Source organism: Cetorhinus maximus, chromosome 16 (assembly GCF_964194155.1).
Source record: "Cetorhinus maximus chromosome 16, sCetMax3.hap1.1, whole genome shotgun sequence".
In the NCBI taxonomy this organism is placed as follows: Eukaryota; Metazoa; Chordata; class Chondrichthyes; order Lamniformes; family Cetorhinidae; genus Cetorhinus; species Cetorhinus maximus.
Genome location: NC_135894.1, coordinates 30093141 through 30165229, shown reverse-complemented (window position 1 = coordinate 30165229; position 72089 = coordinate 30093141). Strand labels below are relative to the sequence as shown.

Below are 72089 nucleotides of genomic sequence, written 5' to 3'. Positions count from 1 at the left end.
TGCAATGGAGTGTCAGTCGAGATTATGTGCTCAAAGCTGTAAAGAGGGACTTGAACCTGACTCAGGTGAGAGTGCTCCGCCCTGAGCCTCAGCTGAGAGAGCAGCAGAACAATCATCTTTGAACACTCTCTTATACTCAGTGGGGAAGGCTCTGGGATATTCCTGGCACTGTTGGGCTCTGATTACAGTTTCTCGTTGACCGAGATGATTGACATAACCTCGTGGCTAAAGAGACATTTCGAACTGGTGACTAACATGAATGTAGATTACAAGATGCTGGGATCTCGGGAATGCCAGTTGACGCCTCATCAGTGGGTGCGTGATTTATGGGGACACCTGGAGAGGGGAGGATGATATTCCTTAACACATGAATCTTATAAAGAGAAGCATTCTTGAATAAAGAGTTGTGTGGAGTCAGCAAAAAGCTGGAAAACTCCTGCTTTGTGTTTAACTGAGCAACCATAGCCCTGAAAAGTGGAAGTGACCCAGTGAAATGTCTTTTTTTACAAACAGACCAATGCGACTCCTTTTAAAAGACTGGGCAATACGATAAAAGCAACTTTACATTTCTATAGCAGTTTTAATCTAGTAAACATCCGAAAGCATTTCACAGGGCGTTATCAGACACAATTTGACACAAGTCACAAAACTATACCAGGACAGTGGCCAAAACTTGGTCTAAGAGGTAAATTTGAAAGAAGATCTTACAGGAGGGGCGCGAGCTCTGGAGGGACCTAGGCAGCTGAAGGTGGGGCTGCCAATGGTGGAGTGATGTAAACTAGGAATGTGAAAGATATCAGAATTGACAGGTGGGTATGTTGGCTAGATTTCTTGCCCATTGAGCTGTGTGAGAACAAAGGGAGAGGTTGTGAGTAAGAACTTGCATTTATATAGCACCTTTGAAGCACTTTACATCCTATGAAGTACTTATGAAGTTGCAGTTACTGTTGGGTGGAGCACAAGTGCAGCAGACAATGTGCACACAAAATCCCACAAATTAGATATTGTGGATTGCGGCATTTGTAAAAAAAATAAAAATAATTAAAATGGCAAAAAACATAATTTTTTTTTATAATGTTAAAAAGTCAACCTTTGAAGCTTTGAAAAATCCTTCTTAAGATGGGAGTCAACTCATACACCGAGTATAAAATGTGAATGAGAATCGCTCGTGTTGGTGCTGAAGGACCCATTTCTGTTCATCGGTCACCATGTGCAGTCTGCTCTGTGTGGACTAGTCTTAAGCTCCCACGCATTTTCTTGGCAACACAGCCCCGATTGCCTGCCTGATCCCACTTGCCAGCTTTTACAAAGCAGGCATAACCCTAAGCATGTATCTCGGAGCTAGAATATTGAGGCCAACTCCTAATGCGAATATGGCCATAAACATGCATTTATTAACAGAAAAATGCGACTTTGACATGTACGCCAGGTTGATTTATATGCCGTGATCTATGGTCAGTAAGTTTAATGTTGGTTGAGGGATAAATAGTGGCCTGAACACCAGGGAGAACTTCCCAGCTGATCCTTGAAATAGTGCCATGGGATCTTTTATGCACACCTGAAAGGGCAGACAGTGCACAGTGGGCACAGGATGGGTAGAGTTTCAGCATTTACTGTATGTACTTATGTAAAAGTCAACCTCATGTATAAACCAATCCTATGACTTTTGGCCCAAAAAAACTGAATTTCTCATATCCCCCGTGTAAGAATTGACCCTGGTTTCTCAGGTATCATACCACATTGGGATTATTTATGATTTTCCGGTAACGACTACAGTTCAATAATTTAAAAGTCCATGTGGGAGCCTTTAGATTTTCCCTCCGCTAATTCTAGCAGTAATCCCCCAATCAATCATCAAAACTAATCTGTACCACATGATCTATCACGATGCCTTCACAAAAGAATAACAAGTACATAGCTCAATTTAATCTGAAAGTTGTAGCATTCGCCGAGAAGGCTAATAATTGCACAGTTTCTGGAGAGTTTAATGTTTCTCAGAAAATAATTAGGGACTGAAGAAAGATATCTAATAAACTGGTAAAGATGCTGGGAAATAAATGGGCCGGAAAGGAAGACCAAGCAAGTGACTGCACCTGGAGAAAGACGTGGCAGAATGAGTTAATGAGCATCAGCAAAATGGTCATTCCATTATCACCCATGGAGCCACCGAATTCACCGGCCTCAGAGAAGACGGTATTCCAGATTCAAGGCCAGTAAAAGCACAATTTAGTATTCCATCAGTCAACAAAAATTTCACATCTACAGTCTAAACTCAACAATAAAATCATCAAATTCCACCGATTTTTCATCCAACATTGACAGAGGAACGTGTATTGATTGGCCCAGCATTGGAAATATGGGTGAAATACCGATGAACTTCGACATGCCAGCGAACAAGACCGTTTCTAAGATTGGTGAAAAAGCCAACCACAAGACGACGAGGTTCATAGTTGTTCCTTCTTGTATGGCGAATGGCAGAAAATTAAAACCGATGTTGATATTCAAGCACAAATCCCTCCGCACAGAGAAATTTCAGAAAGGTGTCCATCCAAGTTCACAAGAAAGGCTGGATGAAGGCAGCTGCAAGAAATGGATCCAAGAAGTGTGGAATTTGAGACCAGGAAGGTTGCACAAAGGAAAAAAGTTTGTTCATCTGAGACATGTTCAAATCCCACTACGACCAACATGGCAGTTATTCCCAACGACCTTCTAAGTGTTGTTCAGCCCAACGGTACCAAGAATGTTTACTTGTGGAATGATGTTGCCAAAGTTACCGGTATTACCAATGACGATGGTGATGATGATGAAGATGAGGAAGATCCAGATGGTGATGTTATATAACCAGGCTATTGGGATGAATTATTCGGTGATTCAGTTGGTGATCAGAGTAATTTTAAAGGATTTCAGAGTAGAAGTGTTACAAAGATTGTTATGTTTTGGGACTGTGTCTTTAAATTAGGATAAAATGAATGTGACCAGTTCTGAGGTCTGTCTGGTGAAGGCCTGGGTGATGTCATTGTTAAAGATTAAAGGAAGGCCCAGGTTCTTTTGCTGAAAAGGTGTATAGTAAGGTGCTCACACTTGGAGACAATGGCAGCAGCAGTTGTGTTTACAGTCAATAGACAGCTAGTCTTCAAAGTCCCAGGAAGGTGTTGAGAATTTTGGGTTGTAAACAGTTATGTTTTAAACTGTCTATTTAATTCCAAGATTTTGAGGTCCTTAAGGACATCTAATCAACATTTTCTACCTGGTTATAAGGCCCATGTGATTCACTATGCTATGGAGATGGACTTTGTGAGGGGGAAAGTTTGTCAGATATCCCTAAAACTCAGATACACAGTTAGCAATGCCAGGATCCGGGAGAGAGAGAGAGAGAGAGCAGCTAGAGGCCAGAGGCCTCTGTGGTACACCACGCAGGAATGTAAGTAGGGGGCTCGTACTCAGAATGAAAAGACCAAATTTGTGAGGATTTGAAATGAGCCTGAAGATTTGCCTAGCCTGTGCTAGAGGGAGAATTGCCAGTAAAAACCCTCACCATGGAAGACAGTTCTGGGATTAAAAGTTACCAGGATGGGAAAGGAAAGGAATAAAAGTAAACCAGCACTGGCTAAGAATCAATTTGGATTGGGTCCAGGAAAATCAAATGACTGCTTAGGGGACAGTGCAAGGTAAACCTGTGAAGTGGAATTTTTGGTTCTTTTAAAAGTAAAAAGGGAAAGTTCTGTTCTGCAGCTTAAATTATAAATTGGCTAACTAGTGTTTAGTAAATAGTGCTTTTAGTCTGTTTGTTACAATAAATGTCTTCAATTGTGAAATCTGGCCTAAAAAATTAGTCTTCAAAATGTGACTTTTACACAAGTATATATAGTATGTTGCCTTCATTTCTAGTTCGTGATTGCGATTTCCAGATTGAATGAGGAATACAGCTGACATATGTGTCACCCTGGATATTGTAGCCAGTTCTGATATGAATTTAATTTTTGGCTAATGGCCATTCACATTGTTCTGGGTAGAGATGGTAAAATGCAGCCAAATTAACTCACTTTCTGTGGCAAATCATGGCACATTGCAAACCGAATCATTTTCTTTCAGACAGTGTGGCTGTGCAGCTGTAGATTTGCAGTCTGGGAGATTTTCCCACGCGACTGATTAGCTGGCACTAATGTAAATCACATGATAGAAATCAAGGACACTGGTTCTTTTTAACACAATCGCGATTCGGTGACTAACGAAAATCCCTGGCTTCTCACACCCATTGTTTTTTGAGAAAATGATGAAATGATGTTGCTTATCTAACATTGTGAGATCTGAATCTCGATGCTCTAGTCCTCCCTCATGCCCAAGTAATTGACCTTATCGCTTCAGATTCACTCCTGGGGGTAGTACCACCTTTACCCTTTGCACTCCTCAATCCAGCTTCCTCTTCTCTTCCTCCACTGCAGTAAGGCTTGCAGCTGTATAGCACCCTTAACATAGAAAATTATCCCAAGACATTTCCCAGAGACTCACTCAGCATAAAAATGACATTGAGCCAAAGCAGGAAAGGTGAAAGGTGAGTTTTAAGAGGGTCTTAAAGAAATAGATGGATCTGGAACAGAGAGATTTATGGTGGGAATTTCAGAATTTAGACAATGAGTTTTATAATGTCCTTGGTACTGCTCAACTAATACAGAATATTTAATTAGAGATGTATATAAAGCACGAGCTTCATTGGAACACATCGTAATGTTCTAGCTGTATCTTCCACAAGCCTGCACAAGAGACCAAATCATGTGATGTTACATCACTTCCTGTGATGATGTATACAGTGTCTGATTAGCATATTAAACAGTTGGAATTACCCATTATACTACATCTCCCCCAAAATCTCTGATTCCCACTTCTATATTGCACAGATCAAACAAGCCACAACTTTAAGTCCCGATGTGTTACAGTCCTTAATCTTGTTTTCTTCTCTCTGGTCCTCTACTTTCCTCCCTTCTTCTTATAAGGACAACCGCGGTGGTACTGTTAGGAGTCTACCAGAACAGGCCCTCTTCTCCTTTGGAAGGGGTTGGGGGATTGAGTCCTGCAGGTCATCCCTCAGACTCTGCTGGGCAGGAGGGGAATTGGTAGATGACCCAGATTCACCAGTCAGATTATCATCTGGATTGGTAGATGAATGCAGCATCTCTGGCTGGTTCGGTTGGGTAGGTGATTGCTTCCATGGGGGTAGGAGGTTGCTTCTGCTCAGCAACCAGTGCACGTCTGTTCTGTTTCACTGTACTGTGCTGTTTGGATGAGGTAGGACCATGGATGTAGTGTCTGTTCAACTACTTGTCTATAGCAAACTTGGTCTCAGATCCAAACTAGCTCTCCTGGTAGGAGGTGTAGGTTGCATGCCTTGTGACATTTGTCATAGTTCCAGACCTGGCTGTAACAATATTTGTCCTCTTTCTCTCTCCCTTTTTCCAAGTCATAAGCTTCTACTTGCAGCATGAGTGTGTGTCAGAGAGTAGGGAATTGAGTTCTCATTTGTCTTCGCATAAGGAGTTCACATGGCCCCAGGCCATTTTGGAGTGAAGTTGAATGATAACCCAGAACTGCAAGTTGGATGTCATCATTCTTCTTCAGCAATGCTTTCACTCTACACACTTTCTTTCAGCTTCACCATTGGTTGAGGGTATCTTGGTGAGCTGGTAGTATGGACAAATCCATACAATTACTTGAACACTGTAAAGTATTCATTGGCAAATTGTGGTCCATTATCTGAGATTACAACATCTGGGTTGCAAATACCTCCTGGATATCTACATCTGGAGTAGTAATCTATTATGATGAAGAACATCTGTGTTTGAGGAGATCCATCCCATGGTTGTGATGGGAAGGAAGTTGACATCAATGGTTCTCTTGTCTCCTGACAATGAAAAGCACAAGTAATACAGTTTGGTATAATCTCTTCCAGTCACTTTGATAGACCTGAGCACCAAACAGAGCACCTTGCTCTGGCTCGATGTTTTATGATGCCCAAATCTCCTTGTGCAACCATTGTAGCATGCTGAGTCTCAGAACTCTTGAAATGACCAATCTCTTGACATAGATGAGCAAATCATCTACAACTGCCCTCTCTGTTCATAGTACTGTCTGAGAATGGGATTATGTGGCATGTACGCTGGCCATTCTTTGCTGTAGATTCTCTGACCTGAACATATTCTTCATCAGATTTCTGTGTGTCTCTGATTTCATTCAGTCGCTGACTTGTTGCTGGTGGAGTTGTGGGTGTTGTTGATGCAAAGGTTTCTATCTCTTCAACAAGGACTCCATCACCTTGTTCAGCCTTTCCACTGGGATACAGGACAACGCGTCTGCTATAGTCTGCTGTTTTTCCAGAACATACTCTGTCTTTGCATCAAACCTCACCATCGTCAGTCTGAATTGTTGTACTCATGGAGGTATTTTTGCTAAGTCCTTAGAATTTAAGAGTGTCACCAAGGATTTGTGATCTGCCTCTATTGTGAAGTGGAGACCAAGAACATAATCGACAAACTTTTCACAAGCCCATGTAGCAGCTACTGCTTCTTTCTCTATCACTGCATATTGCGATTCAGTCTCTGTCAGTAAATGGGATGTGTAGTAAACTGGTCTATGCTTTCCATTCATCTGACTCTGAAAGAGTGCAGCTCCCAATCCAATAAAAGATGTATCTGCAGCACTGATAGGGTAACACGGGGTCATAGTGAGCTAAAATATCAGGTGATATCAGCATCTCTTTGTTTTACTCAGAAGATCTCTGTTGTGCTTCCTCCCAGAGCCGTGTATTGTCTTGTCATAACAGCTGATGTAGTGACTCATTGACAACAGCCAGGTTGGGCAGGAACTTTCCAGCTTGGTTTGCCATACCCACGAATCTCTGGAGCTCAGTCACATTCCAAAGAGCTGGAAACTCCTTGACTGCTCTTGTCTTCTGTGGATCAGCTCTGGCCTTTTATTATTCATTCATGGGAACTGGGCATCACTGGCTAGGCCAGTATTTATTGCCCATCCCTAATTGCCCCTGAGGAGGTGGTGGTGAGCTGCCTTCTTGAACTGCTGCAGTCTATGTGGTGTGGGTACACCCACAGTGCTGTTAGGGAGGGAGTTCCAGGATTTTGACCTAGCGACAGTGAAGGAATGGCGATTTATTTCCAAGTCAGGAGGGTGAGTGACTTGGAGGGGTACTGCCCTTGACCTTCTAGATAGTAGTGGCCATGGGATTGGAAGGTGCTGACTAGGGAGGCTTGGTGAGTTCCTACAGACCCTGATGATTAAGGAAAATAAAAGTGCATGGTGTAGTGGGTAATATATGAGCAAGGATAGATGATTGGAGGGCTGGCAGAAAGCAGAGAGTATGCATAAATGGGTCTTTTTCTGATTGGTAGGATGTGACCGAGTGGCATCCCACAGGGGCCTGTACTGGGGCCTCAACTTTTTACAATTTACATCAATGACCTAGATGAGGGGAATGAAGACCATGATAGCTAAATTTGCAGATGATACAAAGATAGGTAGGAAAGTATGTTATGAAGAGGACATGAGGAGGTTGCAGATGGATATAGATAGGTTGAGTGAGTTGGCAAAAATCTGGCAAATGGAGTTTTATATGGGAAAATGTGAAGTTGTTCACTTTGGCAGGAAGAACAAAAAAGTGGAGTACTACTTAAATGGAGAACAGCTGTATAATTCTGAGGTGCAGAGGGATCTAGGTGTTCCAGTACATGAGTCACAAGAAGTTAGAATGCAGGTACAGCAAGTAATTAAGAAGGCTAACGGAATGCTTTCCTTTATTACATGAGGGATTGAGCATAAAAGTAAGGATGTTATGCTTCAGTTATACAGGGAATCGGTGAGATTGCACCTCGAATGCTATGTGCAGTTTTGGTCTCCTTATTTAAGGAAGGATGTAAATACACTGGAGGCAGTTCAGAGAAGGTTTACTAGATTGATACATGGAATGAGCAGGTTGTCTTATGAGGAAATGTTGGACCGGCTGGGCTTGTTTCCACTGGAGTTTAGAAGAGTGAGGGGTGATTTAATTGAATTATACAAGATCCTGAATGGTCCTAACAAGGTGGACATGGAAAGGATATTTCCTCTTGTGGGTGAGTCCAGAACTAGGGGGTACTGTTTTAAAATTAGGGGTCGTCCTTTTAGGACAGAGATTAGGAGAAATTTTTTCTCTCAAAGGGTTGTGCGACTTTGGAACTCTCTGCCTCAGAAGGGAGTGAAGGCGGGGCCATTGAATATTTTTAAGGCAGAGGTAGATAGATTCTTGTTAGGCAAGGGAATCAAAGGTTATCGGGGGTAGATGGGAATGTGGAAATCGAAACACAAGATGATCAGCTATGATCTTATTGAATGGCGAAGCAGGCTCGAGGGACCAAATGGTCTACTCCTGTTCCTATTTCTTATGTTCTTATTCTATAGATGGTACACACTGTTGCTACTATGTGTTGGTGGTGGACGGAGTGAATGTTTGTGGATGTGGTGCCAATCAAGCGGGCTGCTTTGTCCTGGATGGTGTCAAGCTTCTTCAGTGTTGTGGGAACTGCACTCATCCAGGCAAGTGGAGAATATTCCATCACACTCCTGACTTGTGCCTTGTAGATGGTGGGCAGGCTTTGGGGAGTCAGGAGGTGGGTTACTCATCGCACTATTCCCAGCCTCTGACCTGCTCTTGTAGCCATAGTATTTATATGGCTAGTCCAGTTCAGTTTCTGGTCAATGGTAACCCCAGGATGTTGATGCATTCACAATGGCCAGGATCTTCCCCTTGGCGATTTGGGGGCGGGGCCTGCTCGCCGAGGGGAAAATGATGCGGGATGAGGTTGGGAGGAACCCCCGACGTCATCCTGGTCCCTTTTAAATTTTTAGGAAGGCAGGCGGACAGCGAAATCAGCTGTCCGCCCGCCGACCTGTCAATGACCAATTGAGGCCATTGAAAGGGTAATTAAGATAATTAAAGACCTGCCCGTCCAAGCTTAAGGCTGGCGGGCAGGCCAGGAGCCCCAGCGGGCTTCTGATAATACATGAAACTTCATCCACTGGCGGGATGAGGTTTCATGTCCGTTTTTTAAAAATTTTATAAACTTTATGTGCTTTTTATTAACATTGTCACATGAGGAGGACATGTTAATAATTTTAATATTTCTCTATTTTTTGACTTTTCTTACCTGTCAGTAAACTCACTGAGACAGCACTTTGCCTCAGGGAGCAGTGCGCTCTTTTGCGCACATGCGTGAAAGACCGCACTTAGATAGGGAATCCATCCACCCCCCGCACAAGAAGCGCATAGCACTTCCTGTCGGGAAGGCCGCTGGGCGGGCCTTAATTGGGCCACCCACTCAAAATGGCCCCATTTCGGTGGTGGGGGTCGGCTGTGCGTCTGCCGCCGAGCCGGTGGGGCCTGCCCGCCATCTGAGGGCAAAATTCTGCCCAATGTGTCCAAGTCAGCTCTAGAATTTGCATTTGTTGTTGGGTGTAAGTCTCCCTTCCTTTAGGTGTCGCAGTACGGTTTAGACTCTAGTGTGATGTTCTGCCTGAATGGATCCATGGATCAGGATATCATACATGTGGAAATGGACTCAATCCAGTCCTTCTAGGATGTTTGACATTGTCATCTGGAGGATTTCTGGTGCTGATCTGATGCTGAAGAGTAATTTGCTGAAGTAAAACCTCCCAATAGTGCAGTTAAGGTTGTGAGTAAGTTATACTGTTCGTCGAGGGATAGTTTCCAAAAACCGTTATTTGCATCTAGCTTCATGAAGATTGACCTCTTTTCAAATTTAGCCAAGCTCTCATCTACAGATGACATAGTTCATGGATGAACTTAGTGTTTAACTGTTTTGTTCAGCTGGGTAAGATTGATACAAATTCTGATTGGTACATTGGGTTTTGGCACTGGGACCATCTTCGAGCACCAGCTTGTTGGTTCTGTCACAGGTGAAAAACCCCTTGCTTCAACATAGAGTCAATTACCTTCTTTACCTTTGTTAAGAATGGATTAGGAACTTTTCTGGGTGTAAACTGACACACTGGCTTTATTTCTGGATGTAGAGTGACGTGTAATGCTATCTTCAGCTTTCCTAGTCCTGCAAACAGTTGTGGAAATTCAGCTCTAAAGTTTTTGGGCTGATTTTCTCGCCTTTCCAGTTCCTCTCTCTGCAAATCAGCTGCAGGTCGGTACAGACCTTCCTGCTCAAGAGTGAGAAACTCTGGTTCTGTGTCACATACAATGTTCCTGTGATTTCTATCTCTCGATATTGGAGGGTTGTCTTCAGTTCTTCTCTGACCTTGAGTTCTATCCCTCCAGGCCTGCACAGTCTTTTTGCACAATGGCTGAGGAGAGATTCTCTCCAACCATAGTTCATCATCAGGAAGAACTGAAACTGCTGCACCTGTGTCTAACTAAGTTCATCTTGTTTCCCTCTACTAGGATATCAGCGTTCCAGTAACTTCTGCTTTGTTCCTGGCTCTCTCCAAGGAAATACTATGGATATCATCTACTTCATGGATCTTGCCACTTATGAAAGACTCCCTTTGTGCGTATTGTGTACAGGCTTCGTGCTAGGGCACTCAGCTTGAAAGTGGCTTATTTTTCTGCATAAATGGCTTTCGGCCTCTTTGGCAGACAATTTTCATGCCTGTGCTTTTTCTTACCACACCGATTACAGTGAGCTGGGGCTGTTGATGGGCACGCTTCCTGTCTCCCCTGCTATTTTGTGACAGTTTTTTCCTTTTCTATATTTGACATATTCTACTGAGTCAGCTGGTTTTGAGATAGGGCTCTCCCTGTCACATCGAACCACAGATCAACTCTGTTTCCTGACCTCAGCTTGTCCGCTCAGTTGGATTGCTTTGCTAGGGTTAGATCATCTCTCAACTGCAAGTGGGTCAAACAAGGCATCATCCAACACTCCCACGATGATTCTGTCTCTGATCAGTTCACCTTTCAAGCTCCATACCCACAGTTCTATGCAAGTCTGTACAGGTCGTTTATGAATGCATCAACATTTCGCCCTCCACCCATTGATTACTTGTTAAATTTAGCCTGCTCAACAATGGTATCCTTTCTCAGATTAAAGTATGTATCAAATGCTTTGATTACTTCATCATTTGTGGCTTTCTCCTCATCAATACGCTGCGTGATGAGGATGTCATCCACACAGTCACTCATTGCATTTAACAGTGTACTGACCTGCTCACTGCTCACCTTCACAGCGAGGTTCGATGAGGTGCAATATTTAGCAAATCTCCGATTTCAATTTAAACCATGCTTGTGCTTGGTTGAGGCTTGCGACCTTCTTGAAGCTTTCTGGTATGGGTACAGATGTTTCCAAAGCTATTCTTTCACACGCTGCCACCATAAAGTATTCTTGCTTTTGTAAGACTAATACAAAATACTTAATGAGTCTGCAGAGGTAAATGAAGCAGGAGTTTTATTGGAGCATGTTTTTCTGCTCTGGTTTACATCTTCCACGAGACTGTACAAGAGATGAAATCATATGATATTACATCACTTCTTGTGATGATGTACACAGTGTCAAATTAGCATATTAAACAGAATTAACCCATTATACTGCAAGTTTTTAGGATCTGGAATTGTCTGCTTCAAATGGAGGTGGAAGCAGATTCAGTGGTAACTTTCAAAAGGTTATTGGGCTAAATACTTGAAGAGGAACATTGCAGGGCCTTGGGTAAAGAGCAGGCAGGGTGGGACTAATTGGATTGACCCTTCAAAGTGCTGGCACAGTCATGATGGGTCATGTAGCCTCCAGGGGTGTCATGCCAAATTGAGGTGCTGGAGCTCTAAGAAAATGTGTTGGACATATCATTTCTAAATCTACTATTATGTTGTTTTCCAATGTATTAATCATTTGGGTCCCCAAACATCAGTAAAACTATGCTTTTTAAGAGAAAATTATTAGTGCTGGTAGGCATTTTATTTTGAACCATGTGGTAATTTGAATTATTAGTCTTTAGCATAGCTAGAATTTCATTATGTAACGGTCAAATTATTTAATGCAAACCTATTAAAAACACGAATTACAGAAAGCTTCACTTACTTTTGATTGGGGGATGGTATGTAGAGGGGGAAACTGCATCTCTTGTAACCTAGATCTGGGTGTACAAGGCACAATTTCAAAATTTGAAGATGATGCAAGATTTGGAAGTGTTGTGAACATGTGAGGAGGATAGTGATAGACTTCAAGAGGATATAGACAGGCTGGTGGAATGGGCAGACACATGGCAGATGGAATTTAATGTAGAGAAGTGTGAAGTGAGACATTTTTGTCCGAAGAATGAGGAGAGGTGACATGAAATAATGGGTACAATTCTAAAGGAAACGCAGGAGCTGAGGTACCTGTGTGTATTTGTGTATAAATCATTAAAGGTGGCAGGACAGATTGAGAAAGCAGTTAATAAATTATACTGAATCCTGGGTGTTATCAGTAGGGGCACAGAGTACAAAAGGATGTAAGTTATGAACCTTCATAAAACACTGGTTCAGCCTCAACGGGAAGGATGTGAAACATTTACGAAAATGTTTCCGAGGATGTGAGATAGATTGGTGAAGCTGGGGCTGTTCTGCTTGGAGAAGAGAAGGTTGAGAGGAGATTTGTTAGACATGTTCAATATCATGAGGGGTCTGGATAGAGTAAATGGGGAGAAACTGTTCCCATCAGCAGAAGGTCGAGAACCCTAAGGTGATTAACCAAAGAACCAGAGGCGACATTAGGAAAAACTTCTTTATGGAACAAGTGGTTTGGATCTGGAATGCACTGCCTGAGTCTGTGGTGGTGACGGATTCAATTGCGGTTTTTAAAAGGGAACTGGATAATTATCTGAAAGGAAAAGATTTCACAGGGCTACAGGGAAAAGGTGGAGGAGTGCGACCAGCTGAGTCATTGTTGCAGAGAACTGACACAGAGGCCATGTGCTGAATGACCTCCCTCTGTGCTGTAACCATTCTATGATTCTCGTATACATAATTTCAAGGAACTTTATAAACACCTGAGGAAGAAACAAGCTGAAGGTTACCCTGATAGTGTGATCAAGAAGGGTGGGAGGAGGCTTGTGTGGAACATGAATGCCAACATAGATGGGGTGAGCCAAATGGCCTGTTTCTGTGCTGTAAATTCCATGTAAAGCTGCCAACACAGAATGCAAACAATATACTCAGTTTCACATCCTCAGGCCATTACAGCAAAGAAATTAATGTTCAGGGGCAAACACTGCAGGATGTTTGGGGATATTGTTGCTGCTTTAGATCCCAGGAACCTTGAGCTTCAAAGACCCGGAAAAGCCTGTTTATGAGGAAGCTGTGTGCAGGGAGTTGTAAGGCCTGTATTTTTTATATGGTCAGGGAGCTGTACAGGAGGGTTACTGCTGATGCTGCTGCTGCACATTGACTCAGAGACATTCAGCAGCAGCAGCATGATGCCCGGGACCCTGGGCCCTCTCTTCCTTTCACCACCTCTTAACCTCCACAGGTTCCAGATTCACAGTTACACAGTGAGCTCCGCACGTTCCGGTCAACTCTTACCATCCGGCATGAACTCAGACTCCAGGATCTCGTGGTCAAACTTACTCTTGTGCCCCAGATAATAACATAATGTCCTTTTAATGCTCTTTCTCAGCTCAGCTTCTCAGGCTTCCAAATATAGATGAGTTATACTGAAATGAGGATCTCTAGCTGGATATTGATAACGGCACTGAAATTCGGGCAAGGCAGGGAGAGAATAAGTTGTACAATCTTCCCCTTTCAGTTTATTCCCAAAACTGAGACCAAAACACAAGAAGAATTCACTCAACATGGTCCCCTCGCCAGCCACCCCTGAGTTACAAGGCGCACAGTCCCACGTGGCTGTGAGAGGAAGTTACAAGGCGCACAGTCCCACGTGGCTGTGAGAGGATTTCCCTCCAGTTCTGATTGTTGCCATCAATGAGACAAATCCCCCTGCATGTGTTACTCCCGGAAACAAGTAACTTCAATATTGGAGGCGGTGAGGATTAAAATCAACACCAATCTTACAGATTGAAAATCCAGTCAGACAATTAATGGAGTGGATTCCACTGAGATCAGTGGAAAGAAAAATCAAATGGGGCATATAATGGATGGCCAATCAGCAAAGGAGACTTTACCATCCAGCAGTGAATATTAAAGCCTTAGTGCAGTGCTCTGGCGCACTCTGGCAGCACTACACCTTTGGTGGCCTCTTTCTGTGTTGCCTGATTCTATGATGCTAATAGGGGTTGATAAGATAGCTGCCAATTGCAGGGGAAAGGAGGGATGTGCAAGAAGTCAGTGACAAGGAAATGAATAATTCTGGGGGTTATAGAACTGGAGGAGGCTGCAGGAGTTTGAAGAGAAAGGAAAAGCTATGAAGGTTTGATGTTGTTAGGAACCATATCTCCAAGAATTACATGCTTTTTTAAAATTGGAAGGGCATTAAATTATTTGGACACTTTCTTGGGAACTGGCCTTTTTTTTAAAAGCAATAAGTTCACTTTGGACTGTCTTGTCTAAGAAGATGCCTGACTTCAGCTAAATGACCAGCAGGGCACCTGAGGAGATAAGAGTTATTTGTTTACTTGAACTTTAATAGCTGGAGGAAAAAAAACTACTCTTTCAGAAGTAGAGTCCCTGGTGATTTTGCTGGAAACCACCTGACCGAGAGGTGTTTCTGTTTCCAACTTGTGTTTTGGTCTCAGTTTTGGGAATAAACTGAAAGAGGAAGGTTGTGCAACTCATTCTCTCCCTGCCTTGCCTGAATTTCAGTGCAGTTATCAGTATCCAGCTAGAGATCCTCATCTCAGTATAACTCATCTATATTTGGAAGCCTGAGAAGCTGAGCTGAAAAAGAGATCCCAAGGACATTAATTCTGCTCTGTTTTCCTCCACACCAAAGCATCTTTGGAAAGAACTCTTGGACAGCTACTGTGACCAGTGATCTGTCTTCACACGCAGGAACACCAAATTGACAGCTCAAAACCCTTCAAATTTTATCCTTTTTCATAAAATTCTCTTATTTGCCTAAAGGTGTTTTTCCATTAAAATTCAGTCTCTGCAGAGGTCCTATTTGTTTTTTCGTGTGCGTGAGTGTGTGTGTGTGTGTGTGTGTGTGTGGCTTTAAAGGGGTATATGGTTACACTTCCGGATTACAAGTTGTATGTTAACCAGTTTTAATAACTTGTTTTTTAAAAGGAAGTTTTGTTTCCTATAAATCAATCATCCTGAGTTTGTTGAAAGAAGCCTGCTTAAAGTCTCTTTATTTTGGGTCTAACAATAGCGAAAGTAAACAATTGGCCATTTTGGTGAGTGAATTAAACATTTACACTAATGATGCGACCTGTGGAGTAGTAGGGCTGGAGAAACTGTGCACTCCTCTCATCCCAGTCGTCACATAGATTGGGGGCTTGTCCGGGATATCAAAATGCAGACAATGGGTGATTGGATGCGGAATAATAATAATTGGTAAAGGATAAAAGGACAGATAGCAGGTGCCTTATGCAGTGGTAAATCAAACTGGCTTTGGAAGTTGCTAAGACTTTTCTGGGAGTAGAAGATGTAAGAGTAGATTATTTAAAATCCTTGACTAAAGCTAAACTGAGCAGATAAATTGAAGGTAGAAATAAAAGTAGGATTCAGTTGTAAATGAAGCAGCTTGAACAGGAAAGAGAATTGGAATTGAAAAGGCTTGACAGAGAGGAAGAAGAAAAAGAAAGAGCAGAAAAGGAAATAGAAAGAGCATTGTACAGACCTCATTTCATTTGAGAAAGTAGGTAAGCAAATGAAGTGGCCAAAAGAAAATTGGACACTGCTCCTGCAAAGTAGGTTGACAGGCAGTGCTCATGAGGTTTATGCATCACTTTCAGAAGAGGTTTCTATGGGCTATGATGCAATAAAAAAAGCCTATTAGTGCAATTGAGTTGGTCCCTGAGGTGAAACAGCGTGCACAGACCTATATTGAGTTGAGGGTAAAGCAAAGTAATTTTAACTGTTGGATATGGGCAATTAGGTTAGATGGCACATATGAAGCACTTAGGAAAACAATTCTCCTGGAAGAATTTAAAAATTCACTTCCTCCAGTAGTTAGAACACATGGTCGAAGACCGGAGGGTTGCAACAGCTAGACAGGCAGCAGCATGGCTGACGATTATGAGCTAAATCCAAACCCTTTTTCTTTCACCCCCACAAACCTGAGAAGGATAGAAGATGGAGGGTGAAAGGAAGGCAAGTAGCCAGGGAAGAGAAGGGACAGTTGGGAATGTCCCAGGAAATTTCTCCTCAGACCAGGAAGAAAGGTGCAGAGTGTGAAAGTGAGATTCAAAGGCCTAAGTGTTTCCATTGTAACAAGGTGGGAAACCATTATGCAGACTGCTGGAAACCCCTGGCACTTATTGGGATACATAAGGGCGATTAAGGAAAAGAAACCCTGACTGAAAATACAACAGATCAAGTTGCAGCGTTAACTACAGCTGTGAGACTGAGTATGAACACTGCTGTGAGTTCACGGGAGGTGAATAAAATAGTGAGGGTTCTAAAGAACTTTTATCAAGAGTAAAAGTGACCCCTTATCCCCCAAATGAGACAGCTAAACCTATAACTATATTAAGAGATACAGGAGCCACTCAAACATTTTTGCTGGGGAAAGGCATAAATTTTCCACCAGAGAGCACATCAATAGCAAACGTTTTAATAAATGGTATTGGTGGGGAGTATATACCCAGACCTTTGTACCAGGTGCACTTAGAGTGTGACCTAATGTCTGGGACAGTGACAGTAGGGGTTGTTCAGAAGTTGCTTGTAGACGGAATTGACTGACGCCTGGGAAACGATTTGGCAGGTGTGAAGGTAGTAGCTTCCCCCATAATTACAGAAAGCCCAAGTGAGGTTAAAGAGACTGAGCAGTTACAGGAAAAGGTTCCAGGAATTTTTTCTTTGTGCGTGATGACCCAAGCAATGGCTAAGCAAAGACCATCAAAGGGGTCAAAGTGATACCACAGACAGGTATTCAGTCAGCTGAAACTTTCTTTAAAGACTTAGATAATCCAAAAGAAATGTTTAGTAATTGTTCTCGAATTGAAGCTCAACAAGTGGATCCAGAGTTAAGTAATCATCCCAAACTGAAGCTGAGACCGAGGGAGTTCCAGAATGTTGTTATGTGAAAAAGAGGACTCTGATGAGGAAGTGGAGACTTCCTGTTAGACCTACAGATGAAGAGTGGTTGGTTGTTCATCAGGTAGTGCTAGCGCCAAATATTGTAGAGAGATATTACGGATAGCACATAAAATTCCAATGGCAGGACATGTAGGGATACGAAAACTCAAATGCAGATAAACCGTCAGTTTTACTGGCCAGGTCTTGAAAAGGATCGGATGCAGTTTTGTAAAGCATGCCATATGTGCCAGATGGTGGGAAAACCACAACCTATAATTAAAATGACACCCTTAATTCCCACACCAGTTTTTGGGGAACCATTTATAGAGTGGAAGTAGATTGTGTGGGACCATTACTGAAAATGAAAGCAGGACATCAGTATATCCTTACTATTATGAATATGACGACTTAATTTCTCAATGCTATCCCTTTGAGAACAATTACAGTGGGAGAGAAGTTAACCTATTTTTTTTTACTCAATATGGATTACTGATGGAGATCCAGTCAGACCAGAGTTCCAATTTTATGTCTAAACTTTTTCAAAAGATAATGAGTAGCTTGGGTATAAAACAGTTAAATTCCATGGCATATCATCCACAGAGACAAGGAGCTTTAGAGAGGTACCATCAAACTCTTAAAACAATGATTAAAGCATATTGTCATGAATATTCCCACGATTCCGGACAAAGGACTGGACTTCCTTTTATTTGCTACTCGAGATTCACCAAATGAATCTACTGATTTTAGTCCTCTTGAATTAATTTATGAACATGAGATAAGCGGTCCTCTGAAATTGACCAAAGAAATGTTTTTAGGAGAGATGGGCGAATCCTCTATGTTAGATGACGTGTCCATGTTCCAGGGACGGCTCATGGAAGCCTGCAAAGTGGCTCAAGAACATCTTAAAGTTTCTCAAATAAAGATGAAGGAATGGGCAGATAAGCAGCTGTGACCTGAACATGTAAACAGGAGATGGCATGTTAGTGTTATTGCCTTTAAGGGGAATGTCTGGAAGTTCGGTTCAGTGCTCCATACAAGGTGATTAAGAGGGTTAGTAAAGTAAATTATTTGATAGGCACCCCAGATCATAGGAAAAGAATTAGCTGTGTCATATTTATATGTTAAAACAACACCATCATAGGGAGGAGGATAAGAAGGGGTGATGCAGTTGAAGTCACCGCCCAGAATGACCGGCCTGGAGGTCGCCAGCAGCAGTGGGAGCTGCTGAAAAACCTCCAGCCGCTCGGCCCCTTGTGACGGGGCGTACACATTAATTAACCGGAGTGGAGCGTTCTTGTACATTACGTCTGCTACGAGGAGGCGCCCGCCCACCACCTCCTTAACCTCGGAGACGGTGAAGTTGCCTCCCCGCAGCAGAATACCCAGGCCGGAGGAACGAGAGTCGTTTCCGCCCGACCAGATCAATGGCCCATCGTGACCATTGCCTGTAGGAGCTGAGGTGCGGTATCATACACTCCTGCAGAAACAACAGGCCAGCTTTGACCTTGGAAAGGTAGTCCAAGGTCACAACACATCGCGTAGTAGATTTAATGCTACGCACATGTATGGATACAATCTTTAAACCCATTTTAAAGCGTTTATTCTCTTACCAAACCTGTTGTCTCTGAGAGTCCCAGACCTTCAGTCTGCTCCTTCATACCCGTAGTGAGCTCAAATTGCTTCACTTTGGATGGGCTCAGGAAATTTTCCTGAAACTCCCATTGGCGGTGTTCTGCTCAGGTGGCAGCTGGGGGACCGAGCAGAGAGCGGGGTTTGAAATGACCTTTGTTGGAGAAGCTTCTCCAATCCTCTCCCCCTCTGGGGCGTTGCTGCTCCTGGCTTCCCGGAGCTGGGGTGAGCTGAGCGCCTCACTGCTCCCAGATTCCTGGGGCTGTGGTTCGCTGGCCTCTTCGGGTTGTAGGCAAACTCATTTTCTCCAAGTTTGCCTTGTACTGTGAGCAAACTGCCTTTTCCAAGAAATCGCATGACTTAGTTAAATGACCACTAAGGCACCCGAGGAGATAAGAGCTATTTGTTTACTTGAGCTTTAAATGCTGGAGAGAAAACTACTGTTTCAGAAGTAGAGTCCCTGGTGATTTTACTAGAAACCGCCTAACTGAGAGGTATTTATGGTTTTAACTTGTGTTTTAGAATCAGTTCTGGGAATAAACTGAAAGGGGAAGGTTGTGCAACTTATTCTCTCCCTGCCTTGTCTGAATTTCAGTGCAATTATCAGTATCCAGCTAGAGATCCTCATCTCAGTATAACTCATCTGTATTTGGAAGCCTGAGAAGCTGAGCCAAGAAAGAGATCCCAAGGACATTGAATCCCACTGTTCTCCTCCACACCAAAGCTCCTTTGGAAAGAACTTCTGGACAACTACTGTGACCAATGATCCGTCTTCACATGCAGGACCACCAGATCAACAGCATCAAAACCCATCGAACTTTATCCTTTTCCACAAAGCTTTCCTATTGCCAAAAGGTGTTTTTCCCTTTAATGCTGATCTCTGCAGAGGCCCTATTTGTCTCGTTCTTTGTGTGTGTGTGCGCGCACATGCGTGTTGGAATTTTAAGGGGTACATAGTTACACATCCAGATTACAAATTGCATTTGTACCTTGTTTTTTTTAAAAGGAAGCTTTGTTTCATAATAAGTCAATAATTCTGAGTTTATTGAAAGAAGCCTGCTTAACGTTTCTTTATTCTGGGTCTAACAATAGTGAAAATAAACAATTGGCCATTTTGGTGAGTGAATTAAACATTTACACTTATGATGCGACCTGTGGAATAGTGGGGCTAGAGAAACTGCGTAATCCTCCTGTCCCAGTTGTCACATAGATTGGGGCCCATCCAGGACGTGGGAAATGCAGACAATGGATGATTAGACATGGAATAATAATAATTGATAAAGGATAAAGGATAAAGGGACAGATTCTAGGTTTCTTAGACATTAGTAAATCAAAATGGCTTTGGAAGTTGCTAAGATTTTTCTGGGAGTAGAATGTAACAGTAGATTATTTAAAATCCTTGACTAAAGCTAAACTGATAGAGTTAACAAATAAATTGAAGGTAGAAATAAAAGCAGGATATGATTAAAGTAATTACCCAGCATTTAGACTTAAAAGTAGAGAAGCATGAAAAATGTAACAATATAAGAATTTTAAATTTGAGACACGATTGAGGACGATTGAGAACCAATGGAGTTCAGCAACTAGGTTGATCACCTGGCTAGAAAGGAAGTTTCCAGATATTTCCCCTCCAAATTATTTTTATTTGGATTTGACCTTTCCATAAACGTATGTGATGCACAAATTGTCTCAATTGTGTGGGATAGGCTGCATAGATCAGTGGATCTTTTCCTGTCTGTCATTGCTGATATGCTCATAAGGACAAAGGCAGTAGATGACTCAGAACTGGTGCAGGGTCGGTACAGGCAGTCGAGTTCTGGATGAGCTGATGTTTATGGAGAACAGACTGGAACAGTCAAGCCTGGAGGTCAGAAAGGGCCTGGAGAAGTGCTTCAGTAGCTGATGGGCTGAGGCCGGGCTAGTGGGGCAGTGCAATGAAGGCAGAAGTAGGCAGACTTTGTGTTGGGTTTCAGCCAAGGGAATGGGCAACTAATTTGCTGACCTTGAGCAAGTCATTAGACATGAGAATGGCTCAATAATGGCTTGCTCTTCAACTTCTTCCTTCCCCCTGTGGAAGGTACCCAGCTTTTATCTGGTGACTCCCTCAGAGCATGACTCAGATTGAAAATTCAGTAAAATAACCCCCTCCAGTCTATACAGCAAGCCAACAATACACTCAGCTCTAAAAGAAAACTTGTAATGTTTATTTCTCCCAATATGATAATACTTCAAAATCTTCCCTTTCTTTAAGCTCTTAAACAGCAGAGGGAGCAGATGTGGTGGTGGGTAGACTTTTGATTAATGGAAATTCTCACAATTGGCCTTTGTAAATTTACAGCTGCCCCAAAGGAACTGTGTAAACAGCTGTTTCTGAGAAGTATCCATAACTATTCTTTCACACGTTGCCATCATACAATATTCTTGGTATTGTTAGGCTAATACAAAACACTTAATGAGTGCAGAGGTAAATGAGACAGGACTTGAATACATCTTACTGCTCTGGATTACACCTTCCACAAGGCTGTACGAGAAATGAAATCATGGTGTGACACCACTTCCTGTGATGATATACACAGTATCGAATTAGAATATTAAGCAGTTAGAATTAACCCATTACACTACAAGTTATTAGGAACTATAATTGTCTGTGTGAATTGCAGTGGAAGCAGATTCAGTGAGTTCCAAGGTGCAGTCAGGTGAAACTTGAGAGAGATTTTACTCTGGGATCTGCTCTGATCTGACTGAAATGCTCACTATTTGATTGTGGCCCACAGTGCCATACTTCCTTTGTGAGTTCCTCAAGATTGACCATTTGCCTAACTTTTCACTTCTGTTACAGACAGGAGGGTATTTAATTTAAACAACCCTGATGTCTCCTCTCACCACCCGTCTGTAAACAGGAAGGTGTTTTTGATTTTGATTTCCCCCTTTATAAGTGGTGGCATATTTCCCAACCCCTCTGTGATCCAACTTCTGTTAATAACCCCACAGCAACCTCGAGACAGCGTAAACTCAGAGGGTTAGTTTATTTGCACACTGTCAAACATGGGAGGGGGGTCACAACGTAGCACCCTGTGCATTCATACAATAAAGAGGGTTAGAGGAAGAAGGGTTTGCAGGGCAAAGACCACAGGGAAAAGAATTACTGTTTCACATGAGTCCAGACCCAGAATCAAAGTCCAATAGCGTATTCCTTCACAGAGGTCAGCTTGCTGAAAACTGATACTGGATAATTCAATTTTCCAGTAGAGATGACTTCCATGATGAGATAGGCATGCAGAGATGGATCAGTCTTGTAGGCAATGGTGTAGAGGTTCTGGTCGAAACAGTTTAGATGGGGCCAGGCATTCAAATCTGGACAGAGCCCCTTTTCTGTGCTGCTGTTTGGTAGATGGAAAAATGGCAGACTGAGCTTTGTAGCTCCACGTGGCAATATTACTGGATCCACCAGCTAGGGGCTGCGTCACACGACTCCTATTTCTTCACTTTGGCTTTGCCAAAGGGTGTGTATCCTTTTGCCTGGGTTCCTGAAATTGTTAATGTTTCAACTATTAAGACTTGAAGGTTGCAGGGTCCTTTGTCCTAGCAGATGAATCGGCTCCAATTGGCCAGGCCTGGCTTATGAATTGTGGGTGTCCTTTGGATATGGTCTCTGCAGCCCACAGGGGGTCATTAGGGTCTCTTCAGAGATAATGAGGTGCGAATTTCTCTGATTAGTGCCAGATTATCTCCTACCGTTTGAAGATCACAGACAGACATAGCTTCAGCCATTTCTAATAAAGGTGTTTGTCCAGTTTTTAAAATTTTAGAAATTAGCCATAAGGATATATATAATAAAAATATAGGGCAGAATCTTCGGCTCAGCATGCTGGGGCAGGGCCCGCTCACCGACGCGTAAAATGACGCACAGTGACGTCGGGCGTGCATCCCGATGTCACTGCGCGTCATTCAGATTTTCAGTTCAGCGGGCGCACACCCGAGTCAGCTACACACCTGCCAAATTGTCAAAGGCCTATTAAGGCCAGTTAACTATCAATTAAATCAGTAAAATGAGCTGCCCGTCCAACCTTAAGGTTGGCGGGCAGGCGAAGAGCCCAGGCAGCCTTCGCATTTATCATGAAACCTCATCCATGGGCGGGATGAGGTTTCATGAAGGATTTTAAAGGTTTGAAAAAATTTTTAATAACATTCATAGACATGTCCCAGATCATGTGACACTTTCACATGAGGGGACATGTCTTAGTTTTTTTTTCTTTATTAAAATGTTCAGAACTTAAACTAATCTCCCTGTGCCTCAGCTCTGTGCCTCAGGGAGATTTCTGTGCTCTTTCGCATCCAACTGCGCCCCTGCTCCCAACAGGGAGAAAATTCTCCCCATAGAGTGTGAGGTCTTAGCTCCCTGACACTTCTAAACATTGACCATTTTTTGGAACTCCAGAATCCCCAGAGGAGCACGTTCCCTATCAACATTCCCTTTTAGTCAAATTTACTCCTCTGAAATTTAGATAAGGACCGGGGACATAGTTTCCATTATCCCTTTTAATCAAATCTCCCCAGGCTCCTGCAGGCGAAGACTGTAGGCCTGGAATTCACCAGGGCATTGTGGGTCACTGCCTTCTGTAATTGTGCCACGGTTCTAATTACTGAGCGCGTTATCCCGGTTACAATGTGTTTTAGCATTCTGCATTGCAACTGTCGTGAACAGTAAGGCCAATGCTAATGATAACTCAACCCAAGTCCAGCAAGGAGTGACGACACGTTTGTGCTTTGCATGTTCGCACTACACACTCCATTTAGCTGTTAAGTCATTAGGGGATCCCTGCTGGTCACTTTTGGGATGAATTTCCTTCTCTGGGTGTGTAAATGGTGTCCGGGACAAGTCATGATTGCAGAGCTGAAGCAGTGACAAGGAAATTCTCAGCCTTTATGGTGAAGGCAGGCAGATTAACGAGGTAACGAGTAGGTTAGACAAAGGAGAGCCAATGGATGTTATCTACTTGGACTTCCAGAAGGCCTTTGACAAGGTGCCGCACAGGAGGCTGCTCAGTAAGGTAAGAGCCCATGGTGTTAGACGCAAGGTACTAGCATGGATAGAAGATTGGCTGTCTGGCAGGAGGCAGAGAGTGGGGATAAGGGGGTCCTTCTCAGGATGGCGGCTGGTGGCTAGTGGAGTTCCACAGGGGTCTGTGTTGGGACCACAACTTTTCACTTTATACATTTATGATCTAGATGAAGGAACTGAGGGCATCGTGGCTAAGTTTGCAGATGATACAAAGATAGGTGGAGGAACAGGTAGTATTGAGGAGGTGGGGAGGCTACAGAAGGATTTGGACAGGTTAGGAGAATGGGCAAAGAAGTGGCAGATGGAATACAACGTGGGGAAGTGTGAGGTCATGCACTTTGGTAGGAAGAATAGAGGCATAGACTATTTTCTAAATAGGGAGAAATTCAGAAATCTGGAGTGCAAAGGGACTTGGGAGTTCTAGTCCAGGATTCTCTTAAGATTAACTTGCAGGTTGAGTCGGTAGTTAGGAAGGCAAATGCAATGTTGGCATTTATTTCAAGAGGACTAGAATATAAAAGCAGGGATGTGCTGCTGAGGCATTATAAGGCTCTGGTCAGACCACATTTAGAATATTATAAGCAATTTTGGGCCCCGTATCTCAGGAAGGATGTGCTGGCCCTGGAGAGGGTCCAGAGGAGGTTCACGAGAACGATCCCAGGAATGAAAGGCTTAACATATGAGGAACGTTTGAGGACTCTGGGTCTATACTCGATGGAGTTTAGAAGGATGAGGGGGGATCTGATTGAAACTTGCAGAATACTGAAAGGCCTGGATAGAGTGGACATGGGGAAGATGTTTCCATTAGTAGGAGAGACTAGAACCCGAGGGCACAGCCTCAGAGTAAAAGGAAGACCTTTTAGAACAGAGATGAGGAGAAACTTCTTTAGCCAGAGAGTAGTGAATCTATGGAATTCATTGCCACAGAAGGCTGTGGAGACCAGGTCATTGAGTGTATTTAAGACCGAGATAGATAGGTTCTTGATTGGTAAGGGGATCAAAGGTTACGGGGAGAAGGCGGGAGAATGGGGTTGAGAAACTTATCAACCATAATTGAATGGTGGAGCAGACTCGATGGGCCGAATGACCTAATTTCTGCTCCTATATGGTCTTAAGATTAGATGAGGCCTGGGAGCAGCACAGTCACTTTCCCTTTCTGCAGCAGATTGGGGCTTAGCTTGGGAAAGGGAGAGGAGATTAAATGGATGTTACCCCACCTCACAATGGCGGAGGAAGGTAGTGCTATAGAGGAGGAAGGCCTCAAGCTCACCTCGTAGTTCATGCTGGCTTAGTTGAACTCAGCTGGTGCTACATTAAGGACTGGGTTTAGCAGAGCACCTTGGCCACTGTAGAGACTTCATCCAGTCCCGGTCATCAAAGAGCCAGGAGCTAGATGTACTGGGGAGTGGGAGGGACAGCGGTGGGCAGTTGGGGACTCCAAGCCAGGCTGGCAGGGCCCAGTGAGGGGTTCAGCGGGGTGGGGGGCTGGGATTGGCAGGTTGGGGAGGAGGGTAAGGGGGGCTGACCTGCTGGCAGTGGGTGAGAGAGGGGTGAGGTGGGGGAGGGGACAAGAGGAGGGAGAGGGGAGAAGAGGAGGGGAAGGGAGGAGAGAGGAGGTGAAGAGAGGAGGGGGAGGGAGGTGAGAAGGGAGGATGGGAGAGGAGGGGGTAGGGGAGAAAGTTTACTTGTTCAGCTATAAATACTTTTTTTATGCATTCATGGAATGTGCATGTCACTGGCAAGGTCCACGTTTGTTGCCCATCCCTGATTTCCCTTGGGAAGGTGTTGGTGAGCTGCCTACTTGTACCACTGTCGCCCATGTGTTGTTGGTCAGCATCCCCTTCCTTAGTAAGCCTCAATACAAAATAGTCAACGATTCTAACCTTGTCCTGTGCCTCTAAGCATAATTCACCCTCTATGTTCTTTGCGGGCCCACTCCACCTCTTATTACCTACTTTCTAATTACATGCCTGTAGAAGATTTTTGGATTCCTTTCATGTTGACTGCCATTCTATTCTCATATTCTCTCTTTGCCAGTTCTAGTTTCCTCTTCACTCCCCCTGTCCAGTGGGGAGTATTCCATCACACTCCTGACTTATGCCTTATAGATGGTGGACAGGCTTTGGGGAGTCAGGAGGTGAGTTACTCTTCGCGGGATTCCCAGCCTCTGACCTGCTCTTATAGCCACAGTATTTATATGGCTGGTCCAGGACAGTTTCTGGTCAATGGTAACCCCCAGGATGTTGATGGTGGGGGATTCAGTGATGGCAGTGCCATTGAATGTCAAGGGGCAATGGTTAGATTCTCTCTTGTTGGAGATGGTCATTAGCTCAAATGTTACTTGCCACTTGTCAGCCCAAACCTGGATATTGTCCAGGTCTTGCTGCATTTGGACATGGGTTGCTTCTCCCTCCAGTGTAGTCATATCTTTCCAATACTGCGGGGACCAGAGCTGCACACAATACTCCAGTGGCCTAACTTGTGTTTTATACAGTTCCGGTACAAACTCCCGGCTCTTATATTCTATACCTCAGCTAATAAAGGCAAGATTCTTTTATGTCTTCTTCACCATTTCTCCCTGACCGACCACCTTCAGGGGTCTGTGGAACATACAATCCAAGGTCCTCTACGCTTCTCAGTATCCACCCATTTACTGTGTACTCCCTTACCTTGATAGCCTTCCCCAAGCACATTACCTAATACTTCTCCGGATTGAACTCAATTTGCCACTGTTCTGCCCACCTCATTGATATCAGTAAAATAAAAATGAAATAAAATGCTTTGTTCTCCTGTGAAAATAGGAACCATTAGTACTGCTCCATAAAAGGCTTCATTCAAAGTGATACAGTTCAGCTCTGTATTCACTCTGTTCATTGGGTTCAATACTTTACAGAGGCCTGAGAATGAAGCTCTGTCCTTTACAACATCTCTTTAACCTATACATTCTCCCTACAATTACATTGACAGCTCTCCCTTATTCTTATTGAATCATTTATCCATCTAATTAGATTTCCCACTCTGCCTCATCATGTGGGGTTCTGCTCACAAGGTGCTCTGTCTGTGTTGTTAAGGCCAAATTTCCAAATCACTGGAGAGAATTTCCCCTCTGTCGGGGGAACAACCCATGCACGGGCGGGCGCAGACCCGATCACGCCCCCGATCCGCACCCCCGGTCGGGTCCATGCCGCCATTTAATTTAGTTGGGCCAATTAAGGCCCTCCCAGCGTGACGTGCACCCAGAAGCGCCGAGCGGTCCCTGTGTGGGTCCCCCTGAGTCTGGTGTGCGCTCTTTCACACATGCGCATGAAAGAGCGCAGAAACCTCCCTGAGGCACAGAGCTGCCTCGGAGATAAGTTTTAAGTTTTAAAAATTTTAATAAAGAAAAAAAAAATTAAGACATGTCTCCTCATGTGACAGTGTCACAGGAGCTGGGACATGTCAATGAACTTTAATGGAAAAATTTATTTAATTTATAAATGCTTCATGAAACCTCATCCCGCCCATGGCTGAGGTTCCAAGAAAAATGTGAAGGCCTTCTGGGCTCTTCGCCTGCCCGCCAACCTTAAGGTTGGACGGGCAGCTTTCTCAATAGGGTTAATTAGTTAATTAATGGCCTTAACAGGCCTTTGACAGTTCGGCAGGCGCGCAGCCAACCTGCTGATTTGAAAATCTAAATAACGCGCAGTAACATCAGGACGCACGCCCAATGTCACCCTGCGTCATTTTACGCCTCGCCCCTGCTTGCCAAGCCGAAGATTCAGCCCACTATGTCAAATCACAGGCACAAACACAACCACTGGGGCCAGTCAATTATTTCTTTTACACAGTCACCAGGGGCTTTGAACAAAGAGGGGATGATTTGGTGTATTATTCCTCCCTATCCTCGATGGACCTTGCCCTCTGGGACCTGATCTGCAGAGAACTGCAAGTTACACTGCGACCATGAGACCCGCTGTTCACCAACGGGTACTGGGGGTCACACTCAGGTCAAGTGGTCACACAGTCAGGTCAGGGGTCACACAGTTGGGTCGGGGGTCACACAGTTTGGTCGGGGGTCACACAGTTGAGTTGGAAGGGGTCACATAGCCGGCGAGGGTGGGTCCATGCAATTTGCCATTCACTCCACGCTGCTTCAAAACCAGTCTTGCTAAAAATGAATTCAAAGGGTTCCTGACAGCTCAATTGGTTTAAGGTTCTTGTGATTGCTGCTGTTGGCTTGACACATGGGTGACACCAGAAAGGCCCCTGGGAATGGTATGTTCAAATCAGTCAATTAGTGCATTTGTCTCGTTTCTGACTCTATCTTGGTGTAAAAGTAAATCTCAACTGACTCAAATCCTACGGCAAGCAGTTTTTTGATTTTTTTAACTATTTGGCATTTTTATTTTCTTTAAACTCCTGCCTTCAATCTTTCTACCTTCTGTAGTTGTGTAACGACCAGACTGAATTAACTGAAATTTAGTCCACATTCAATATCCTGTAGCAGTTCATATTGTGTCACCCAAGTGGCAAATTAATCTCCATCACCTGTTAACTTCTATTATTTCCAGAAGCTTCTGTGTATAAAACTCTTTATTCAAAAAAAATTAGGTACTTGATCTATCAGGGCCATTTTAATCTCTCTCTCTCTGTCTCTCTGCTGCATTGATCAAAACAGAAGTGTGTCTTTTTACTACACAGACCCAAAATAGAAACAATATCCTAAGAAATTCATATTTCTTATTGCTAAGGGTTGAATTGTCCTGTGCTGAGCAATGGGGCCTGTTGAAAGTGTGACTTTACCCCATCCAGCGCTTTTCCCTATGCTTATACGATGTCCACTCATTCACAAGTCACTAGATTAAACTTCCACCCTCCGCAACTTCAGTTCATCCCAAACCCTCACCAAGCTCGGTTCATCCATCACCCCCATGATCTACATTGGCCCCTGGTTAATCAACGCCGCAATTAAAATTCTCATCCTTGTTTTCAAATTCCTCCAAGGCCTCACTCCTCCCTATCTCTTTGACCTCCTCCAGCCCTACAACCCTCTCAGACCTCTGCACTCTTCCAATTCTGGCCTCTTCTGTATTTCATTTGCTCTACTATTGGTGGTCTTGCCTTCAGTTGCATAGGTGCTAGGGTCTGGAATTCCCTTCCTAAACCTCTTCGCCTCTCTCTCCTCCTTTAACACGCTCCTTAAAGCTTACCTCTGACAAATATCACTTCTAATATACTCAGTGCCAAATTTGTAAGCCCTACAATGAAGTGCCAATTGGGATGTTTTATTAATGATAAAGGTGCTATATAAATGCAAGTTGTTGTTGACCTTGAACAGGGCCTGAGGAAAAATGCACCTGCTCCAAGGGATTGTGAGCTGGAGAGTAACATTTGTTGTGGTTGTTCAGACTCCTGTTTTCCAACACCACCCTCCTCCACAATCCCAGCCAGCCCTGTGTGTATTCACTGACTAATGGGTCAGACCTTTTGTTAGCAGAGGTCAGGGCCAGGTTATAGCTGGAAAGGTAATTGCCCTAATATTGTTATCTCCTACATGACTGCCTTTCAATATAATGCCATTGACAGCTCTGGCCTCTGGAGCTGTCAGTCACTTTCCTGAGACCCTCATTCCAGTTGCTTTAGATCTGGATTTTTTCTCATGGAGTTGTGCCAGTGTCATTGCTCCTAGATGCTTTGCCCTTTGTTTCCAAATAATACTTTACTGTTCTTCCGTGGATGAACCAGGTTACCCGTTTTCTCTCCAATAAAGGAGTCCATTAAATCATTAATCAAAAAGCAGAATACTGCGGATACTGCAAATCTAAAATAAAAACAGGAAATGCTGGAAATACTCAGCAAGCTGGGAAAAGCTCTGATGAAAGGTCACAGACCTGAAATGTTAACTCTGTTTCTCCCCACAGATGCTGCCATAAACTGCTGAGTTTATGCAGCATTTTATTCCATTAAACCATTGTCACTCAACACTTGGAGCTGTTGTCTTTTATTAATCCTTTCATCTTTATCACCAGTTTTCTCTGTGTTTTTCTCTCTTTTGTACCTTTCCTTTTCCCACTCTTTTCCTCCTTGTTTCCATCCTCTCATCCCTTTCCTATACATCCCTCTCTCCTCTTGTCTCTTGCCCTTTCTTTTCCTTCCTCTACTCCTTTTTCCTCTCATCCCTATTCTCATTTTTCCTCGTCTCTTCTGCCCTCTCTTCCCAGCTGCCCCTTTCTCCTTTTCTTTCTCCTTTCTTTCCCATCTCTTCTCTCTCCTTCTCATCCCTCCTTCTCTCAGCCCATCGTGCTTTGGGATATTTTGACTTGTGTTTCTACAGAAAGGGTTTGGAACAAAGCTAGTCTAAGTATTGAGGCTGGGATTTAATTCTCCCTTCAGAGGCGGGCTGGAAGGCTGGGGTGCATTTAATTGGGTGAGAAGTTGCAGGGCGGAGATCTCATCGCCTTCCTGACTGCCCCGCACCCACCCTCCCCAAATCCAATTAAGTCCAAGTGGGAAGTTGCAAGGATAACCTTCCTACACGGAAGCCAAATGGGCAACTCGCCAGATAAACCGGGACAGCCTGCAGCCTGCTTGTGCGCTGTGTATCTTCTACTTGGGGAACCCATGCCCACCGAAGAGACCCACCAGTGGCATGGGCTGGCCTCACGGGAAGACCCTTGCCTGCCCTAAATCCTAACCTCCCCATTGCTGGGGCCTCCCTGACTGGCCCCGGCAATCCCCCTGACCTACCTTCACTTCAGGCCCCAGGAACAATCCTGCAGTCTGGACTGGCCCACTGGCACGAGCAGTAAATCCTGCCCTGAGTTCACTCAGTCAATGAAGAGTGGGATGACTGCTGGTTGAGATGCTAATGGGCCAGTTTTGATGTTGTTTCCCCATAGATTGTAAATAACCAGTCTTAGCAATCAGGAAATACTTTACTGCTTGTATTGGAAATCCCTTGGTTATTTCTTTTTGAGTGTGAACAGAGATATAAGATAGAGCCTGTGTCACTGGCTGTCAGTGGGACTTTTGGAAATAGGAAGACTATGAGGGCAGTCAGGCTTATTAAACAGAAATCACTGAGGGCTTTCACTAAATCAATGAGATTTGTAAAATCAGGATAATCAGAAGCCATCTTGTTTAAGTCAAGGAATATGGTACGCTGGATTGGAGGATATTCTTCATTTTACATTATTATGTGAAAATCAGTAGTATGAATTGAATAGAATGTCTCATCATACCAATTATTCTGTGTATGTCTGCTCTTAGCTAAATAAAGCCATGGAATGATTCATGTTAAGTGTACATCACTGCAGGAGTTCCTCAGGTTAGTGTCCTAGGCCCAACCATCTTCAGCTGCTTCATCAATGACCTTCCTTCCACCTTAATGTCAGAAGTGGGATGTTCGCTGATAATTGCACAATGTTCAGCACCATTCGCGACTCCTCAGATACTGAAGCAGTTCATGTCCAAATGCAGCAAGATCTGGACAATATCCAGGCTTGGGCTGACAAGTGACAAGTAACAATTGAGCCATCAATGACATTCAGTGGCATTACCATTGCTGAATCCCCCATTATCAACACACTGGATTACCATTGACCAGAAACTGAACTGGACTAGCCATATAAATACTGTGGCTACTAGAGCAGATCAGAGGCTAGGAATCCTGCAGTGAGTAACTCACCTCCTAACTCCCCAAAGCCTGTCCACCATCTACAAGGCACAAGTTAGGAATGTGATGGAATACTCTCTGTCTGGATGAGTGTAGCTCCCACATCACTCAAGAAACCCGACACCATCCAGGACAAAGTAGCCGCTTGATTGGCACCACATCCACATACATTCACTTCCTCCACCACCGACGCACAGTAGCAGCAGTGTGTACCATCTACAAGGTGCACTGCAGCAACTCAACAAGGCTTCTTAGACAGCACCTTCCAAACCCACAACCACTACCATCTAGAAGGACAAGGACAGCAGACACATGGGAACACCACCACCTGGAAGTTCCCCTCCAAGCCACTCACGATCCTGACCTGGAAATATATCGCCATTTCTTCACTGTTACTGGGTCAAAAATTCTGGAACTCCCTTCCTAACAGCACTGTGGGTGTACCTACACCACATGGACTGCAGTGGTTCAAGAAGGCAGCTCACAAGGGCAATTACGAATGGGCAATAAAAATTCTGGCCTAGCCAGCGACACCCACGTCCCATGAATGAAATTTTTAAAAGTACAGAGGAGATTCACAAGGATGTTGCCTGGACTGGAGAATTTTAGTTCTGAGCAAACATTAGATTGGCTAGGGTTATTTTCTTTGGAACAGAGGAGGTTGAGGGGAGATGTCAGTGAAGTGTATAAATGATGAGGGATCCAGATAGAGTGGTTGGGAAGGCCCTATTGGCCGTGGTTGGTCCGTAACCAGGGGGCATAGAGTTAGGATAAGAGGCAGGAGGTTTAGAGGGAATTCAAGGGGAAATGTTGTCACCTAGAGGGTGATGGGGATCTGGGAACTCACTGTCTGAAAGAGTGGTAGAAGCAGAAACCCTCATTATATTTATAAAGTACTTGGATATGCACTTGAAGTTCTGTAACCCTCAAGGTGATGGATCAAGGGATGGAAAGTGGGATTAGGCTGGATGGCTCCTTGTCATATTCCATGGACATGATGGGCTGAATGGCCTCCTTCTGTACAGTAAATTTCTATCTTTCTATGATCTCCATACTTTAATTAAGATCTCATGTATAAGTGGTACAGATAAGTTAAAAGTTAAGATATGTCATGAAATAGGGCAGGGCATGGGGAATTGTTTCCAATGGCCAAGGAAGCAAATTCTTAATACAGAAGGAGGCTATTCAGTCCATCGTGCCAGCTCTGGCCCATTGAAAGAAATATCCATTTCATCTCACTGCCCCTACTTTTTCCCCTTAGCTCTGGAACTTTTTTCCTTTTCACATATTTACCTAATCACCTTTTGAAAGTTACTTTTAAATCTGCTTCCAACATCCCTTTGACCCTCAGGGACAGTGTACAAATATTGTTGGAATGGAGCATGTGTCTGAGATTGAGAGTGAAAGTCCTGAAACCATTTGAGAGTCAGTTAGATGCTGGGCTGATCCAGTCAGAGTGCTCTTGGATGGAGGGACTGAAGGGCCTTTTTAGCCACTTTAGTGAAGAGAGTAAAGTAGAAACTTGAGGACTGGAAATAAGTTTTTAAGATGAACTGCTTATTAGGAAAGTTTCTATGAAGAATTTTTGAACAGAACGAGAAAGAAAATAAACCGATTTCCAGCATCCACAGTTTTTTGCTTTTTTTGAGAAAGGAAATATACTGAATGAAAGCTTCATTGTGAAGTTCGTACACAGAAGGTCTCCTGTCTACATTCCACTTCACCCACAGTTCCATTTCACTCACCCCATCAAAATAAGCACAATATTCAGAAGTTCCACTTACCTAAAATTCCATCCCAAAGGGACATCCAAGGCACACGTTGTACTTAAACTAATCCAAGCGTAGTGACATCTGGTAACAGATTTTAAACGACCTAGTGTTGTTCCGGAATATTCTGCATCAGGCATGGCTGGAATACATGCCATAAACAGCGCGCAGTGGAAAACAACTTTATTATTTTTTAATCTATTAAAAGTATTTTATTATGTAAAGCTACATGATCTGATCTGTCAGCTGGTCCAACACAAATGCCAGTTTGCTAGTTCCTGCTCTCAGCTTACCCAGGTTAGCTTCAAACAGCTGAAGTCAGCGTGTCAAAGATTGCACAAGTCACTAGTAAGGGCATGGCACTCCCCTATCAGGGGTTTGTTTTCAGTGATTGATGTACATTTATGGTGCCAATGGGTTCCTCAAGTCCCAGCTCTAACATTCCCAGTTAATTGCTGTCAGCTTGACTCAGCCACAGTGAGCCTCACCTCAGCGTCAGATGGTTTCCTATTTATTGGCCCTAATTTTAGAGGGATGGGGAAGTATGGTGACTCAGAGCATGTGGGGAGCTGAGGGAATCCAAAGGGCAGAAGCTGCCCTTTCTTATCATCCATTCCAGTAGCAGCCTACATCTGTAACCAATGTCACATGGTCATAACCTTAAAGAACTCCACGAAAAAGACTCCAGAAATACTAGATTCTTGTGCATAGACTGACAGCAACTGTCATGTGGGCACTTGGATGTCGCTTTATACATTCCTGATACTGTTAATTTTTTGACAATGCTTCTCTTCATTAAAGGCAATGAAGCATATAACGGAAAGGACAGACTTAATTCTCTCATTTCTGGCTTCCAGTTAGGCTGTTCCCAGATGATGGTGTAATTCCTACACACAAAGCACAAAGGGAGGAGGCCCTGTACTTCAGGGCCCCTGAATATGTTCTAAGTGGCCACACTGGGAATCATTGGCGTGGAGAGTATTAAAAAGAACATAAAAATATAAGAAATAGGAGCTGCAGTAGGCCATTCAGCGCCTCCAGACTGCTCTGCTATTCAATAAGATTATGGCTGGTCCCTGACCTCAACTCCACTTCCCTGCCCTATCCCCATATCCCTTGATAAATTCCAAAAACGTATTGATTTCAACCTTGAATCTACTCATTGATTGAGTACCCACAACTCTCTGGGGTAGAGAATTCCAAGGATTCACAAGCCTCTAAGTGAAGAAATATTTCCTTATCTCAGTCCTAAATGGCCAATACCTTATCCTGAGACTATGCCCTCTTAGTTCTAGACTCTCCAGCCAAGGTATACGACCTCTACCACTTTAATCTTATTTGACCGCAACTCATGTCTATGCATATGGTTTTTAAGTTTAATAGTCTAGTTATAGACTTAAGTATGACACACTTGAACTCAATGTGAAATCTATCATATTATGATCACTCTTCCTCAAAGGATCCTTTACTATGGGATTATCAATTACCCCTGCCTCCTTATATAAGATGAGATCTTAGAATAGTCTTTTCCCTGGTTGGTTCCATGACATGTTTTCTAATAAACTATCTTGAATGCCTTCCATGAACTTACCCTCCAAGTCACTTATGCCAATTTGATTTGTCCAGTCCAAATGAAGATCGAAATCTCCCACAATTGTTACATTGCCTTTGTTACAAACTCCTCGTATTTCTTGATTAATATTCTATCCAGCAGTACGGCTATTGTCAGGGGGCCTAAAACAATCTACTCTGGAGGGCGGCTGAGGATAATGCTGGAGGCCTTCCCTAACCTCAAGTGTTTCCTTCCTGCTCACACACTGAACCACAATCCACAAGAGGTCATCATGTCCAATTTCAACATGCAGAGGGAATCAGATGGAGAGATGCCTCTATGAGACTCCACAATCCTTCCTGTTGAATATGATGACTGCCATAACTGGTTTCATCCAGAGCTTAGCTCAAGGTAGCTGCTGCCTCAGAATGGAAATGACATCAGACCATTTGAAAACAGATTAACCAACATTACTAAAAATTGGAGATAAACCCAAATTTACTTCAATGTTAATTTAGCTACCTCAGCACAGACCAGAGATAAAATTCTGCTTTTTCTGATCCTTACCATTTAGCTACTGACTATCTCCTCCAGCCCTAGAACCCTGAGATCTCTGCGCTTCATTAATTCTGGCCTCTTGTATAGATCTCTGATTTTCAGCACTCCGCCATTAGCAGCCAGACTAGGCCTTAAGATCTGGAATTCTCCAACTCCCCCACCTCATTTCTCCACCTCTCCCTCTCCCACTTCCTTTAAGTTACCCTTCAAAACCTACACCTTTAACTAAGCATTTAGTCACCAATCCCAATATCTCTTTACATGACTCAGTGTCAAATTTTGTCTGATCACGCTCCTGCCTTTGGGAGGAGCTACATTAAAAGAACACAAGTCGTTGTTGTTGATTAAACTCATAGAATTTCCTGTCTGGGTTAATATGATGGCCTGGAACTAAATCCTAACATCAGAATTAGAGATTTCTGGTTATTTTATATTGGAAGGATTTTTTTTAAGCTTCAGGTTTTTGATGAATGAATTCAGATTTGAGATTTTAGGGGTTAATTCATCAAGATTCAAACTCCTTGCAGCTATTTTTAAACCTTAGGGAGTTATTGGTAGTGTAATGCTACTGGACTATGATATCAAGTAGCCCAGAGAATTGAGCTCAAATTTGAGAATGTGTATTTATTTTTTTAAATAATTTAATAGATTAAAAAATAATTAAATAATTATCAGTATCAGTAATCGTGAAGCTGTTGGACTGTGATAAAAATCCACTGAGTCAATGAAAAAAAATAAAAAAGCAGTCCTTACCCAGCCTAGTCAACGTATGTGATTCCAATCACAAACTGAACTGCACTGTTGGAGGTACCGTATATCAGGTGAGGTCCTGTCAGCCCACTCAGGTGATACAAAAGGATTCCATGACACTATTTGGAAGAGGAGCTGGAGAACTATCCCCTGTACCCAAGCCAATATTTATCCCTCAAATCAACATCATTAAAAAAAACATTATCTGGTCATTTTCACATTATGAACAAACTGGCTACCGTGTTTCCTACATTACAGCAGTGACTACTCTACAGAATGTACTTCATTGGTTCTGAAGCACTTTGGGAAATCCTGAGGTTGTGAAAAGCACGATATAAATGCAAGTCTTTCTTTTTAATGAGGCCTGCAAACATCCATAAAGCATTCTAACGGTGACTTAAAGAAAATTGCAAATATGCTTATAATCGTAGCTCAGTTTAAAAAAAAAGACATTTTCTTGGAACCAATCTGATAATGTTTTGGTATGTAAAAATTGTTTCAATGAAATTATTTTCTTATTCCTATGCCATTCCTTCCTTTACCACACAAAGCAGGCACTGTTATGTCTGATTTTAGGAATGCTAATAATAGACAGACTTCGACTGGCAGGAAGAACTACTAGCTGTGAATTTGAAAAATTGAAAATAACTCAAGGCAGTAACACTTGACAGCATTGACAGATCATAGAGCCCCTTCAGTGCTACAGGAACCCAATACTTGGCACACCGCCATAACAGGTTAACCACAGATCTCGATAACAAACAGCTTCACTCAGCTGACACTTTGTGTGGCACTCGATGGAAAACAAACACAAAATTTTCATCAAACAAAAAAATAGAAGTTTATTTAATGTTCTGTACAGGAAATCAACGTGAGGAAGCACATTACAGATAAAGGTTGGTAAACAGAATGTATCACATTTTGCAACAGTTTGCACTGGACATACCAGTCTAGTTTCTGAACATGTACAAAATCTTCTAAACCTGTAATGTTTCAATTTACAAAAAATATATTTCAATGTGAAACAATCATTAGTCACAAAAGTTGTAATTTATGACTGTAAAAGGGCACATCTTTATTTTGCTGTCAGCGATACCGGCCCAGAAATTGGTTTGTGCAGCACCCATTCTTTGTCAGTTTAAAGCCCCAATATGATGGCAAGGAAACGTGCACACATTTCCATCTGCTATACTGAGTAAGGATAAACAAGAAACACCCTTTACCCACACCTGAAGCAGACAATCAAGCCTCTTATTTGCAGATAAAAAAGGCCGAAAATCTGATTAAGTCCCGCTCTCCAAGATTAGCTTTCCCCGATTCAGCTAATGTCATCGCAGACTGAATTCAGGGAAATCAGGCCTACATTGCTTGCAACCAAGGTGGTGAGTAACTTAGCTGAATTAAAGCAGCCCTACTCCTTTCAACCCCAAATTTACTCTCCTTCCCGATTGCTGCTGCACCCTAAACCCTGATCCTCGCTCGAGCCTCCTCTCCCAACCCCCAACCCTCCCCCGCCAGACACAGCCTCTCCCAACCCATGACTAAACCCTTTCCTGATTGCTAGTGCTCCCAACCTACAAATCAGCCTCAAACTTATGACCTTCCCCCAAACACTAACATCCCCACCCCCATATAAATGCATACCATACAGTATATTTCTATACTGTTCAGATTATTCTAAGCTTTATTTTAGTAAAAATATATAGCATGCAAATATTAAAATGTATTTGAAATATAAGTTGTTCTGAAATGTATTTACTGATTGAGGGACCTGTCCCAAGAATCAACGTGAAGATACGGTTATTCAGTAATGTCAACAGATTGTAGACATTGGTGTATTTTCTTCATGTGGCTGAACAAGGCCATGGTCCAGGCTTTCCCCCTTCCTCTCACATACCTGTGAACCAGTGTCAAATAAAGCAAAATAATCAGCTTCGGAATGTGATTTGCAGGCTTTCCAAAATATTTAAGAGGTGACAATATCGATCAACCTGCCCGAACAACCTGCTGTTGTGATTCTGGTATCTGGCTCCTGGTATTTGTGCTTTTAAATCCTTTTGCATAGCTGGCAGATCACCCGAGTCCACAAATTTGCCACTGGGAACTGCCTCACAGACAGGAGCCCAAATGTCAAAAGAAGAATGGCAGGTAACCATGACAGCACATTACCAGCATTTCCAAATAAAATGCTGAATGAATAAATCAGTTTGTCATTAGGTTACATATTGACACCAATACAATACTGGGAGAGGACAATCTTGTGTGAATGTCTCAATTCTTTCCCCAGCATTACTCCCATTAATGGCCCATACCCATGCCAATACTTCATGCTAATGTTCCAAAGCTTAAAATACTCCCTCCAGACATAACCAAGTTGGTGGTTCAATCTCGAATTGTACTGATGATTCTTTTCCACAGTTCAAGGGGACATAAACCCTCTTTGCATCAGATGGTAAAGGTGATATTTAAACATTTACAGTTTGATTCATACGGTAACAAGAACATTTTTCTCCCCAGTGTAAAGGTTTCAAATACCCATCACCACGCTTTGAATTGAACCCTTAGTGACAATGTGTGTGATATATGTAAATTGGTACATAGTGATATTATTATATACAGGCTTGTTATTGACAACTTTATCCTCCAACCTATTGCCTACAGATATTGTATTAATAATGTATGGTTATGAAAGAGGCTGATGTGTCAGTCTGCTCCATGAATTCACTGCATGTGTAAGTTGCTACTGGACAGGGGATGAGCGGGTGGGTCGTTAACACGGAACTTATAGACAGTGAGAGTGAGCTATACAGGGACCACCCAGCCGGAGGGAGGTCTTCATCTCACAGAATGGTGATTCCGTGCAAACTCTTTGCCATTAGCAAATCAGGAACATGATAAGCAGCATCCTTCAAGAAAATGCTTCGTTCTGAGGACTGGTCTGTACCCGAAATTTGGACTGACTCATGTTCTGACCTGCCTGTCTGGTGAGTGTCTCCAGCAATTTCTGATTTTGATTCAGATTTTCACCTTCTGCAGCATTTCAGTTTTTTCCCAGAATCAGTAATTCTTCAAGTCTAGTCTGCCTGATACTCATTTTATTAAGTTCTCCTGTATGATATAATGATAGATTTAGATGAGAAAAGATGGCTGGAGTGCAGCATAAACATTGGCATGGACAGGCTGGGTAGAATGGTCTGTTGCTGTGACATATATCCTCTGTAATTCTATGTAATAGAAAGGGACCCTCTGATTTTACTGCAAGTAGTCTGGGTTCACAGCTTTCATGAGATAAGTGAGCCAGTTATGTTGTTACTTTGTTTTAAAATCACATCCTTTATAGTATCATGCTCCATTTAGGGTTTCTAGTGCCGTGGATGTTACTAACTTCATGAACATGATTTAAGAGCACAAAATGGAAACCAAACTATGGACACACACCCTTGCACGCACTGTCCACTCCAACAGTGCTGTACTCAAAGTGCTGGGCTGGAATAAGCCAGTAAATAATACCACCAGTGTCCCACCAGTCCAGGTGCAGCCCACAGTGAATACAAACTAACTGATCTCAAAATATAATACATTGTTCTTTCATTTCACAATCTCTTTGAAACAGTTTGGCAAGTGGTTGGGTAGGAAAGAATTTTGCTTGAAGTTTATTTTTAAGCATTTGGGTCAGGTTAATATGGGGAGAACTGTGCAAAGTATGTGGCTTGGTGCTAGCACAGCTAGAAAACTGGAAAATGTTTGTCGACTGTAGATTCAAGGCTTCTATTCATCAATACACCGCATTCACACAATAGAAACGTTTTAGTACTTATTCCTACTGCAACGCATAAAACAGAAACAATACTCACTTTCTAACGTTCTGTCCAAATCAGCAATAAAGTCTTCCAGTTCCTTTGTATCTCCAAGCTTTGCTGTAAAGAATAGAACCATTTGAAGCTTTTTATTGGGTTTGGCATTGCCTGCTCATGAGTTGTTAATGAAAGGCCTTACTTTATTAGAGGATGGTGGCTGTCGACCAAAATCTCCAAAAAATGACCATGAAGGCTGACAGCTTATTGTAAAGAAAAAACCTCATTGTTTTGCTAACGTTCTTTAGCAAAACGAATTTGTCCCCCACACCTGGTCTGGCCAACACAATTCCAATCCCGTATTAGTTGACTCCAAACTAAGATTCATGGGCTTTTTTCAAGGTTGACAACTGAGAAGGCCCAGTAAGGACCTAACTGCTGCATGAAAGGCAGATTAAAGTAGCTACAGATACACCAAGAACGTGTAAACATTCAGAGTCACTTGAACCTCATGCTACCAGCTTCATGCTTCTGGCTCGGACCTTGCTTGATGCCAGGGTAAAGTCCAAACAATCTGAGAAACATACATCTTTCCTGTGTGAGACGTCTCAAATATTGCCAGGGGAAGAGAAGAATGGTCATTTCCATTGGCCGCTGGTGGCACTTTGCCCTGGGGTTAGAAATTAAAACGATTTTGGCCTTCACAATTATGGATGCAAGCTCAGTTATATTTGTGCTGCTTGCAAGAATATTGCACAGCACAGTATTGCACAGCCCTTTTTTAGCTCTGAAAAAGAGCCATACGGACTCGAAATGTTAACTCTGTTTCTCTCTCCACAGATGCTGCCAGACCTGCTGAGTTTTTCCAGCATTTTCTGTTTTTATTGCAGTATTACACAACCAATTCATTGCAGGCATAACCTCAAAATATTTCCAGCCATAAGGCACTCACTACAAGTAGCTTCAAATCATTATTAAATTATACAAGTTGCTCTACGGGACCCAGATGCTAACATTGCCACAGCTTTTTATTAAACTCTACTTCACAGAACAGAAACACTAACTCCATAGGACCCTGCAATTCTCCACAAACTAGTGTTAGCTACCCTTTCCTCCTTTGAGCAGAGCTCCTACCTGGAGCCTTCTACTTACACCATGCTATCCTCCTAGATAACAAATGAAGAGGGATACATGACTGAGAGGAGATACCTGGGTCTCTCACTAACAAGGGAAGGACAGGCCATGACCTACAGAAAAAAAATCAAAATCAGTTCCAAATTCCTGCAGCAGATCCCAAGAGTTCCCTTAACGCTGAGTGATTAGTGAGGACAGCAGCCAGAGAGGATCTCATCTCTGCTAGTAGGCTACCAGGACCACAAGGGGCCTCACCATCCCTATCTGTTTCGCCATCTCCCTTTGGAGAGAATGATTTCCACTGGTCTGTGCACTTACCCATAGGGGTCAGAAAATTAATCCTGCAAGAGAAAACAACTGGGGGACAAACCACAATCTCAATTAATAATGTATGGGGTGAACATGTAGTGTGAAAATACATCTGACTTTCACTACGTAGTGTTAATTCCAAGTCTAACCCCTTGTGAACTGTTTCATCAATTTTATATTGTATTTCCCTGACAAATATTGCTAGCGTGCAAAGCTCAGCAGAAGCTCCGGAAATCAACACTTGAATACTACGGGTAATCAGATAAGTGACAAGAGAAAGCAACTGTACCTTTGGAAGATGAAAGCATGGAAGCATTAAGCTTCTCGTCGCTGAAGCTGAAACTGTTTCTCTGAAGTGAATCTGTACCTGTCAATAAAAAACAAAAGAACAGGAACTAACGCACGGCAACCACTCGGGTGGAACATGTACATCAAAGAATTCAAACAGGTGAAGAAGCAGAGACTGGTTGTTATGCCAAAAAAGTTCAAAACTCCACAATCATGCCCATGTAATTAGAAAGGGTAAGGCGTTTTGTTTCCATTTTGCATGCAGCAAAGGATAATTAATTTCACAGCATGTACAATAGAATCAAAAATCAAATATGATATGAACAGTAGACAGATAGGAGGCCAATGCAGATTAACAATTAACTAAGTCAACACAACATTAAAAACATGACATACGAATTAGGAGCAGGAGTAGGCCACTCGGCCCCTCAAGCCTGCTCTGCCATTCACTAAGATCATGGCTGACCTGACTGTAACCTCAACCCTACATTCCTGCCTACCCCCGATAACCTTTCACCCCCTCGTTAATCAAGAAGCTATCTGGCTCTGCCTTAAAATTATTCAAAAACTCTGTCTGCTTCCACTGTCTTTTGAAGAAGAGAGTTCCACAGACATTGAACTATGTAGGGCAAATAGAAGAATACAAGATAGAAAAGCAACATTGATGTACAGGAGGCAGTGCAGAATAGAGACACGAGGATGATCCCTTGTGTCAAGTTTGATTTGTAAGGAAAGGCTGTAGAAACCTTCGCTTGAAAAGAATGTCAGAGAAGAGGTCTTACAGACAAGATAGTCAGCAGAGTGGAATAGGTAAATCCAGCATGTTACTTGGAGGAAGTGGGTACACCAATATAAAATAATAAAGTTAATTTAGGGTTGATTTTTAGAAATACTTCTCCTAGTCTGAAGACAGTAAGCAACTAACTTCTATATGGAGTAAGGGGAGACATGAATCCTGGAATAATTTAAGAAACAATTAGATGCTTCGCTGGGGTGGCAAGGATTTTAGGGTTCAGATGGGCTTGATCACCTTCCTCATCCATAGCTATCTTGTGATCCTGTATACACCATCAGTCAGAAATGGTTGCATCAAGGAAGGAGATTGTGTCAGGTATGATATTTAATCAAAGTTCTACCTGATCCAATCCTACACAATACAATGGCCAGTTGTATCAATTCTGGCCTTGCTGTAAAGATTGGGGACCCTTCACCACATTAGAGGCACCTTCCTCTGTATTCAATACTCACTGTCTGAATCACTAACGCCACCATCACTGATGCTTGTGCTGTTCCGCCTTTTCATGCATCTTAAGTGTTCGTCATATCTGAAATGTCTCTTGTTTAGAGGGGAGGTGAAATCCTCAATCACTGCATTAAATTCACATAGGACAGCACTCAGATCTTCCTCCTCCATCCGTGCTGCAATACAAAACAAGACTTGGGTGTCAAGTATAACCATGGGTATGGTGCCCACAGAAAGTCTCATATTAGCAAAGCAGCTGACGTCCTTGTGCATATACCAAATGTACTCATCCCTCCCCCAGCCTCCGCCCCACCACCACCTGGCAGTGCAATGATAACAGAATGATAAACTGCAAATATGACAAATTTGAAACAAATGCAGAAGATTATGGAGATAGCCAGCAGCCTTTAAGAGAGGCAAGGTAGGGAAATCCCTCAGGTGCAACTCATTGACCAGGGGTCTGCACCTCAAATATTAATCTATCAGCCCCTTACTCCACAAACAACTTGGCACTCTTACTACTAAATCAAAAGTTTGAGAGTTCAAATCCCACTCTATGGCCTGAACATATAATTTAAGGGAATATTCCAGTGCAGTGCAGAGGGAATGGTGCCGAGAGGGTTTATTTTACAGATGAGATGTTAAATTATGTCCCAACCATGGACACAAAAGATCTCACAGCATTAACCTGCCCTCTCTCATAACAGGAATATCCCTTTCTCTCTCTCCTTTCAGGATCATCTCTTCCCCAAACATTAACCCATTCTCTCTCTCCTTTCAGGAAACATCTCTTCCCCAAGCATTAACCCATTCTCTCTCTCCTTTCAGGAAACATCTCTTCCCCAAGCATTAACCCATTCTCTCTCTCCTTTCAGGAAACATCTCTTCCCCAAGCATTAACCCATTCTCTCTCTCCTTTCAGGAAACATCTCTTCTCCAAACATTAACCCATTCTCTCTCTCCTTTCAGGAAACATCTCTTCCCCAAGCATTAACCCATTCTCTCTCTCCTTTCAGGAAACATCTCTTCTCCAAACATTAACCCATTCTCTCTCTCCTTTCAGGAAACATCTCTTCCCCAAGCATTAACCCATTCTCTCTCTCCTTTCAGGAAACATCTCTTCTCCAAACATTAACCCATTCTCTCTCTCCTTTCAGAAACATCTCTTCCCCAAACATTAACCCATCCATTTTCTCCTCTAACACTAACCTGCTCGTTATCTATGTACAGGAGCAGCTTAAACACCAGCCTATTCCCCGCTAACTCAAGGGTCTATAGCCCAAACATTATGCAGTCCTTTGACAGTGGAAAGGTTGCCCGGTCTCCTGTGTTATTTACAGTGGTTCCCCACAGCAGTGGGTTGCCACCAGGCGGTGATGGAGCAGCAGTAACCGGCAGGGTGTCAGGCACAGGGAGAGTCCTGCTCAGGCTGTCCTCACATTGGCACTCGGCACATTTACTTACATCTCGCTGCATTTCTGCCCTGATGCGACTTCATCTGAGCGGCCCCGCTGGTGCTGCTGTGAGGAGCTGGGGTGTTCAGCACTGACACGGCTGCTGGGATCCTCAGCAACACTCTGCCCGCCTCCTGCAGCCTCACCCGCTTTTATAGGTGAGCGGCCGCCTCCCAGCGTCAGCCCGGGGTTCCCCCCTTCGCCAGTGACGGAGGGGAGGGATTTCCCTTTCGGCTTCTCCTACCTGCTGCTGCCCATCTGAGCTTGAAGCTGCCATCAGTGTCTCACATTCCCCTCAGGGACTACTGCCAACTTGTACACACCCTCAACAGCTCATGTCCACAGCTGACAATCCAAACAAGATAGTGTAACCCTGCACAGCTTCATGGCCGGCTGCTGCTGAACTAACACCGACATAACAACTATGGAGACTCAACAGATTGGGACTCTGTTCTCCAGCAGAGTGAAACCTGCCAGGTGACCTGGTGGGATGTTTAAAATTACGAAGGGGTTTCATAGAGCAGAAAAGATGGTTCCACTTTTGGGGAAGTCCAAAACTCGGAAGCATAAATGTAAATATAAAATAATCATTAACAAATTCAGTAAGCAATTCTAACTTCTTGACACGGAGTGGTTGAGCCGATGAGCATTTACTTGAAGGATAAAGTAACAGGACATGCTGATAGGGTAAGGTGAAGCATGGTGAAAGACACCTGGAGCAGAGACACCTGAAGCAGAAACACTGACATGGGTCTGCTGGGCTGAATCACCTGTCTGTATGCTGTAAAATTCTATTTAATTGTATGGTGAATCTACATAAAACCTTATTTATTCTTTATCTGAGAACTGCTCCAAGAATTGAAGTGGATGACAGTGAGATTTCTATTTGTATTAACTATTAATAGTTGAGGTTCACAAGAAGTAACAAGGGCATGGAAATGAGGCTCAAGAAACTTGGAACACCCCCAACTACCTCATTCCCATGTCAATGTTTTTATTTTATTTGTTCATTCGCTGGCTGATCCAGCATTTATTGTCCATCCCTAGTTGCCCTTGAGAAGGTGGTGGTGAGCTGCCTTCTTGAACTGCTGCAGTCCATGTGGTATAGGTGTAGGGAGGGAGTTCCAGGGTTTTAACCCAGTGACAGAAAAGGAACGGCAATATATTTCCAAGTCAGGATGGTAAGTGGCTTGGAGTGGAACTCTGTGTCCCCATCTATCTGCTGCCCTTGTCCTTTCAGGTGGTAGAAGTCATAAAGGCTGTCAAGCCTGCTTTGTCTTTCAGTATAATCATGGCTGATCCTGGACTTCAACTCCACTTTCCCACCCACTCCCCATACCCCTTGATTTACTGAGAGACCAAAAACCTTGGTGAGTTCCTTCAGTGCATATTGTATATGGTACACACTGCTACTACTAGATATCCATGGTGGAGGGAGTGAATGGCGTGCTGATCAAGTGGGCTGCTTTGTCTTGGATGTTATGTAGCTTCTTGAGTGTTGTTGGAGCTGCACTCATCCAGGCAAGTGGGGAGTATTCCATCGCACCCCTGGCTTGTGCCTTGTAGATGGTGGACAGGCTTTGGGGAGTCAGGAAGTGAGTTGCTCGCTACAGGATTCCTAGCCTCTGACCTGCTCTTGTAGCCACAGTATTTATGTAGCTAGTCCAGTTCAGTTTCTGGTCAATGGTAACCCCCAAGATGTTGATAGTGGGGGATTCAGCGATGGTAATGCCATTAAATGCCATGGGAAGATGGGTAGATTCTCCCTTGTTGGAGATGGTCATTGCCTGGCACTTGTGCGACGCAAATGTTACTTGCCATTTGTCAGCCTAAGCCTGGATATTGTCCAGGTCTTGCTGCATTTGGACATGGACTGCTTCAGTATCTGAGGAGTCATGAATGGTGCTGAACATTGTGCGATTACCCACAAGCATTCTGACTTCTGACCTTATGAAGGAGGGAAGGTCATGGATGAAGCTGCTAAAGATGTTTGGGCCTAGGACACTCCCCTGAGGAACTCCTGCTTTGGGGCTCAGGAGTTGAGTTACTCACCGCAGAAAACCCAGCCTTTGATCTGCTCTTGTAGCCACTGTATTTATATGGCTGGTCCAGTTATGTTCCTGGTAAATGTTAACCCCAAATATCAAGGGGTGATGATTAGATTTTATCTTGTAGGAGATGGTCATTGCCTGGCACTTTTGTGGCACAACCTTTACTTGCTCCACTCCAAGCTACATACTGTCCTGACTTGGAACCATATCACTGTTCCTTCACCATCACTGGATCAAAATCCTGGAACTCCTAATAGCACTATGGGTGTACCTATACCTTCTCAAGGGTAATTAGGATAGAAAACGATTGTTGCCTAGCCAGCAATGCCCACATCCATGAAAGAGTTTTTAAAAATCTTCTCCAGCCCTACTCCTTGGGCAGTTTCAACTGAAGCAGTAAAGCCAAGAAGAGCTTTCACTGAGGTTTCTCAAATGATGAATAGGGATGATGGATAGGGAATCCTATATCCTTTGAACTGAGGAGGCATTACAGGGGTGCCAACACTTTAAAAAGATCATTGAGTGAAGAGAGAGGTCAGGGGAAATTTCTTTGGAGTTGTTTGGAGAATGGAGTGCTTTCCTTACGCAGGCTGCTCTTTGACTATGACAAGCACCACTACATTAATCATAAAGTTCCAAGAATGGGGCCTGTTTGTTGCCTCAATGGTTTAGAGTCTGACAGGCAGGTTAAAGCTGCTTGTTAGCTAAGTCCCTGCCATCCCAGGCATCACACTGTTGGGTGAAGCCCAGTAACAGATGCATCAAAGCCTTGTGGGATCATTAGGAAGAGCCCTCCTTTCATACCAGCTGGTTCTGAGATGCCTGTATGAAAATCTGCAGAGATTAACTTCAGTCAAGGTGCTGTTTTGCAAATCACTGAAACTTTGAGCTAGGACTAACAAGGAATCTTCCACAAAGACATTTATTTTTCACATTCAATCAACATTATTCACAATATTTAACTGTTCTAATTCTTAATGTGAAAAAGCAATTTCAATCTTGCCATGGAATTGCTGGGATCCTTGAAATAGATACAATGTGATTGTGTTTGAACAGAAAGGGCTGGCCCACAAAGGGCAGCAAATTTGGCGATAAAAACAAAAAACTGCGGATGCTGGAAATCCAAAACAAAAACAGAAACAGAAATACCTGGAAAAGCTCAGCAGGTCTGGCAGCATCGGCGGAGAAGAGTTCCCTTTTAACTATGCAAATTTGGCAGTGATTATATAGAGACACGTTGCAAATCCCGAATTTCAGCCTTGCAAAGTCCCTGTGGCCTAAGAGATAAGACAATGGCCTTCTAAGTCATGGATTGTGGGTTTAAGTCCCAGCTGCTATAAAGTAGGTTTTGGCCTTAAACAATGCAAACCCATCTCCACTGTACATTCTCCTCGAATGTGAGTCAGGTATGTTTCTTTTCAGAACTGTGGTATCAGGAATTGATACAGCACAGAAGGAGGCAAGCTCTATACATTGTACCTGTCTTTGGCACTGTTGTGGAGCTATCAAATTGGTACCTCTTCTCTGCTCTTTCCCTGTGACCCTGTAGGCTATCTCCTGCAGTGTTTTAACCAATTCCCTGTTGATTGTTACTGTTAATCTCCTTCCACCAGCCTTTGCGGTTCAGATTACAAAAAATTGCTACCTTTGAGATCCTGCTCTCTAATTCCTCCCGAATCTCTGATTGCAATATCTTAACACTTCTCCTTATGTTAGTAGTTTCCACTTCAACTACAACTTCCCCCTTCTAAATATTCTATAGCCTCTCAGTGATGTCTTTATCAACCAATCCTGACAGTTCCTGTCAGCTTCACCTCCAGGACATGGGAGTGACGGAATGATGTGTTTGATCATGATCAACATCATTGTCCTGTGCTTTTTTCGAATACTTGCAAATCTCTGATGCAGTCCTGGGCCCAACAACAGCTGTTACCAAATATCACGGTCCATTATAAGTGAGAGCACATATCCAGCAGTAGAAAACTAATCAATGTAGCAGTGCATGTCGAAGTCAAAGGGCAGCCTGCTTAATGAAACTTTATAAATTATTTCCCAATGATAGGCAGTGACGTGCACAAGAAGGTAAAATATATCATTGAGCAAACTGCTTCAGGAAATCTAACATCTTCAAATTGCTACCAATCGCCGCTAAAGTGTTTGGAATTGACAGATATGCTGCAGAAAATGAAGTGAGTGGCTACAGGAACAGGAGGAATTTAGAAAGAATCTAGAGCAAGCACCAAGTGCATATAAGATGATGTTGTGCTCCTGTAGCCTAATGGATAAGGCATTGCCTTTAAGAGGCAGATGTTTGTAAGGTTAAGTCCCATCTGGGATGAGATTAATCTTTATCCTCTGTCCTCATTGTGAAAAACACAGAAATCAAGTCGCTTCAGTCATGTTGCTGTCTTGTATATGACTGAACTTCGAGCCAGTGCAAGGAAAGAAACCTCTGTAAAGCCACTTGTTTTTTACATTCCATCAACATTTTGCCCAGTAATCAACTGTACCGATCGCAGATAGACAACAGCAAGTCTGACCCTGTCAGGTTATTGCTGAGATCTTTGGCATTAAACAATGTGGTTGTATGTGAAAAAAAACCTGGCCCACTAAAAAAGATTCAAATGTGATATTGATTACAAAGAGAAAAAGTATTCAAACTTATAGCCCTAGTGGCCTAATGGATAAGGCACTGGCCTCCTAAGCCAGGGATTGTGGGTTCAAGTCCCATCTGGGGTGAAGTAAGTTTTTCCCTGAAACACTTTTGATATTCTGTCACAGGAAAGTTCCCTTTTAACTATGCAACAAATCCCGGCAGTTCCTTTTTGCACCCTTCTCAGTCTGTTACTAACATTGCAGTTTCACAAATCAATACAATATTTCTACCAAATCCCTGCACCATCACAGTACTTAGGGAACAATGTCACCTATATTTTCCAGGCAAATACTGTCCCTTTAACTCCTGTCTTCAGTATAAATATCCAGCCAGAGTTGCTACCTTGAAATATAGACACAAATTACAATTCATGTATAAATCACACCAGCAGATTTACATGTGAAATACCCAGCACACTCTCCCTCCAAGTGGGAACAATTCTAGTTTCAATTACTACCTGGAAAATGCTCAACAAATGTACAGTCCACTGGGGCACTGAGCCACACAGACCAGCCAGCTGCCAGGATCAGTCCTTTTTTTATTCACTCAAGGCCAGGTTTATTTCACACCCCTAACTGCCCTTCAATGTGAGCTGACCCACCTTCTGAAACTGCTGCAGTTCATGTGGCGTAAGCAGATCCACAGTGCTGTTTGGGAGGGAGCTCCAGGGTTTTGACTCAGTGGCAATGGAGGTATGGTGATACATTTTCAAGTCAGGATGGTGTGTGACTTGGATGGGAACTTGAAGGTGGTGGTGTTCTCATGCAGTTGCTACTCTTGTCCTTCTAGGTGCCTGAGGTTATAAGATGCCTTGTCGAGTTGCTGCAATGCATGGTGTGCCAATAGTGGAGTGAGGGAATATTTAAGGTAATGAATGGGGTGCCAATCAAACTGATGATTGGCCTCCAACAATCACAACCATCTCCCTTTGTTCTAGGTTTGACTCCAACCAGTGGAGAGGTTTCACACTAATTCCTGTGGATTCCAATTCTCCTTGATACCACATTCGGTTCAAGATGATGTTCAAGTCAGTCACTCTCACTGCCCCTTTGGAATTCAGCTCTTTTGTCCCTGTTTGGACCAAGGCTGTAATCAGGTCTGGGAGTTGAATGATCCTGGTGGAACTCATAATCTGGTTATTAGATAGCAAGAGCCACTTGATAGCAACGTCGACAACACCTCCAACACTTGGTTGATGATCGAGAGCAGACTGATAGCAGTAACTGGCCAGATTGGATTTGACTTGGTTTTTGTGAGGGGCAGGACATACCTGGGCAATTTTCCACTTTGTTGGATCGATGCCCATGTTGTAGCAACACTGGAACAGCCTGGCTAGAGGTGTGGCTAGTTCTAAAACACAAGTCTTCAGTACTACAGCCAAGATATTCTTGGCATCCATAGCCTTTCCTGTATCCAGTGCACTCAGCTGTTTCTTGATGTTACACGCAGTGAATTTAAATTGCTGCAGATTGGCTTCTGTGATGCTGGGGACCTAATTGGTAGGCTGAGATGGAGCATCCACTCAATACTTCTGGCTGAAAATGGTTACAAATGCTTCTGCCTTGTCTTTTGCACTGAGATTTGGGCTTCCCCATCATTGAGGATGTTTGTGGAGTTTCCTCCTCGCGTTAGTTGTTTAATGGTTCATTATCATTCATAACTGGATGTGAAAGGACCTCAAATTTTTGATATGATCTGTTAGTTGTCAGGTCAATTAGTTCTGTCTATAGCATGTTGATTCCGCAGTTTAGCATGTATGCAGTCCTGGGTTGTAGCTTCACTGGGTTGGCACCACATTTTCGAGTATTCCTGGTGCTGCTTTTGACATGCTCTCCAATACTCCTCATTGAACTAGGGTTAATCCTCTTGCTTCATGGTAGAGTGAGGGATTTGCTGGGCTATGAGGTTACAGAATGTGGTGGAGTAACATTATGTGACTGCTGATGGTTCATAGCACCTTATGGATGTCCCGTTTTGAGCTGCTGGATCTGATGAGCCTATCCCATTTAGCACAATGGTAGTGCCACACAACGTGATGGAGCATGGCCTCAGAGTGACAAGAATGTTGTCTCCACAAAGTCTGTGCTCACTCCTGCTAATACCACTAGGAACAGATGCATTTGCAACAAGCAGATTGGAAAGAATGAAGTCCAATAGGCTTTTCCCATCTTGTTGGTTCTCTCACCATCTCTTGCAGGTTTAGTCTGGCAGGTATGTCCTTCAGGACACAGCCAGCTCGGTCAGTAGTGGTGTTAGCGTGTCACTCTTGTTGATGGACACGCTGCACCTCCCCGCTCCCTCAGAGTACATTCTAAGGCCTTGCTACCAGCAATGCCACTTCCAAGTGGTGCTCAACATGGTTGTGATTCATCAGCTGAGGGGAGTCGATGTGTGGTAATCAGCACAAGGTTTCCTTGCCAGTGTTTGACCTGGTGCCATGAGACTTCATGGGGTCTGGAATCAGTGTTGAGGATTCCCAGGGCCACTCCCTCCTGACTGTATACCTCAGTGCCACCACCTGTGGTGGGTCTGCCCTGCTGTGTACTGAGGTTAGCTCATTACAGCAAGAGTAGGTAGATGGAAAATAGGAACATAGGAAAAGAGGTATGTCTTTCAGGCTCATGAACTTCTATGGCCATTCAGTTAGGTTATGGATCTGTATCCTATCCTCATTTACCTTACTTATTGCCATATCAATCTCAGTTTAAAATTATTAAGGTGGCTGGGGGGAGGTGGCGTAGTGGTATTGTCACTGGACTGGTAATCCAGAGACCCGGGGTAATGCCCACTGATGCCCAGTTTGGGTTCTGCCAGGGTCACTCAGCTCCTGACCTCATTCAGCCTTGGTTCAAACATAGAAAAAGAGTTGAACTCCCGAGATGAGGTGAGAGTGACATCAAGGCCACATTTGGCCAAGTGTGGCATCAAAGAGCCCTAGCAAAACCGGGGTCAGTGGGAATCTCTACTGGTTGAAATCATACCTAACACAAAGGAAGATGGTTGTATTTGTTGGAGGTCAATCATCTCAGTTCCAGGACCTCACTGCAGGAGTTCCTCAGGGTAGTGACCTCAGCCCAACCATCTTCACTGCTTCATCAATGGCCTTCCTTCCATCATTAGGCCAGAAGTGGGGATGTTCGCTGATGATTGCACAATGTTCAGCAGCTCAGATACTGAAGCAGTCCATGTCCAAATGCAGCAAGACCTGGATAATATCCAGGTTTGGGCTGACAAGTGGCAAGTAACATTTGTGCCACACAAGTGCCAGGCAATGACCATCTCCAACAAGAGGGAATCCAACTATTGACCCTTGACATTCAATGGCATTACCATCACTGAATCCCCCATTATCAATATCCTGGGGGTTACCATTGACCAGAAACTGAACTGGACTAACCATATAAACACTGTGGCTACAAGAGCAAGTCAGGGACTGGGAATCCTGTGAAGAGTAACTCATCTCCTGACTCCCCAAAGCCTGTCCACCATCTACAAGGCACAAGTCAGGAGTGTGATGAAATACTTCCCACTTGCCTGGATGAGTGCAGCTCCAACAACGCTCAAGAAGCTTGACACCATCCAGGACAAAGCAACCCGCTTGACTGGCAATGCATCCACAAACATCCACTCCCTCCACTACCGACACACAGTAGCAGCAGTGTGTACCATCTACAAGATGCACTGCAGGAATTCATCATGGCTCTTTAGACAGCACCTTCCAAACCCACGACCACTACCATCTAGAAGGACAAGGGCAGCAGATACATGGGAACACCACCACCTGGAAGTTCCCCTCCAAGTCACTCACCATCCTGACTTGGAAATATATCGCCATTCCTTCACTGTCACTGAATCAAAATCCTGGAACTCCCTCCCTAACAGCACTGCTTTCTTTTAAGTGTAAAAAAAATATTTTTATCAAGAAAACAATGAAATACACCTGATGATTCTAGCAGTTGAATTAGAGCTAGAATTTATAACGAATAACGGACTTACAGTCACTTCTGAGATCATCATCTTGTAACCATTCTGAAAGAAGCAGCTTTATGTTAGGATAGATTGTCATTCTTTGTTTTCCCCACAAATTATAAAACAACCGCACCACAGATCACAAAAGTTGCTGTTTCACGCAGAATCCACAGCTTGTAACATCTCTGAAGAGAATTAAGCAATGTCTGACATGGTTTGGCAGAGCATCATGTTCAGTTTGTACCAGTGGAGCCAAAACCACCTGCACCTCGTTCAGTTTCATCCAGGGTCTTCAACTCCTCAGGTTCTGGGTAGCAGATATGTTCACAGATCAGTTGAGCTATTTGATCGCCCTTTTTAACTTCAAAATTTTCCTTGCTAAAGTTGAGCAGAGCCACGCCAATGTTTCCTCTATAACTCTCATCAATAACACCAGCTCCAACACCATTGAAGCATTTCACTGCCAGTTCAGATCTTGGAGCCACTCCGCCATAGAATCCAGGAGGAACTGCAATCCGAATATCAATCTTTACAATAGCTTTATCCTGAGTATGGCGCTGTAAAGGTCATAACCGGCTGCCAGCTCCAAGACCTGGGCAGGATGAGGTTTCCAAAAGCAAATAAAAATAAAATAAAAGTTCTACAACTGAATTAATAACTTGTCCCTGCTCATGCGACAGAGTCATTTTGATTTTCTTAATTTTCTTTTTTTAACAACACTTCATGTTCCTGAGGCAGCTCTGTGCCTCAGGGAGACGATGAAGTGCTCACTCACACACATGCGCGAAATTCGCACTTGGCCCGCTCGCCCTCCTCCACCGCTCCCCCTCCACTCAGCACTGCCGCTCATGTTGCACGCTGGGCGGGCCTTAATTGGCCTGCCAACGTGAAATCGCGGCCCGGTGCCAATCGTGGGCAGCGGACAGCTTCCCAACTGCCCCTGCTCACCCCCGCCGAGCCCGCCCGCCAAGGGCAAAATTCTGCCCAATTATTTGGATGAGGGAGACAAATGTAATATTTCCAAGTTTGCTGATGACACAAAACTTGGTGGGAATGTGGGTGATAAGGAGGGTGTTAAGAGGCTTCGAAGCGATTTAGACAAGTTGAGTGAGTGGGCAAATACATGGCAGATGCAGTATAACGTGGATAAGTGTGAAGTTATCCACTTTGGTAGGAAAAACAGAAAGGCAGAGTATTAGTTAAACGGTGATGGATTGGGAAATGTTGATGTACAAAGGGACCTGGGTGTTCTTGTACACCAAACATTGAAAACAAGCATGCAGGTACAGCAAGCAGTTAAGAAGGCAAATGGTATGTTGGCCTTCATTGTGAGAGGACTTGAGTACAGGAGCAAGGATGTCTTGCTGCAGCTGTACAGGGCCTTGGAGAGACCACACCTGGAGTAGTGTGTGCAGTTTTGGTCTCCTTACTTAAGAAAGGATATACTTGCCATAGAGGGAGTGCAGCAAAGGTTCACCAGACTGATTCCTGGGATGGCAGGATTGTCATATGAGGAGAGATTGGGCAGACTGGAGTTTAGAAGAATGAGAGGAGATCTCATTGAAATATATAAAATTCTGACAGGGTTGGACAGACTGGATGCAGGGATGATGTTTTCTCTTGGCTGGGGTGTCTAGAACAAGGGGTCACCATTTCAGGATACAGGGTAGGCCATTTAGGACTGAGATGAAGAAAAACTTCTTCACTCAGAGGGTGGTGAACCTGTGGAATTCTCCACCACAGAGGGCTGTGGAGGCCAAGTCACTGAATATAGTTAAGGAGGAAATTGATAGATTTCTGGACTCAAAAGGCATCAAGGGACCTGGGGAGAGTGTTGGGGTACACGTTGAGATAGAGGATCAGCCATGAACATATTGAATGGCAGAGTAGGCTCAAAGGGCTGAATAATCCACTCCTGCTCCTATTTGCTATGTTTCCATGAATAAGTGTTTCCTAAATTGTTTGCTGAATTGCTTGGCTCTGATTTTAAGCTGATGTATTCTTGGTCTAGACTCTCCCACCAGCAGAAAAAGTCTCTGTCTCCTTTCAAAATCTTAAAAACTTCAATCATTCATTAAACTTCTATATAAACTTCTATGCAGAAAATATAAGTCATACCTATGTAATCTCTCCTCATAATTTAATTCCTAGTGCTCTGATAACAACATCAAATATAGCAGTGATTACATAGAGGCAAAGAGGAAAGCTGCGAGCATCAAACATCAGTATGAGCAGCCCCAGTGGCCTAATGGATAAGGCACTGGTTTCCAGAGCCAGGAATTGTAGGTTCATATCCTGCCTGGACTTGATCCTGCAAGTAAATGCCAAACACATTGTGGAAACTTTAGTGCATTCTGTAACAGGCAGATCACCCTGTTTTTATTTTGAATCATCAAGCAATATAACACAGAAGGTGGCTATTCTGCCCATCATGTCTGTGCTGGCTCTTTGGAAGCGATATCCAATTAGACCCACTCCACTGCTCTTTCTCTATAGCCTTGTAAAATGTTCACTATAGGGAGAATCTTGGGCTAGGCGAGATGGGGCGGGGCCCGTTCACCGAGGTGTAAAATGCCGCGGGGCGATGTCGGGCGTATGTCCCAACGTCACCGCGCATCATTTAGATTTTCAGTTCTCAGCTCACAGCCGACTCGGATGCGAAATGCCTTCGCATTTTTCATGGAACCTCATCCATGGGCGGGATGAAGTTTCATGAATGCTTTTAAATTTTCACAAAAATTTTTATTGAAATTAATGCACACGTCCCAGCTCATATGACAGTTTCACATGAGGGGACATGTCATAAAAAATTTTTCAACACTTTATTGAACTGTTAAAACTTAAAACTAATCTCCCTGAGAGATTTCTGCGCTCTTTCGCGTGCTTGTGTGAAAGAGCACACTCCCGACTCAGGGAATACCACCCCCCTCCCAGCACAGGGAGCGTGTCACGCTGGGCCTTAATTGGCCTTAATTGGCCCCCCCATGTAAAATGGTGGCGTGGACCCGATCAGGTCCATGCCCACCTGTGCGGACAGTCCCCCCGACGGGAGGAGAATTCTACCCTATAAGTTTTTATACAATTCCCTTTTGATTATTGAATCTGATCCCACCAGACAGTGCGTTCCAGCTAATAAGAACTCATTGTTTAAAAAGATGTTTCTACCTGTTGACTCGAGTACTTTTTTCAATCACCTTAAATCTGTTTCCTCTGGTTACCCATCTTTCTGCCACTGAAAACAGTTTCTCTTCATTTAATCTATCAAAACATTCCTGACTTCCTCTTTCAGAGCTCCCTTTAACCTTCTCTGCTTGAAGGAGGACAGTTCCAGGTTCTCCAGTCTCTACATTAACTGAAGTCCCTCATCTCTGATATCTTTCTGGTAAATCTTTCCTGTACCCTCTCTAATATATTGACACGCTTCCTAAAGTGTGGTGCCCAGAATTGAATACAACACTCCAGCTGGGATCTAACCAGTATGTTATAAAGGTTTAGCACAACCTTCTTGTTTCTGTAACCTATGGTCAGGATATTAACAGGGTTGGGCTACATACGCACTGGGGGTAGGGCTGGAATTTCAGACAGGAAAGCTGGAAGTTCGGGGGCTTCCCAACATATGGTGGAGTTTTAATTTCATAGCCTGTATCTTTTGATTGTGACTGGTTCCCCACCCACAAGTCAGCCTGATTGACAGGCCTGCTTCTCGTCTGTCAGAGAACACTCTGGGTCAGACTATGTGACTAGGTAGCCCTGATCCACGATCTCAGGGTGGGGTCTAATCTCGAGGGCTCCTACCCCTGACCCCAGGGATGGGGTTCAATCCTGGAGATCCACGAGTTCAGGGTGATGCTCCATTCACAAACCCAGGAATTGGGAGTCCAGGGGGCTGATCTGCAAATCTCCGCAGGTCTTTGTTCTAGGGGATGGCAGTTGGGGAAATCTGATTGGGGGTAAAGGTGGGGTCCAAAGGGAATCATTCCCCCTTCCCTTGGTCTGCAAGCAGTGCTGTGAGGACGCTAACCTTCTCCCTGAAACATCCCACCCCTCGTCTCCGCTGAGGCCAGGGAAACCTGGCGGGACCACTATAAAATCAGCAAAGCTGCTTCAATCAGAGGCAGCCAGCCTCAATGGAATATTTAAGTTACCAACCCACATCCTGGGAGTGGATCTCCCCACCCTTGTCTAGCCTCTGTAAAACCTGGAAATGTGGGGGTTAGAGTTGGGGGTGAGAATTTTAAAATTCTCCCTGTCTATCTACTTTTGTGATTCATAATTCTCCACTTCCCATGTCCCTATTAGTAAAGTCAAGGACCCCAGATGATTTTTTTAACAGCCTTCTCCACTTGTCCAGCCTCCTTCAAAGATTTGTGTGCGTACCTACCCAGATCATGATGTCCCAGCACCCGCTATAAAATTATACCATTTGTTTTACATTATCACTCCTCATTCTTCCTTCTAAAATCCATCACCTCACACTTATATTAATTTTCATCTGCCTTTTGTCTGCTCTTTTCACCAGCTTGTCTACTTCCTCATATAATGGATTATTTATTAATTTACGGGATGTGGGTGCCACTGGCTGGGCCAGCATTTATTGCCCATCCCAAATTGGCCTTGAGAAGGTGGTGGTGAGCTGCCTTCTTGAATGCTACAGTTCGTGTGGTGTAGGTATGCCCGCAGTGCTGTTAGGAAGGGAGTTCCAGGATTTTGACCCAGCCACAGTGAAGGAACAGCAATATATTTCCAAGTCAGGATGGTGAGTGACTTGGAGGGGAACTTCCAGGTGGTGGTGTTCCCATGTGTCTGCTGCCCTTGTCCTTCTAGGTGGTAGAAGTCGTGGGTATGGAAGGTGCTGTCGAAGGAGCCATGGTGAGTTGCTGCAGTGCATCTTGTAGTTGGTACACACTGCTGCTATTGTGTGTCGGTGGTGGAGGAAGGAATGTCGAAGGTGGGGATGTGGTGCCAATCAAATGGCTGTTTTGTCTAGGATGGTCTCGAGCTTCTTGAGTGTTGTTGGAGCTGCACTCATCCAGGCAAGTGGGGAGAATTCCATCACACTCCTGACTTGTGCCCTGGGGACAGACTTTGGGGAATCAGGCGGGAGTTACTCCCCACAGAATTCCCAGCCTCTGGCCCGCTCTTGTAGCTACAGTATTTATATGGCTAGTCCAGTTCAGTTTCTGATCAATAGTAACCCCATGATGTTGATAGTGGGGATTCAGTGATGGTAATGCCATTGAATGTTAAGGAAAGATGGTTATATTCTTATTGGAGTTGGTCATTGTCTGGTACTTGTGTGACTTGAATGTTACTTGCCACTTGTCAGCCAACCACAACAATCTTCCTTTGTGCTAGGTATGACTGCAACCAACGGAGAGTTTTTCCCCTGATTCCCATTAACTCCAGTTTTGCTTAAGCTCCTTGATGCCACACCTGGTCAAGCGCTGCCTTGATGTCAGTGAGCAGGTTATTGCTGAGTAAATGGTGCTGATAGCACTGTTGACAACACCTTCCATAGTTAGATTCTCTCTTGTTGGAGATGGTCGTTGCCTGGCACTTGTGTGGTGCGAAAGTTACTTGCCACTTGTGAGCCCAAGCCTGGATATTGTCCAGGTCTTGCTGCATTTGGACAGCTCCTTAGACAACACCTTCCAAACCCATGACTACTACCATCTAGAAGCACAAGGGCAGCAGATAGATGGGAACACCACCACCTGGAAGTTCCCCTCCGAGCCACTCACCATCCTGACTTGGAAATATATCACCGTTCCTTCACTGTCGCTGGGTCAAAATCCTGAAACTCCATCCCTAGCAGCACTGTGGGTTACCTACAGCACATGGACTGCAGCCGTTCAAGAAGGCAGCTCACCACCACCTTCTCAAGGGCAACTAGGGATAGGCAATGAATGCCGGCCCAGCCAGCAAAGCTCATTATTCCAATTGACTCTCGTTTTGCTAGGGCTCCTTGATGCCACACTCAGTCAATTGCTGCCTTGATATCAGTGAGCAGGCTATTGTTGAATAAGTGGCGGCTGATAGCACTTTTGACAACACCTTCCCCCCGATTCCCATTGACTACAGTTTTGCTAGGGCTCCTTGATGCCACTCGGTCAAATGCTGCCTTGATGTCAAGGGCATCACCTCACCTCACCTCTGGAGTTCAGCTCTTTTGTCCATGTTTGAACCAAGGCTGTAATGAGGTCAGAAGCTGAGTGGCCCTGGCAGAATCCAAATTGAGCATCAGTGAGCAGGTTTTTGCTAAGCAAATGCCGTTTGATAGCACTGTTGATGACCCCTTCCATTACTTTACTGATGATGGAGAGTAGACTGATGGGGCAGTAATTGGGTTGATGTTTCGAGTCCTCATGACCCTTCAACAGAACAGCTCTGTTGAAGGGTCATGATGACTCGAAACGTCAACTCTTTTCTTCTCCGCCGATGCTGGCAGACCTGCTGAGTTTTTCCAGGTAATTCTGTTTTTGTTTTGGATTTCCAGCATCCGCAGTTTTTTATTTTTATTTTTTTATGGGCAGTAATTGGGTTGGATTTGTTCTGCTTTTTGTATACAGGACATACCTGGGCACTTTTCCACATTGCCAGGTAAGTGTCAGTGCTGTAGCCGTACTGGAACAGCTTGGCTAGGGGCAAGGCAAATTTTGGAGTACAAGCCTTCAGTACTATTGCCGGGATATTGTCAGGGCCCATAGCCTTTTGCACTATCCAGTGCCTTCAGCTGTTTCTTGATATCACGTGGAGTAAATTTAATTGGCTGAAGACTGGCATCTGTGATGTTGGGGACCTCCAGAGGAAGCTGAGATAGATCATCCACTCAGCACTTCTGGCTGAAGATTGTTGCAAATGCTTCAGCCTTATGTTTTGCACTGAGGTGCTGGGCTCCTCCATCATTGGGGATGGGGATATTTGCAGAGCCTCCTCCAGTGAGTTGCTTAATTGTCCACCACCATTCCCGGCTGGATGTGGCAGAACTGCAGAGCTTAGACCTGATCCATTGTTTGTGGAATCACTTAGTTCTGTCTATCGCTTGCTGCTTTGCTGTTTAGCACACAACATAGTAGACCTGTGTTGTAGCTTCACCAGGTCGACACCTCATTTTTATATATGCCTGGTGCTGCTCCTGGCATGCCCTCCTGCACTCTTCATTGAACCAGGGTTGATCCCCTGGCTTGACGGTAATGGTAGAGTGGGGCATATGCTGGGCCATGAGGTTACAGATTGTGTTTGAGTACAGTTCTGCTGCTGCTGATGGCCCACAGCGCCTCATGGATGCCCAGTCTTGAGTTGCTAGATCTGTTTGAAATCTATCCCATTTAGTACAGTGGTAGTGCCACACAACACAATGGAGGGTATCCTCAATGTGAAGACGGGGCTTTGTCTCCTCAACAACCGTGTGGTGGTCACTCCTACCAATGCTGTCATGGACAGATGCATCTGCGGCAGGCAGATTGGTGAGGATGAGGTCAAGTATGTTTTTCCCTCTTGTTGATTCCCTCACCACCTGTCATAGACCCAGTCCAACAGCTATGTCATTTAGGACTCAGCCAGCTTGGGCTGCGATGATGCTACCGAGCCACTCTTGGTGATGGACATTGAAGTCCCCCACTGCGGGTACATTCTGCGCCCTTGCCACCCTCAGTGCTTCCTCCAAGTGGTGTTCATCAGCTGAGGAAGGGTGGTATGTGGTAATCAGCAGGAGGTTTCTTTGCCCATGTTTGACTTGATGCCATGGGATTTCATGGGGGCCAGAGTCGATGTTGAGGACTCCTTCCCGACTGTGCTGCCACCTCTGGTGGGTATGTCCAGCCGGTGGGACAGGACATACCCAGGGATGGTGATGGTGGTGTGTCAAGAAGATATAATAATTTTCATAATGTTACTGGAATTTATTGTAAGGTGGTGTAATAGTGGAGTCTGTGTCTATGTCTGTGTGTGTGTGAGGGGGGTGGGGGGACTTAATTGAATTAAAGGCAGCTGGTCTGAAGGATTTGATGTATCAGAAGATAGATTTTTATTATTAGAGAGGTAAAGTCCAAAGACATAGTGAAACAAATGGGTATTTGCATTCAAAGGGGTAAATATGTATAAAGGAGAGAACATTGTAAGTAAGGGCAAGGAACCGAAGCTGAGAAAAACTCACTTTGAATTCGATTGTTCAGGGTATTGTGTGTTACTTTGCCTGGGTCTTTCAAAATCTATGTATCTTACTGTTGCCTTAACGGAGGTGTAACCAGGGGTTAAATTAATTAGGGGATTTAGAAGTAGTAATTTGTAGATCTATGTACGTGTTTAAAATTATTTCTTCTTTTAATAAAGTTTTAATTTAGTTTTGTAAGAAACCTATAAAACTCGGTGGCCTTCTTTTATTGAATTCAAAGCCCACATCTCGAAATATATACAAATTGCAAAACAGTTGTGGCAGTCATTTCAAGTTTCCCTTTGGGATTTAAGCAGCTCAGCATTTATCATTGGCTGTACCATAACAAAATTGTGGGCTCTTTGCCGGATACATTTGAAATTCCTCGATTGGTTTGGAGTTGGTGAATCTTAAGGCTACGAGTATGAGAAGCGCTTTGAATTCATGAGTTGTTGTGAGGTTTTTTTAAAGTGGTGAGATTGCAATTTGGCTTTGGCAGTTGCTAAGACTTGACTGGGAGTTGAAGTTACAACTTTGGCTGGTTTACAAAAAGTAAATAAAGTTAAGTTAATGGAATTAGCGGATAAGTTACAATTGGGATTACCTGTAGGAGTAAGGAAATCAGACATAATTGAAGGTATAGAACAGCATTTGAAATTGGAAGGAATACCTGACAGACCAATTCTCCAAGGGGTGGGTCATTAGAATGAGCTCAAATTCAGTTGCAAATAAAAAATTGGAACTAAACGCAGCAGAAAAATAAAGAGCAGAGAAAGAAAAAGAAAGAACATTTCAAAGGGAACAGGCAGAAAGGCAGGAGAAAGAAAGAAAACAGGAAAGGGAATTAGAAATGGCGAGATTAGAAAAGGAGGAAAGAGAAAAAGAGAGAAGGAACAAGGAAGGGAATACCAGCTTAAAAGGCTGGAAGTTTAAAAGAAAGAGATCTCAGATTCTGAGGAAAGTTCTGATGATGAAAAAACCTTTAACCTAAAACCCAGTGGGAAGATGTTTAAATTTGCACAACCTCTTCCAAACTTTGAGGAAAAGATGTTGAAGCATCCTTTATTTTGATTGAAAAGATAGCTAAACAGATGAAATAGCCACAGGAAAGCTGGACATTGTTGTTACAGGTGTGTACAGCACATGAGATTTATGCTTCACTGTGAAAAGAAATGTTGGTGAACTATGATGTGCTAAAAACAAAAGGCTACTTTGAGTGCATATGAGTTGGTTCCTGAGGCATGCCGGCAGAAATTTAGGAATATGAGAAAGCAGCCTGGGCAAACTTACATTGGGCTGAATTTTCCCCCCGTCGGGGGGGTTGTGCGGGGATGGGCGGGAGTGAGCGCGAACCTGATCAGCACCCCTGATCGGGTGCACGCTGCCATTTTATGTGGGCGGGCCAATTCAGTCTGCCCAGCATGACGCTCGCCCAGAAGCGCTGAGCGCTCCCTGTGCAGGCCGGCGGCGGCGGGGTGGTGGGTTCCCTAATTCTGGGCCTGCGCTCTTTTGTGCATGTGCACGAAAGAGCACAGAAATCTCCCTGAGGCACCTCTGAGCCTCAGGGAGATTTAAGGTTCAAACATTTAAATAAAGAATTGAAAATATTTTAAGACATGTCCCCTCATGTGACAGTGTCACATGAGCTGGGATATGTCAAGGAACATTAATTTAAATTTTTATTTATTTCATAAACACTTCATGAAACCTCATCCCGCCTGTGGATGAGGTTCCATGAAAAATGCAAAGGCTGCCTGGGCTCTTCGCCTGCCCGCCAACCTTAAGGTTGGATGGGCGGCTTATTTAATTGATTTAATTAGTTTTAAACAGGCCTTACTGGGCCTTTGACCTCGGCAGGTGTGCAGCCAACTCAGCCGCATGCCCACCAAACTGAAAATCTAAATGACGCCCGCCCGACATCACCGCACATCATTTTACACGTCCGTGAGTGGGCCCCATCCCCGCTCGTCGAAGGGAAAATTCTCCCCATTGAGTTTGAAAGAGTAAAACAAAGTAATTTTGACCAGTGAATACGGGCATTAAAGATAGAGACAACATATGCAGCTCTTAGAGAGGTGATTCTTTTGGAAGAATTTAAAGATTCAATTCCTTCAGTAGTGAGAACTCATGTGGAGGAACAGAGGGTGGAAACGGTAAGACAAACAGCAGAGATAGCTGATGATTATGAGTTAGTTCATGGAGCTAAACCTTTTTGTCATCACCCTTTTAAATCGGACAAGGATAGAAAGTGGGAAGGTGAATGGAAGGTAGGTAGTCAGGGAAAGGAAGGAGTAGGTGGAAATTTTCAGGAAGTTTTTCCTCAGAATAAAAAGGAAGGTATTGAGGGTAGAAATGATATTTGAAAATTGAGGTGTTTTCATTGTAATAAAGTTGGACACACGAAGTCAGTATGTTGAAAATTATAGGGAAAATCTATTGGAATTATAGGGGTGCAGGAAAGCACTGGAAGTAAAAGTACTGTGGGTGCTGAGGTTCAGGCACAGGACAAAACAATGGCTTGTGTACAGGTAAAACAGGGAGAATCAGTGATAGATAAAGAAGTGGGAATGTGTTCACAATTTACCCAAGAGAATTCTGAGGAGCAGGTTGCGGAAATGTTTAAAGATTTTGTGTGTTAAGGGAAAGTCTTTCTATGTGTACAGGGTGGAGTAGGTAACGATGTTAAAATTTTAAGAGACATAGGGGCTAGTCAATCCTTAATGTTGTGGGGTAGTGACATTTGTTGTTCAGGGGGAGTATTGTAAGAACAGGTGATAATAAGTGGGATTCAAGGAGGTGCTAAACGTATTCCACTGTGGAAGGTAAATTTAAAGAGTAAGTGAAAAATAGGTGAGGTGATTGTTGGAGTAAAGGAAAAATTGCCCAATGCAGGGGTTCAATTTATTCTGGGTAATGATATAGCTGGATCACGAATGTGGATGATGCCTATGATAGTTGAGTAGCCTGTAGAAGCATTTTCAACAGAAGTGTTGCAGAGAGAGCATCCCGGATTGTTTCCAAATTGTGTGATAATGAGAGCACAGGATCATAAGTTTTTGAAACAAGAAGATAAGGAAGTTCAAAGGCAGGGAGAGATGTGGAAATCCAATTAGCTGACACTGTGATTGATAAGGTTGTTTAGGAAGAAAGACTGGTAAACAATGCAGCTAAGATGTTCAACTCAAGACAGTTAGTGGAGTTACAGAAAAAGGATTTGAAAATAAAACAGTTATATCAGACAGCTTACTCAGAAACAGAGGCAAAAAGTATTCCAAAAAGTTGTTACCTTAAGGGTAATATTTTAATGAGAAAATGGCGGCTGCATCATGTTTCAGCTAATGAAAGCTGGAGAGAGGTGCATCAGATTGTAATACAATTTGGATATAGAAATGAGATCCTGAGGATAGCTCATGAAATTCCAATGGAGGGCATTTAGGAATTAGAAAGACACAGGCAAAAATACAAAAACATTTTTATTGGCCTGGATTGCATAGGAATGTAGTCAAATTCTGTAGAACATGTCACACATGTCAGGTCATAGGGAAACCACAAGCAGTGGTTAAGCTGGCACCTTTAATTCCCATTCTAGCATTTAAAGAACTGATTACTAGGGTCATGATTGATTATGTAGGACCCCTTCCTAAGACTAAAAGTGGAAATCAGTACTTGTTGACAATAATGGATGTGTCTACCAGGTTTCCAGAAGCAATACCTTCAAAAAGTATTACAACAAAGAAAATTATGGGAGAGTTAAATAATTTTTTTTACAAGATATGGTTTACCTAAAGAAATACAATTAGATCAGCATTCAAATTTCATGTCACAGCTGTTTAAGGAAGTAATGAACAGTTTGGGGATAAAACAGTTTAAGTCAACAGCTTACACTCTGAGTCACAAGGAGCTTTGGAAAGCTAGCATCAAATTCTAAAAACTATGATGAGAGTGTATAGTCATCACTATCCACAGGATTGGGCTGGGGGAATTCCATTGTTGTTTGCCATTAGGGATGGTCCTAATGCATCGACTGCTTTTCAGTCTTTTTGAACTAGTTTATGGTCATGAGGTGAGAGGACCACTGAAATTGATTGATGAGAAATTGGTGGGTCAAAATTCAGAAATTACTCTCTTGGATTACGTATCAAACTTCAAAGAGAGATTGGACAGAGCATGTGAGTTAGCTCGGGAACATTTAAAGATATCACAGCAAGTGATGAAAGTGAAGCCAGACAGGAAAGCTACAGCTCGTAGTTTTGTTGCTGGAGAGAAAGTGCTAGTTCTGTTACCAGTACTCGGTGACTCGTTAAAGGCAAGGTTTAGTGGGCCTTACAGGATTGAAAAGAAACTGAATGAAGTAAGTTATTTAATAAATACTCCAGATAGAAAATAGATGCAGAGGGTGTGTCATGTAAATATGCTTAAGAAGTACTTTGACAGGGGAGAGGATCAAAAGGTGGTGTTAGTGGCAATAGATAATGAAAAAGAAGTAAAAATGCAGGATTCTGAAATTGATTTTCCTTTAATCAAATTGGATAATGAGGAGGTACTTGAAAATTTAAATATAATATTGACTTACCTTCCAGACAAGTGTCAAAGTGATTTGGGGAAGCCATTGCAGTCACACAAAGATATTTGTGGGAATAAGCTGGGAAGGACAAATTTATCTATACATGATGTATGTGTAGAAGTTTCATCCTCGATAAGGCAACATCCTTATAGATTAAATCCAGCAAAGTTATCACAAGCACAGAAAGAAATTGAATTCATGCTTCAAAATGATACCATTGAGTCTAGTTACAGTAACTGGTGTTCGCCTATTGCGCTGGTACCGAAACTGAATGGAACGCAAAGACTGTGTGTGGTCTATCGAAAGGTGAATATGGTGACAAAAGCAGATTCCTATCCTATCCTACGGTTGGAAGATGGTATTGAGAAAGTATGACAAACAAAATTTATCACAAAGATTGACTTGCTAAGAGGATATTGGCAAGTACCATTATCAGAGGGAGCAAAGGAGATATCAGCTTTTTTGATGCCAGATGGACTACATCAGTTTAAAATCATGCCACTTGGTATGAAAAATGCACCAGCAACATTTCAAACACTGACAAACAAAATAATTGCAGGCCTGGGCGATTGTGCTGTTTATATTGACAATGTGATAGTTTTCAGTCAGACACGGGAGGAACATTTACAACATTGGAAGAATTATTTACTTGATTACAAGAAGCTAATTTGGTGGTGAACTTGGCTAGAAGTGAATTTGCAAAAGTGCTATTTACGTATCTAGGCCATGCCATTGGACATGGTAAGGTGGCTCTGAGAGATGTGAAAGTCAAGGCTATCATGAATTTCCCAGTGCCTACAAAAAACGAGAAGTTTTGAGATTTCTGGGCATGAGTGGGTTTTATTGGAAATTTGTACCAAATTTTAGTAGTGTGATTGCTCCACTGACAGAACTATTAAAAAAGAACAAGAGGTTTCAATGGACACAGGAGTGTCAGAAGTCATTTGACAGTTTGAAAACTGTATTAAATATGACACCAGTTTTGGCAGTACCCAATTATGCCAAGCAATTTAAGTTGGCCGTTGACACAAGTGATGTAGGTATTGGGACTGTACTGTTACAAGACGATGACACTAGAATTGAAAAACCAATAGGGTATTTTTCACGCAAGTTGAATGTACAACAGAGAAGATATTCAATGATTGAAAAGGAAACTTTTGGTTTGGTGTTAGCATTGCAACATTTTGAAATTTATGTTGCAAACATTGTTTATACAGACCACAATCCTTTACAGTTTCTGTACAAATTTCAAGACAGAAGTGCAAGGCTATTCAGGTAAAGTTTATTACTGCAACCATTTAATCTACAAATTATACATGTGGCTGGGTGAGAAAACCTGATTGCAGATGCATCGTCAAGAGTTTGAATCTTAAAGAGAAAATTGGACACTTAAAAACCTGGACACTGGACTAGAATGATTTCTGTTGATAGCAAGGATTTGTATATATATGTTATGTTAATGCATGCATCTAGTAATGTAATAGTGTAATAAGTATAGGAGTTAATGTAAGATGGGTTCAGAAAATAAAGCCATCTTTTAAAATTATGACGGATCATTTTTAATAAGGAAGAGGATGTCAGGAAGATATAGTAATTTTCATAATGTTATTGGAATTTATTGTAAAGTAGACTAATAGTGGGGTCTGTGTCTATGTCTGTGTGTGTGGGACTTGATTGAATTAAAAGCAGCTGGTCTGAAGGCTTTGATGTATCGCAAGATAAGATAGGTTTCAAATGGGGAACATTTGCATTTTTAAATAAACCAGGTTAGCTTGAATTCAAAAGAGGGGGTGAAATGTTTCACCTAGCCAGGAGAAGTTAAGAAACAGTGGCCAGAATTTTTCCCTTGTCGGGCGGGCTTGGCGGGAGCGGGCGGGGGATTGGCTCCGCAACGCGATTGGCTCCGCAACGTGATTTTACGCGGGAGGGCCAATTAAGGCCCACCCAGTGTAAGGCGCGACAGTGGCAACAGGGAGAAGGGGCAGGTGGGGGCTGGAGCTCAATGTCTGCTGGGTCCAATGGCGACCTGGTGGCCAATTCGAAAGCAGCCACAGCAGCCCTGTGAAGGCTGCCAGTGAAGCAGACACACGTCGTCATGGAGCTTGTTACTGCTGAACATAGCAGGTGGGAGGACAGGCGGCCCTGTGTTTTTCTGATGAGTGTCTCGCTGCCCTCCTGGAGGAGGTGGCAGCAGGGGAGAGAAATCCTTATCCACATGGAGGAGGCCCCCACCTCACCAAAAATGCCTGGGAGGAGGTGGCATCCAGGGTGAGCTCCCACGATGTGGTGAAGTGCACATGGGTGTAGTGCCAGAAGCGCTTTACTGATCTCCTGCAATCGGGAAGGGTGAGTACCGTGTTGGCATGGGTCACTTAGCACAGCAGTTAGGAGCGGCCTCCCCCCCTCCCACCCACCCACCTTGAACCTTAGAGTTCTTAGAATGTGAGCGGCAAATGTCAATGAGGCAGCATCTGGGCAAGGGGGTGAGCCCTGGCTGCTTGGACTGAGTGTCTTGCAGCTCCAGGGTCATGAATCGGCCGAGCCCTGCAAGGTTTTCCTCAGGTGGGGTTGGCCAGGCTACAATGGCATTGCAGGTACAGGGTGGACTAATCAATGCTCCTCTGTCCTTTCAGGGGAAGACATCCCATAACAATGCAGAGAGGGTGCGGACTGGTGGAGAACCATCCCACCTTCTAATCCTAACTCGATATGAGCAGGAGGCCCTGGAGCTGGAGGGGCGCCATGCGCCTAGGTCAACTGGCCACGATGAGGTTGGGGTGCCACAGGGCAGTGCAGTGAGGTCAGAATGTCTGTAATAACAACCATTTCACTGTTGTCTCTATATTGACGTGAGCCTTGAACATCCCCATTGATAATGGAAAGACGAGGGCACCCTGATCCGGGTGCCAGGCATGCACATTAACAGTCTAATGACTTCAACTAATGACATGTCCTTGTTCTTCCTTTCAGGCTCACCAGCAGCCTGTCGGGGTGAGGATCCTGAAGACCCACCGCTGACCCCAGGGGATAGCAACCATGGAAACGCACCTGCTTCACACCCTCTCAGCCAAGCAGGCACCAGCGCATATACCAGCACATCAGTGGGCAGTAGATCGGTGGATAGTATCTTGGTGCACATTGGTGAGGGCACTTCATACTCGCTTGAGGTCCAGGTGGAGGCAGAGAGTGCCCAGGGCGCCAGCAGTTGGAGGACTGCTGGGGATCAGGAACATGCCCAGTCGGTGGCTGATGATGAGCCTCTGGAGTTGTCCCTGAGGCAGTAGATGCTGGAAGTCCAGCAGGGTGTGTGGGAGGATCTGGCGGGGATACGTGAGGATGCGTGCCATGATCTCCATTGTGGATGAGCCCATGCAGAGCATGAGCAATGCAATGACCCTCATGGCCGAGTGCACTGCACGAGAGAGTGGCGACTCTAATGGAGAGGCTTCTCCAGGAGCTGAATCAGGGGTTCCTGGGGATGCGCTCGGACCTGCAAGCCCTCACATTAGCAATGATCTCAGGTGGTCAGTGTCAGTGTGTGAGATGGATTGGGCACCCAGTATCCCAGCTAGGTGCCCATCCATCAATGGTGAGCAGGGAGGTCCAAACTGACCTGACATTGGCGCACGAGCTGCTTGTTGTCTCTGTGGGCTCCTCTCAGGACACTCTGGATGAAGGCAGCAGCTCCTCCGCCCCTCTGCCAGTGACTGTGGCATCCGATGAGGCTGTGGCGACTGGGGAGATGCCACCCGTGGCACTGGCCACCCCCTCCCAGTCAGGGCCAGCACAGGCTCCACAGACCAGAGGACGTCTGCCAAGGTCATCAAGGCCAACAGGACAGCAAAGTGAGCAGGCTGTCTCCAAGACCAGTGCCAGGGAGTGGGGAACACCTAGACACAGCTCCAGCAAGTTTTACATTAAATATTATTTGGTGTGATGGATAACACCTTTCAATTTAATTTGTATTATGTATGCCAAGCACCACAGCATTAAATGTGTTTGTGTTCAACAAGCCTCTGGGTGTTTCATTAGTTCTGCAGCTCAGGGTAACCCATGATGTCATCAGGGACTTGTTTGTCATTGAACTTAACTGGAATGGCACATAGTGCATGTTGTTCACAAGCAAATTATCCTGTCAGGGATCGAGTATGGAGCCTGCAACCCTGGCATGTGGTGGTGGTTCTTATTTGGTAGGCTAGCTGAAAGAGCGTTGGATCAAAACATCCCAGGTGCCCCTACCTCCCTGGAGGTTGCCCAGGTCAGTGTCTATCCGCTCAGCGTTCTCCTGACCGTGCTCATCCTCGGACTCACTACTGGACTCATCATCTGGGGCCTGTGCAGCTGTGTCAACATCTTCTTCCCCCACTGCGTCCCCCCTTTCCAGTGCCAGATTGTGGAGAGCACAGCATGCAACCACTATCCGTGACACACAATCTGGCGGTTATTGCTGTGCGCCCCCGAACAGTCCAGGCATCGGAAGCGCATTTTAAGAAGACCTATGGTTCTCTCAACCACAGCCCTTGTGGAGGCATGGCTCCTATTGTACCACTGTTCTGCCTCTGCTCTTGGATGGTGGAGAGGCGTCATGAGCCACCTTTTGAGGGGATAGCCTTTGTCACCCAGCAGCCATCCATCCAGCCGAGCCAGAACACTGAAGAGCCTCGGCACCTGGGAGTGCCTCAGGACGTAAGCATCATGGGAGCTGCCTGGGTACCTTGCACAGACTTGCAGAATCAGCATCCTGTGGTCACACACTATCTGCACGTTCATGGAGTGGAAGCGCTTCCCGTTGACGAAGGCACCGGGCTCACCTGCTGGCGCCTTGATGGCCACATGTGTACAGTCTATTGCACCCTGGATGCAGGGGAAGCCAGCAATGGCCGCGAAGCCTCTGGCTCGCTCTGCCTGGTTGGCCTCGTCCGTGCGGTAGTGAATGAAAATGACACAACCGTGGATAGCTGATTGGGAGAATCCACAAACATCACCCACCGAGATCTATGTATGTGCTTAAAATCATTTCTTCTATTAATAAAGGTTTAATTTAGTTTTGTAAGAAACCTATAAGACTTGGTGTTCTTCTTTTACTGAATTCAAAGCTCACATCTTGCAATATATACAAATTGCAAAACAGTTGTGGCAGTTGTTTCAAGTTTCCCTTTGGGAATTGAGCAGCTCAGCATTTACTATCGGCTGTGCCATAACATGGCGTCTGGGACATCTGGGACAGGTAAGGTACGATTCCATAAGTATGACTATGTCAGGCTGCCAACTTTGACACTAGCCCCTAGATGTTAGTAAGGAGGACTTTGCAGGGTCAAGAGGGCTGAGTTTGCTGTTGCTGTTTGCAGTTCCTAGGTCAATGCTGGGTGGTGCATTCAGTTTCATTCCTTTTCGTGACTTTTTAGCAGTTGGATACAACTGAGGGGATTTCTAAGCCATTTCAGAGGGTGTTTAAGAGTCAACCACATTGCTGTGGATCTGAAGTCACAGACCGGTTGAGTACGGCAGATTTCCTTCCCTAAAGGGTATTAGTGAACTGGATGGGTTTTTACAACAATGGATTCATGGTCATCATTAGATTTTTAATTCCAGATTTTTATTGAATTCAAATTCCACCGACTGCCGTGTCCCCAGAGCATTACCCTGGGTCTCTGGGTTACCAGTCTAGCGACAATACCACTACGCCATCGCCTCCCCAGTGAAGATTTTCTGAAGACTGGCATCTGTGATGTGGAGGACTAGATGGACCATCCACTCGGCACTTCTGGCTGAAGATGGCTGCAAATACCTCAGTCTTTTCTTTTGCATTGATGTGCTGGGCTCCCCCATCATTGAGGATGGGGATATTTGTGGGGCCTCCTCCTCCAGTGAGTTGCTTAATTGTCCACCACCATTCATGACTGAATGGGGCAGGACTACAGAGCTTAGATCTGATCTGTTGGTTATGGGATCTCTTAGCTCTGCCTCTCACTTGCTGCTTCCGTTGTTTGTCATGCGAGTAGTCCTGTGTTATAGCTTCACCAGGTTGACACCTCATTTTTAGATATGGTGCTGGTGCTGCTCCTGGCATGCCCTCCTGCACTCTTCATTGAACCAGGGTTGATCCCCAGCTTGATGGTCATGGTAGAGTGAGGGATATGCCAGGCATGAGGTTACAGATTGTGGTATATACAATTCTGCTTCTGCTGATGGCCCACAGTGCCTCATGGATGCCCAGTCTTGAGTTGCTAGATCTGTTCAAAATCTAGGGTCTTCATTCTAGGGTCTTAAAAGAGGTGGCTAATGAGGTAGTAGATGTGTTGGTGTTAATTTTAATTTTCCA

At 43.9% G+C, this 72089-nt stretch overlaps 1 protein-coding gene and 1 non-coding gene across 4 annotated transcripts; one reads left to right on the top strand and one right to left on the bottom strand.

The window, feature by feature from the left end:
- Window positions 1–36969: 36969 nt before the first annotated feature.
- Window positions 36970–44635, bottom strand: rgcc (regulator of cell cycle). Of its 3 annotated transcripts, XR_013579141.1 has the most exons (6): window positions 44386–44635; window positions 42927–43097; window positions 41680–41757; window positions 41157–41194; window positions 40008–40070; window positions 36970–38050 (listed from the first exon to the last, which is right to left on the bottom strand). XR_013579141.1 is itself a non-coding variant. In XM_078559604.1 (5 exons), the coding sequence occupies exons 1-5, from the start codon at window positions 44417–44419 to the stop codon at window positions 38043–38045; spliced, it is 354 nt and encodes a 117-aa protein (XP_078415730.1). In that variant the 5' UTR covers window positions 44420–44604; the 3' UTR covers window positions 36970–38042. The 3 variants fall into 3 exon arrangements, 2 of the variants coding, with proteins under 2 accessions (XP_078415730.1, XP_078415731.1); XM_078559604.1 differs by lacking the exon at window positions 41157–41194 and having other exon boundaries at window positions 44386–44604; XM_078559605.1 differs by lacking the exons at window positions 41157–41194; window positions 44386–44635 and adding an exon at window positions 44131–44248.
- A 4457-nt stretch (window positions 44636–49092) lies between these two features.
- trnar-ccu (transfer RNA arginine (anticodon CCU)) lies at window positions 49093–49165 on the top strand. The gene has a single exon. It is a non-coding gene; the product is annotated as a tRNA-Arg (tRNA).
- Window positions 49166–72089: the final 22924 nt, after the last annotated feature.

Bases quoted from the DNA above. Each gene is read 5' to 3' on its own strand.
- rgcc (XM_078559604.1), bottom strand. From the start codon at position 44,419: ATGAAGTCGCATCAGGGCAGAAATGCAGCGAGAT. The intron at 41,758-42,926 runs GTGAGTATTGAA...TTTTATTGACAG, and splicing joins TGGCGTTAGTGATTCAGACA to GTACAGATTCACTTCAGAGA. The intron at 40,071-41,679 runs GTACAGTTGCTT...TATTCTTTACAG, and splicing joins CATGCTTTCATCTTCCAAAG to CAAAGCTTGGAGATACAAAG.